This window comes from Lactuca virosa, chromosome 5, assembly GCF_052849685.1.
Source record: "Lactuca virosa cultivar CGN04683 chromosome 5, Lactuca_virosa_CGN04683_v6, whole genome shotgun sequence".
In the NCBI taxonomy this organism is placed as follows: Eukaryota; Viridiplantae; Streptophyta; class Magnoliopsida; order Asterales; family Asteraceae; genus Lactuca; species Lactuca virosa.
Window position 1 is genome coordinate 400,933,295 of NC_136430.1, and position 72,089 is coordinate 401,005,383.

The 72,089-nt window shown below is 33.7% G+C and overlaps 4 protein-coding genes across 4 annotated transcripts in view; 2 read left to right on the plus strand and 2 right to left on the minus strand.

Moving 5' to 3' along the window:
* LOC145111086 (scarecrow-like protein 9) overlaps nt 1-70 on the minus strand; it is a 2,728-nt gene extending 2,658 nt beyond the window's left edge. The window contains exon 1 of the mRNA XM_079047385.1: nt 1-70. This exon is cut by the window's left edge and continues 2,658 nt beyond it. The gene's annotated coding sequence lies outside the window, so the exon portion shown is untranslated.
* A 4,169-nt stretch (nt 71-4,239) lies between these two features.
* Nucleotides 4,240-9,330, minus strand: LOC145111088 (transcription factor LHW-like). Its single transcript, XM_079047388.1, has 11 exons — nt 9,165-9,330; nt 8,228-8,795; nt 7,165-7,359; nt 6,959-7,025; nt 6,838-6,879; nt 6,698-6,757; nt 5,775-6,593; nt 5,605-5,706; nt 5,359-5,508; nt 5,119-5,244; nt 4,240-4,588 (listed from the first exon to the last, which is right to left on the minus strand). Exons 2-11 carry the CDS (start codon nt 8,323-8,325, stop codon nt 4,496-4,498), a joined length of 1,752 nt encoding a protein of 583 aa, XP_078903514.1. The 5' UTR covers nt 8,326-8,795; nt 9,165-9,330; the 3' UTR covers nt 4,240-4,495.
* A 27,825-nt stretch (nt 9,331-37,155) lies between these two features.
* LOC145111098 (NADPH-dependent aldo-keto reductase, chloroplastic-like) lies at nt 37,156-39,496 on the plus strand. Its single transcript, XM_079047396.1, has 7 exons — nt 37,156-37,421; nt 37,984-38,034; nt 38,135-38,211; nt 38,327-38,414; nt 38,500-38,775; nt 38,895-39,146; nt 39,258-39,496. The coding sequence occupies exons 1-7, from the start codon at nt 37,302-37,304 to the stop codon at nt 39,342-39,344; spliced, it is 951 nt and encodes a 316-aa protein (XP_078903522.1). The 5' UTR covers nt 37,156-37,301; the 3' UTR covers nt 39,345-39,496.
* Nucleotides 39,497-42,348: 2,852 nt separating this feature from the next.
* LOC145113879 (uncharacterized) lies at nt 42,349-44,875 on the plus strand. Its single transcript, XM_079049924.1, has 4 exons — nt 42,349-42,412; nt 42,519-43,236; nt 43,345-43,736; nt 43,926-44,875. The coding sequence occupies exons 1-4, from the start codon at nt 42,349-42,351 to the stop codon at nt 44,873-44,875; spliced, it is 2,124 nt and encodes a 707-aa protein (XP_078906050.1).
* The last annotated feature ends 27,214 nt before the right edge of the window (nt 44,876-72,089 follow it).

Genomic DNA, 72,089 nt, shown 5'->3' on the forward strand with positions numbered 1-72,089 from the left:
TTTGAACATTGACCACCAACATTCATATATGAAGCTGCTCAATCGTCCCTAATGACGTCACAGAATGAGGTCAACTATCGGAGCCAACGTTGAACCATGTAATGTAACAAAAAAATATATAGTATTATTGAAGATATCATATGTGTTCAAAAGAAATTGAGGGTTGGGATTTGGGAAATGGAAAATTGAATAATAAGGGGAAAAAATGAAAATGGGCAAAGGGATAATTACAAATTTTAAAATATTAAATATGTATCATATGGACGATTAAAAACAAAAAACGTCAACAATTGTGCTATAGATTTTTTATTTTTTGGCTGTTGATAATCGTTGAGACACATGTCGATATACTAGACAAAACACATGAAGGGGTGTTTGACTTATCTTTTGAGAGACCAAAAGTCATTTTAAGAAAAGATAAAAGTCATTTTAAAAAAAGATAAAAGGTAAAAGATGTTTGGTAAATTTTAAAAACTACTTTTGAATTTTGGATATAAGAAAAACTGACTTTTTGGAAAAGTCAAAAAAACCGACTTTTTACAACTTTTTCAAAAAAGACTTTTGGTCTCTCAAAAGATAAGTCAAACACCCCCAAATATATTGACCGGAGTTTATTAGATTTTAGAGAGGAAATATATTCTATTGCATTGATATTGATCGTGGGAATTAAGTTCTAAGGAAAAAATAATACTAAAATCGCATTAGTATCTTTACAAAGATGAGCCTCTCCCCACAACCGCGAAATAAATGCTAGTAGCTAGAGGATGAAAATGTTAACTTGCGAATAAACATAAACTAAGAAATCTTGTACAATTAAGAAACCTTCAAACTTAACCAAGTGCATATAGTATTTTTCTATTTTCAATTTTAGGCAAGATTATTGAATTTTCTTCAGAAAAGTAACCAAAATCAGAAAAGACTTTATTTTTGCTATATAATATTTTTCTTAAACTGGTGTTTTTTTTTTTTTTCTTATTTTTAAACCGTATTTGTTTTAAAAAATCTCTATCAGCTTAAGACTTTATTTTTGCTATATAATATTTTTTTAGCATTTTATATATATATATATATATATATATATATATATATATATATATATATATATATATATATATAAAGGCTTTTTATTTTTAAAACAAGACTATGAATTCTAAAGAGATGTTTTCTGGCCACTTCTTGTTGTGCCACGCAAACAAATGCAACATTTGTTATTTCGCAGTTGTTTGTTTTTTTTTTTAACTTTTGACTTAAAATTGTTGTGTGTGTGTTGTGCGACGCAACACTGGACCCTTCTCTTCAAACATTTTCTTACATTTATTTAAGTTATATTATTCAACATAGATTTGTTTTATTTTTTTCAACATGTTTATTATTTTAATAATATTATGAAATATATTATAAACAATTTAAGTATATTTTACATAATTTCAAACCGTTTGCTAATTTCATATGAATATTTTTTGTGTTACATTGTCTTTAACCAAATATTAACAAATTATAAAGTTAGTCACTAAAGTTACCAAATCTGTTGAAGCAAACCGAAGAAATAACCAAATCTGTTAAAGTTACCCACCTTCATTTTCCTCATCGATCTTCAACAGTACCGGATCCAAGATGAAAGTTAACGGGGGCCATTATATTTTAAAAAAACATATAAAGGTTTCAAACTCTAAAAAAAATGGGAATTTGTAGGTTTCTATAGCAAAAAAAAAATGTTAAAGTGATGATTTTTCTTCAAAAAATTGGTGCCAAAGGGAGGAGGGGGGTTGTCAAAAATGAATTTTTAAAGGTAATTGTAGCAATATAATGATGGGATCCACTTTCTAGTGAGATGCGTAGACCCCACTCCTAACATGCTGTCTCCGCCACTTCTTCAAACCATCGAACTTATACTTACAATAAAAAAAAAACCTACACACAGTAGTTGAAACCCAAAGAAATTATTACCCAAATCTCCCTAACTTTATAAAGTGTTTGATTGTATGCAATCTCTCATGCGGAGCACATATGACATCCTCATCTACACTTGTCTCCAACACTACATAGATATCAGAGTCTTATGTACACTTGAGTAAAGAATAATCAAAGCTTATTTTATACAGATATTTCAAGCCTCCGGGTTATACATATGTTTAATTCTTAACAGATAGATGAAGAATTATGGAATTTATTATTTCGGTAAGATAAAGGGTGGGTGGTTAGAAGCTAAGATAAGAGTGTTTCAATTATTATAAATATATATTGTTATTAATGTGGTTGTATTATCTTATAAAATTAATCCCAATATATTGTAACATGGGTACGAATGTAGTCAGAGAGATGTGCACTAAGTGCACGGTGGACAATTGTGTCACTTGTTTTTTAATTCTTATCGGATAGTGATTGGGGTTGTTATGTGTCTCACCATGTTGGTTGGCCAGATATTACAATACCATGTTGGATGTTGATTGTATGAGGTTACTTATTTCACTGATAATATTATTATTATTATTATTATTATTATTATTATTATTATTATATATTCTTTAATTTTTTTATTGTTGAACAGGTCAACATAGTTGGGTACTAGGCTAGTTATGTCTAGACAACATGACTTTAAAAATATATGACAATTTTGTTTCAGAAGGCAGTTCTGTGTGGCTTGAATGTGAAGGGAAATTTCAGAAATTTAAAGATGAAGTCGCTAAAATTCTAAATGGCATTAACTACTGGACATTTAGTGTGACAATTTGTTGTTATAAAATTTGTTTTGATTGAGGGGTGCAACAACAAGCACTATTAGGAGATTGTGGTGTATTTGTTTGTTTTTAGAACAATTGGTGTATAATAGCCGTCATGACTTTTCGATTTATGATGAATTATATTTATTAGGGGTCTTTTGCAAATCCGTTTTATTACAATAATTTGTTATTTCAAGCATTTATATGTGTAACACATAAGTGTAATATATAGTTTAATATTTGTGTTGAGTACTTAGGTTGGTGGGTGTGGTTCGGTAGAAAGCTCGACAAAGCTGACGTGGCTTCGGCGAACACAGCACCGTGACCGTGGCAAAGATAGCAGTCAGAGTCAGTACGCTTTCTATTCTCTTTCGAAGTGGCAAACGCAATTCTGCACTATAACTCCCTCATCGGCATAGATTTGAATTGAAAGTTTCAATATTGGTCCCTGAGAATTCTCTTTTGCTACACCTTATACCCCAAACTTAAAATAAAAAATATTATGTATGCCCTTCAACTTTATAAAAAATGATATTTAGATTTATTCCCTTTCATTTAATGTTTAATACTCTTTATTAATTTAAATAAATCCCTTCTATTTAAATTAATTATTATTATATCCCAAAAGTATAAGTTAATTATTATAATACTATTTAGTTATAAAATAATTTGTTTAAATTAATTATTCTTAATAAATTTAATTTACAAAAAAAAAAGTAAAAAAAATGGCAAGTATGACAACCCACGTCTTCTAAATGGCAAGTGTGGCAAGCAGTGTGACAAATATGATGTGACGCTGATATTGAAAGTAAAAAGTGTGACATCATACCCACCGGCCTTAGTATGTGTATTATATATTTGCCTTGATTACCTAGTATATTTTTATGAAACAAAAAACTGAAAACATTCATACGACCGTTTTTTATTTTCATAACTTAAACCAAATTTATATAAAATAATAGAATAACATTGCAAGCCTATAACCAAAACCAAAATATACAAACTAAACATTCACTGATTACAAACTTAATTTCCAGACCATTTCACAAATGACGTCGTCATTTTATAGATGATGTCAATTCATCTACAAAATGGTTAAATGATACAAATCATCGATTTCACAAAAGACGTCATTATTTCCAACTTGATGCCTATTTTGAAGATTTGACAAAATTATTGAAAATTGTTTTAATAGGATTAGACATATTTGTCTTTCTCTATAAGTTAATCGGTTGTTTCTAAAATGTTAATTATTTATTAAAAAAATCCGCAAAATTACACAAAGAGAATGTGTTTGTCAACCCTATGTCCCTATCTACAAAAAGTTGCCCATTTTGATTCTTCTATTTTGACACCTTCACTAATCAGTAATATCACCAATTGAAAGAGATGAGAATTGAACTAAACATTACATGTTTCTTGATATCTGTAAAACTGTTAGCTAATGATTGTAAAATAGTGCCCGTGCTAAGATTTGTATCCAAGACCTTTCTTATGAGTGTATCATATTCAAACAACAAAAAAAAAACATTCAAGCATTATTTATTACAATTAATTATCTAATATCATATAATCATTTTCTACATAACATCACTCCCCATGATGTGAACCTCTCTACCTTCACAAGAACTAACGTTACAGGTTGTCAGAAGGCTCAGTCATGTGCATCTCTACGATGCCACTAGGTTTTATACTAGAAATCAAATCAACAGTCAAGTACCTGTTTATAATTACCAATACAAAACACAAAATCATAATTGGGAATGCGGATGACATCAAATTTTGCTAGATATCGGACTATGTTGTTGCTGTTGCAGAAGCTTCATCAATGGCCAAAAAATATCCAATCTGTGAAATCCCCTTGGAGCCTGCATATATATAAAATTATATATCACCTTCCAAAATCAAATCATAATCTATCGTATACTGGACAGGACAAACCAAGTTGTACTGTGTTTGGATTGCATTGGACTGGGACCGACAGTCTGACGCGGATGTCAATGAGACAAAAATTGCAATTTTTTGTCCCACTCGAAAAGGTGGGATAGGGACTCGCTCTCGATCTCTCGTATGTGCAAAAGACGTAAATGCCCTCCTCGTCCTCATTTTCAGAAATAGTCCTAGAAAGTAGTATTGTCCTCACACACACAGGACTGGATAAGCTTCCTAGGGCTATTATCAACTAGGAGGATGAAGAGGGCATTCACGTTTTTTGTACATCCCACCTTTTCGAGTGGGACAAAAAATTGCAATTTTTGTCTGATTAACATCCGTGTCAGACTGTCCGTCTCAGTCCAATGCATACCAAACACAGTACAACTTGTCATGTCATGTCATATCAAGTCCGGTTTAATTTAAATGGAAAGTCATAATTTTAAAATTAAAAGAAAGGTCATGCCTCAACAATGTAGCGGGCCCACGTGTTGTCCGAACGCCTCTGAGTCCCGCCGTTTAAAATTGTGAGGTCCAGGCCATGTATCACCTCAGCAATCTCAAGGAATCGACTACTCTCATCACATATCATCTGTTATAAAAAAATATTTGTAAATTTGTGAATTTATGTCAAAAATATTTTCAACTATTTTGTGTGCCAAAAGTATATGTAAATTTGTATCTTAAGAAGTGCAAATATATGAACCTCTATAATCATGTGACCAGGGTATTGAAGATCTTCAACAATTATTGGGCATACTTTCAGATCACCTCCCAATTCAAATGCCCAACTTGCCCCATTTTTACCACCTTTTTCTTCAGATGTTATATCATTTGTCTGAATGCTTCCCTCACCCTGAAGATCATCCACTCATTAGATTGTGTGCATTAAATATTTTATTATGCAACAAGATATGAATACAAAAATATATATAAATATTAATAGACTTACCTCTGGTTGAACACACTGCCTCAACTTGCTAGCACGATCACCAACACTTTTTAAAAAGAGCATGTGTTTTACTGTTCTATCCAACAGACCATCAATGCTACACTGAAATTTAAATGAAATTAGGATATGACACAGAAGGGCAATTTAGTAATTTAAAGAAGAAGAAGAACCTTTGCTCCATCTGGAACAAGTTCCCGCAAGTCCTTGAGCCGATCCTGAATCAATTGTCTGTCTCGAGGTCTAGCTTTCTGTTTAGAACCCGGTTTCCCCCTTTTTTTATTGGCAATTGACGGTTTTGCCCCTTTACTCTTTTGCTCTTCTTCCTCTTTCACTACATCACCTACACCCTCATATGAAATAGCAGAAGGTGAACAACTATCATTATGACTTGTCACCCTGCTCAAAACCCCGGGGACTAAATGGTCATTAATAAATACTGAACTCTCTCCCTCAAATCCACCATTTTCGTTTTCATTTATATTTTTTCTTTTTGTCAAAGAAGTAAATTGGCCAAATGAATTACTAAGTGAACTTTCACCACTCGTTTGGATACAAGGATTCATATTTCCCAAAAGACTTTCCACATTCTCATTGTAAAAAACCATTCCATTGGTTTTACTTTTACTTTTACTTTCACTTTTACTATCATCACCAATGGAAAGATTCTGGAAAGAATCATCCGTGGGCCCCATGAAAGCGGGCCCGAGAGCTTTATGCAGCTCACATTCTTTAGGGAAGCTTAAGAACGGGCCCACATCACTGATTATAGGTCCATTGTGGTTTGACCAGTTGACTTCGTCAGAACTCTTGTTGTTGTTCTCCATGAATGATGGGAACTCATTGAAGCTTTGCATCATGAATGATGATGATGATTGAGATGGAAATGGAAATTGTTGGTTTGTTGAAAAGGTATCAGAATAACTCATGAAATCTTGATGTGTGAAAAATTCGTTTTTGATATAGTTGGACATTTGTGCATCCTCAGGAAGCTGGAAGATTCATTGTAGATTAGATCAATAGATGAAAGTGTATATATAATAAGGTGCCAGCTGGCAGAAATTAACATGACATGAAGGAATGAATGAATACATACGTGTTGTAATGACCCGAGTTGTAGAACTCCATGTGGAGTAACAGGCAAAAGTAAAATAGTCTGCAGGGTAGAAATCAAGAAATTATCAGTAAAAAAAAAAGTAAAGAATTGAAAGCACAAAAATAGTCAATAATGAATACCTTGACACCTGCAGCAAACTGAAATAACCATTCATCTGGATGCTGCCAATGGAAGGGTAAAATGGTAAATTTAGTACTAAATTTACTTTTGGTAATTCATGACTTGGAGTTTGAAACTCACCTCAGGAACTGGAGTGTTTGCATAAATCCAGTGAGAGTTCCCTGTATATGCTACATCACCAACAACCCTACAAGTGGTTCACATTAACTTTCATCACTTAAAATGTTTTTGACATTTTTTAAGAAATTTATGTAAGTGCATACAAAAGGCCAAAAGGGTTATTCTTTAAACAATACATACAGAAAATGGGACAAAAGAAGACTTACCCTTCACCTAATGCATACTGAAAGGTTGACATGTAAGCAACTGCTGTTTCAACTGCATCTCCACCTGAAGATCCATTATATGTGTTATGTGAAGATGTTTCTTCTATGTTTCTGAACATTGTCTCAGCAAATAAGTCTTCCATGGAATCTTGAACTTTCATTGTGTCAAAATATCCATCTTCCCACATCAAAAGTCTAAAAAATGTAGACAAACATTGTATTATATTGATGAAAAAATAGTGTATACATTCACATGATCAAAACAACATAATGGTAGAATATGGGGATATTGTGAATTTGTGATTTAAATCGCCCATCAACACTTTCTTTGACTTTTCCTTTTTGAATTTTAGAAATAGTTGATGTGTTAAAAATGATTACAAAGATTAATATTAAAAGAATGATCCATTTTTTTATATGAATCAATTTAGGAGGCTGTTAACCTTGACTATGACAGGGGCCAAGATGTGTGATAAAAATAAGATATTTTTTTCTACGTGTCTGTACGAGTGTATGGACCAGTAAATCCAAAAAAGATGGTGGAATTTTGTTGTTATCAAAGAAACAAGTGGGTTGTCTCTTCTTTTGGGGGGTATTGTTGACCACAATACCCTTTCTAAATTAGCAAGTGATAGAAAGCTTTAACAAGTCATACGTGATATAGATGGAAGGATTTGGTTGGAAAGCAAAGCAATGAGTACAAAAGAAATCTCTAGAGACCAAAAGTGCAGCTTATCAACTACTATAGGGACCACTTTTGATTCACTCAATAATATCAATATATAATCACATCTCCACCCCTACCCCATAACACAAGAAAAGATTTTAATTTTTTTAAAAGTCAATGAGATTTGGCTTCTGGGGTAGGCGTATGGATTATTCATTATTTTGTTATAAACTTATAATAATATATACTCTACTTCTAACTTGTAATTGAACAAGGAACCATTTCAAAGTTCAAACATATAAAATGAAAGAAGAGAGGTTCATAAATCAAGATAGAATATAGATACAGCTAAGAACTTTCTGATTCATATATGGAAAGAGGAAAAGAAGGACATACATTTGGCTTTGTTGCTGAAGCCTCCAAAATACAGCATAATTCCAGCAAGAATTGTTGCAAAGACTCTGTAGGAACCTCCTTAAAGGTGTAGTCCCCATATCTTATTTCTTCAATATATATTATAAACTCACCCAATACAGCAAAGATTAACTTGGATCAAAATAATCTAAAAGAACAATTACAGCTAACTACCCCGATATGAACCTCTCCCTGCTTGTTTAATCCGCAAACCAGACCGTTTTTTTATTGGAGGCCCTGAGGAAACCATTAAGACACAGCGCATATCTGATAAAAGACCTTTCAGTTTTGCTCTCTTTCTTAAGAATCTAATTCAGAGATTGTCACCAAGAACCGATATCAGATTTTCTGTCACAAGATGAGATGATGTTGAAGAAATAAGCAGTCAATTTGATTTGAAGCTCAGTTGACAATGTTCGTTTGGATTTACAGAAAACAACAATCTAAAGAGGACAATGTCCTTTTCAATCGATTTCTCTAAAGAGTATATACCCCAGAAAAGAGCCCACTTCAAGGTCGAACTTTATGATATTAAAATGAACAGGCAAACCTGCAGCCACAAGATTATGAATCAGATTAAGTAGTGAAGTAAGATGCTGCAATCTGAAAGATCCTAATGATAAAAATAAATAAATCACGGTAGAAAATCTCAAAATAGCGATTCGAAGTGATATACACATCAATGAACATAGAAGTTTCATTTTAAGTTTTCGTCGAGCTGTTCTTTGCGCTTTTTATACAAACTAGATGAAACAATTGAACTAATATAATGAAGAACATAACGAATTAACCCTAAATTATTGCGAGCATGAACGAGTATCAGCATTTATTTAGTCTCTCTGGTGCGCCTGATAACTCCTAGCAAACCATACAGCTCAAAAGAAAAAAAAAAATGTGAAGAAGATGACAAAGAACGTACCAGCGGATTTAAGAGGAATCAACTGTAGATTCAAAGAGAGAGATGATTATAAAGCTCGAATTCGTTTGCCTCCATATCTCTGGTAGTATTCAAACACAACATGAACACAATGCAAGCGATATCGAGAGAGAGAAAAAAGAGAGCACGATGAAAGAGAAAGATGAACAGGGTTTAGGTGAGGAAAGTGTTATATATGACGTGGGGCGGCTTCCATCTTTAAGACTGATGAGTGCTTGTCGGATCTGCAATTTTGTCAAACAAATGAGCTTGTCTTTTTCTTTGGTCTTTTTTTTTTTTTTAGTTTGTCAAAGTTAAATTATTTAATTTTTATTATGCACATTACACATTATGTTAATTATAATTTTTAAAACAGATTCATCAAATAAAATATGATGATTTGGTATTATTTTATGGGTAATTCACTAAAATATCATGTATTTAGAAGGTACTCCCTCCGTCCCAAAATTATAGTCTATCTTTCCTTTTTGGTTTGTTCCAAAATAATAGTCAACTTCTAAAAATAAATAAAATTTTTACCAAAATACCCCCTCATTATTACTTAATCAACTAAACATTTAATGGAACATTAAATGCAAAGTAAGGACAAAACTGTCATTTTATTATATAAAGTTAGTGATAATTAATGTTTCTTTAATTTGTGTGTTTTTTGTCTGTGGACAATAATTTTGGGACGGATGGAGTATTATCTTACCATGCAACCAAATTTTTTTAGACTTCAAATATTGAATCCGAAAATCTATGGAATACTAACATGATTCCTCACAAAAGCTCAACCAATTTTCCTTATATTCTCTTCTTTTCTCTCAATGCCTCAAGGACATCATAACAAAGAACAAATGACTTAATGAGTTATTCTTTTGAAATGATCACACTGGAATTAAGAGATTTTTCCTACCATTTTGTAGTTCATGTCTTTTATTTAAGAATCACTAAGTAATTTCATTTAGATAGATCCCGCAAACTATAATTAGTTAAACTTAACTCTTTTATAAGAATTGGTAATCAAAACAACCCACAAAATTCTTGCGTTCGTAACAATTACGATTTGAGTATTAAATTAGCAATGTAGTTTGACTTTTCCAATATCCCTTACTATGGAAAGTTTCTATCTTGTATCAACATCTTCGTTAATTCTATTACACCCGGTTTAACAATTAATTCTAAAAGTGACAGTTTTCACACTTTGGGGCCAAAACCGTCTAACCCAAATCACAAGTATTACAAAAATTAAAGATGAGATATATAGGCACATGACTAGTCTTTTGAAAGGATTTCTTTTGTTGATTATGGAGTCTAATATGTGATTTGATCTCATTGGCACTATTGAGACTTAACAATGAGGAAAGTGGGTGAGGTTAAAGGGGTGCCACCCTTGCGAAGACCTAAGAATAAAATTTTGAAGATGTCTGCACAGTGGCAAATCTAGAATAAAAAACCATGTGGTTTCTTATGTAATTATAATGAAAAAATATGAGTAAAAGATACTAGTGCGGGTCGAATCGTATGCCCAAAAACATTTAAACATAATTTCAGTAGTTATAATAAAGCTCTTACAAATGGACCTGGTCAAGGTGCATAGGCTAGAGGAGACGTCGCAGTGTCGCACGCGGATCAAGCCTTCATCGTTAGTCGTTTTTGTTTCCTATTTCTGTTTTTTTATATATAAAAAATGGATTTGGGTATTGCATTTTAAATGGACTAAAGCATTGAGCTATTTCAAGTAGATTGAAAAAAAAATATATAGGCTCATACATTTTGATATATATATATATATATATATATATATATATATATATATATATATATATATATATGTATGTATATATATATATATATATGTATAAGGTCATAAGGTAGGTCCTAGTAAATTTATAAGGTAGTTCCCTAATTTTTTTATGTATTACTTACACTATTATTAAAAAAAAAAAAATAGGTAGGTCCTAGGATGTAATGTCCGCAGATTCGAGCTAGACAATTGTAACACTCGTCTTTCAGGTACCTTTCAATTTATGGCTTAAGTTAAATATTTTTGCAAATCTAGTCCTTACGCATGGCGTAACTCATTAATAAGGGACGTGTGTTTCTTCGAGTACGTCGGGCGTACATATGGATACGCAGGGCGTACTCTTGCTGGTGACAAACCCTATTTAAACACCTTATGTCCCCTTGTGGCCTCTTCATGCTCAACCTCCTTTCACCCCCAAAGCTGTTATTCGAAACCCTAGCCCCCATTAGTGAACGTTTGTGACCTTTGATTGGTTTTGTGGGGTTTTGGTACTCTTAAAAGAAGAAGAAGTCAACCATTGAAGCTTGGAGAAGCTCAAGCTTCTAGATCCAGAACTTTCATCATCGTTGCAAGCTTCTAAAGGTATAAAGCTTGTACCTTTATGTTTCATTTTCTAGATCTAGAATTAGTCCATGTTATGTTATGCTTTTAGTCCCAAGATTTGGACTTTTGAGGTATGGGTTACTCTAGATGTCATGAGTGTCATTTCTGGTCATTTTTTAGTTGATTAAGTCTTAAAAATGGGAGCTTGGACACTCCTATTTATCCATGCATGAGATTTTGGACATTGGAGTGTACTTTGGACTTAGGGTTTGGATTTGTGCCTTACTAAGCCATGCAAATGCATTAAGTTGGTGACTTTATCAGTTAAGGTGTTCCTTAGGTTAAGATCTTTGAGTTGGATGAAAGGTCTTTAAGAAATAAGAGCTTAATGGCATGAATTAGACATCTGATGAGTACGCTGGGCGTACCTTCCTGGTACGTACATCGTAACGGGTTTAGCCCATGTCCCCATTCGGTGAAGGTTCAGTAAGTTTGGTGTACGCACGGTGTACTCACCTGAAACCCTTTTGGGCCATTTTTGGCCCTTGGGTCAGTTTGGTTCTTGGGCCTAGAGTAGGAAGGGTAAAATGGTCTTTTACCTTTTGTAAAAAGGTTTACGATTTGGGCTTTTATTTGTGGGTTATTACCCTAAATAGTGATTAGGGTTGGTTTGAATATGTTCAGTATGAGGAGCCATTGTAGCACACCCCCGTGGCTCAGCACATCCCTGTCTATCCTCATCGAGCCTTCGACTCCAGGGGGGGGGGGGGGGGGTTAGTATATCCCACATCGGTGTGACACGGTCTTATAAGTAACTATATATGTTGGAGTCTCTTCTCTCCGCAACGGATCTTTTTAGAGAGATAATATTGGGCTCCACATATATTAACATATAAGAACATAGTAAATGTTCCAGAAATGGGTTGGATTCTATATACTCGAAAATCAATCAGCTGATTCTCTATATCTCATCAAGAATGCAACACGACAAGGTATTTTCTGTGTTTCGAATTTGAAAGTGGTCTGACTTCTAAATTGTATTTTCTTGGATTATCCCAAATCAGATTTCGTGATACCCCAGGAAAATTGATTGCAATCATGATCCTAGGAATTATCCAAATACATATTGATATTCTCAAACTTCAAAATCTAGTAGTAATTCATTAATTGTAAAAAAAGATATGAGTATTTTGTTTTCTCTTCTGTTGAAATTTTCAAATCACTATTTCCTGGTTTGATGGAGTTGCAATATTCGCACCCAAAAATCAAATTCAAACTGAAATCTACTCATCCTTTTTCAAAACATGGAGCCGACTTGGTGTGATTACGCCAACAAGAAAGTGATTCAAAAGATATGTCTTTACATATCTATTTACATATCTATTAAAAAACTGATTAAATTGTGTTCTGTAAAAACATAGCACTTATTATATTTTGTATCCTAATGAATCCAAAACTGAAGTTCTAGTTTCTATCACTCAAATAGAATTATAGTCGAAAAAAGCTTATCAAAAAGATGTAGTAGTTAGGGGTGGTTGCTTGTTTACTGCAACATAAACCGACCAATCCATATTTAAATCCAACTCAATAATGTCGATTTTTAATTAATATTGACTTTCATTTATTGAATAAAAAACTTTGACGCATTATTAGTAAAATTAGATGACGACAAGTTGTCTTTATAGAAAAAAATTTTAAAAGAAACATTGATGTGTACATATGTTTATATCTATGTATGTATATGTGTGATATAGGATGTAGTTGGCATCTCACCTACAAATCAACCAACATATTCTTCTTGTTTGTATGTTGTATTTATTTATATTAAAACTCTTTTCTGTAATAAAATTGGCCAAAAGAAGAAGCAGTTGCTACGTTTCAATGGTGCAAATAACAAATTAATGATTATGCGAAAATGGCAACCTATGTGAAAATGAAGTTATATAAAAAGATTAGTAGGTACATCATATCATGGTTCATGCACAAGAGCATACACAAGAAGGGGTAGGTGGATACTTCCCAATTGAAATATTTGGATATAATGATAGGTTGTTATTTGCACTTAATTTGGGTATTGAGTAAGACATGTTAATTGCTTTAAGTTTGTCTATTCTTAAAATTTTCATGGATTCACTTGTGTGATCATATGAAGATAGGTACGACAACTAGTAATGAAAAACATAACAAACTGGAGATCATATGAACATAACAAACTTGAGCAAGTACAATAAATAGATGAATGAAACCACACTCTAATCCGTATTGGAATCTTAGGAAATCTTAACATGACAATCCATATTTGGACTCGAGGTTGTCAATATAAGAGTTTGAACTTAAGAGTATTTCTAATAGAAATTTTGAGATGTTCTTTATTAATAAGTAACCCATAAAAAACTTTTTTTCATCATTAGAAAGGATAGTTTTTAACTTTTTATTATTCAACTATCAACTATATTTATCATACTAAATGTTTTTTATTTTTATTTTTGCGTGTTGTATAATCGACCCCTATTATTCAATAATTATTCATTTTACTTTTATAAATATATTTCACCGTCAAAGTTTTATTATTTATTAACTAATTAATTTTTCATTTTAGCCAATATTAAATATTAAATCCATAACTGTCGTATGTTATTTTTATAACCATTTAGGTAAAAAGCTTATCATTTTTATGGAATCTAGATTTAATACTACTTATTTTATTTTTTTGTATTATAATATATTGATTTTATTTAATGCTATTATTAAGTACTTTTTGATAAATACTACTTATGCTTAAGTAACAACACATTATAATTAGATGATGATACTTTATTAAACATTTCATAAAGATGAGGGTAGTAAGAAATTAAAAAAAAAAAAAAAAAAAAACTATAATTGTGGTGAATGATGAAAGATGATTTAAGTTATGGTTAGTTAAAAACTTATAAGAACAATAACGATTTAAATTAGGGTTAGTTAAAAACTTATTTGGTTTAGTTACACTTAATTAAAATCGTTAAAAAACCAATTAAATCGAATCAAATAAACCAAAAACCGATTAAATCGAAAATAAAAAGTAATTTTCATTTTTCTAAAAATAATCTTAATACAAATATGAAAAAAAATTATAGGGTTTTTGATTTTTTAAGATGGATTAATTTTGGAAAATAATAATAAGACATTTTATCACAATTCCTTATTATAACGGTATAATTTTAATATAATTATAATCATGGTTGTTTTGGGTATGTGCGGCCGTAATTGGCCCGTGTCGTGTAGGGAGTCCGGAATTTTTACGTTTATTAATATTAGCGACGGATTGTGGCAGATTAGGACAAACTAGCGACACAAGTTAGTGACAGATCAGTGACAATTTTTGTTTTACTTAGTTTATGACAATTATCTGACTTATCAATGATTTTTGTTTATATAAAAAAATATTTAGGAGTCAACTTTTATTTTTGTACATAATATTAAAAATCAACACGGCCTTGTTTATACTAACAACTAGCTTGCATTCAGTTTCATCATTATTATAACAACTAATGTCGTAAAGCATGCTACGATGAGGAATTTTGATAATATTCATTATTACTATCAAAATATATCAAAAGTATGTTTGATATTATGTGTAGAGTATAGAGTATAGTACTATAATCTTTATTTTGATAAAATAATTACTACTTTTCGCGATTAATCATATATTATTTTAGATATGTAAGGAATATCTTTTAATTACTTTAGGAAAAAGTAAAGAAAAAGTATAATGAAAGGTCAACTCTGTATGCAGGATTAATTATATCACATCATTTCTATTGCAGCCTTGCAACTTGAATGTATCAATCACTATAGGAAGGGGTGGTCAGGAAGCTCTCTGCAGTTTGCACCATGTTGTTTTCCGAAAGCTTCTTTCAATCATATTTTTTTTAATAGAAAATTATAGGAATGGTCCTTGTATTTGTTAAAGAATTACAGTTTTTTGCCTAGTTCTTTTTGTTATAATTTCGTCCCTAAGGTAGTAAGGTAGTAAGATTTGCAGTTGTTTTGATTTTGATAACTCTTTTAAACGAATTTACCATGACTCACAAAACTCCATTGTTCATCGTCTTTTAGTAAACTATAGAAATTGTCTTTTTGTGGTTAGGTTAAATTTGCAGTTTTAATCTAATTTTCGAAAATATGATAAGCCATATCTTTTTCAATTCGTTTCCAAATCTTGCGGTTTCTGTCCCTCATTCATGTAAAATGAGTATATTACAATTTTTTTTTATTTTCTAAAAATATCTCTATTATATACACAAATAAATTTTTTTATTAAATAATATTGGACCTATCTCCATCCTATTCTATCCAACGCCAATCCACCCCCACACCTTCTTCACCTTAATCCTAATGTCGTAGTTTATAGCCAACTCCATATTGGTTTGTCGGTCTTCATTATTTGGGAAGGAGCTCAACAGATTTCAGTCCCATGAAACCCTAGAATTATTGACAACAGGGGCGAAGCCAATTTTTTTTAGGGTGTTCCTCTTAAATTATCAAAGGTTTGCAAGGAGTTAATTAACATATCAGTTTCACATTTTTGTTCTGGGGTTGCTCCATCTTTCGCAATAATCTCAGGTACATCTAAACAGAAAAACAAAAAGAAAATATGGGGTTCTATTTGGTGTGTTCATATGCTAGTTTGAGAGAATGGAAAGAAAGATGAATATGTATATTCAATAACTGAATAACCTGTTGCTTTGCTTGCTTGATTGCCAACTTCGGTTAAGATTTAAGAGAATTAGAAATTTGGAAGATGATTTTCAATGCGCACGCTTTGTCATCTGATTTCCCGCTGATTTGAACAAAGCAGATTTGGGGTTCAGACTAATTCAATCGAAGAGGGTGGGCCTGGGCAGCTAGGCTAGGTTTTTAAAAAAAAAATTAATAATGTGAGGGTGGTCTTGGGCTCACTCTGGCCTTAAGGTGGCTCCGCCACTGATTGACAACATAAAAGCCTATAAGACGACTTGTAAGGGTGAAGTTTGATTCAGATTTTTCCAACGAGAATTCCATGAGGAGGATTTAAGAATTACCTCTCATATTTTAGCAATGTTGCAGAAGTTGCTAGGCGTTTCCAAGTCGGTCGACTAGTGAGTATTCCGTCTAGGCAGGGAGTACTCGGGTTGAGTAAATTATAAAGAAATAAACTTTAGAATATATATATATATATATATATATATATATATATATATATATAAATGTCATAAGTTTATTACAATTTATAACAAAATAGATGAATATCAATAACTATTATAGTTTTTTATTAAAAAATATCAAAATTCCCAAGTTTGACCGATTTGATGAGTTATTCCGGGTTGGCCGATTACGATTGATTTTCTCCTAGTTGGACCCGAGTTTGACCGATTCCGAGTTTTTTGCCCGATTTTTAGAAAATCATCTCGACACTTACCTATTCCGAGTACTAGTACGAGTAAGCCGAATTTTACAACACTGTATTTTAGTTATGACGAGTCTGGTTCGTAGGAAAATCAAGTTGTATTAGAATTAGAATAGCATAATCCAAATGAAGAGCTTTCATGGATTGATGGTGGAGTAAGTTTACATAAATTGATACATTGTGCCGAGTGTTGACATTGATGAGTATTCCATTTTTGGACACTTTAAAATGTATTTTCAAACCTTTTAAAAGCTTTGAAAAATGGTGGATTAAGGTTCCATAATTCCCAAAACCGTCATAACATGCATAGATTCTTAAAGTATAAGATTTGGGAATTAGATATTTGTTGGGGTCTAGGGTTGGAAGATGAAGTAGTAAAGAAAAGATATGAAATAAGGGGCAATCTTTGGGCTGGGATGAAATGGATCATTTTCAAATTTTATATTATTAAGAATAATAAACGAATATAATAAAAAAGAAATAGTATATAGAAAATACAAGATAGTCATTTTACAATCAACTTTTTGAAAGTTGGACTGACATTGTGAACTTGACCAAAAAACAAGGACCATTACTGCAATCTACTCTTGGTTTTTGAAGCAAATAACTTCCGTTTTCTTTCTTTTCAGATCAATCAATTAGACTAACTTAATTCCAAAACCAATCGATTGACCCTCATCTCCTTCGTTGGATTCCTTGATTTCCTGAACATAAACGAGTCGAATTCACCTGAATTTCTTCTTCTAAAGTAAGCTTAAAATGAACTAGACACATATATGTATTAGTATATGTGTTTAGTTCACGAACCAGAATAGAGAATCTGTATTTGTTTCCTCAAAACCCATGAGGTTTCCCATCCGATTCCTATATCTGGCCTGGTCTTTCATTTTTCGAAATCAAACCTAAAACCCGATTAATCGTCTTGGACCCCTGGTCTTCATTTTTCAACTCCTTCGAACTCCTATTCATCAAAACCCATGTTCTTCATTTTGTTTTCGTTAGGTTGGGAGGCTCCTGTATGGAATTCCACAATTCATTCATTATTTTTAGTTACTTTGAAGCAATGATTATATAATAATTTTTTACTACTATTGATTTTTTTAAATGATTATTTATTTACATTTAATTTAGGGAAATTGAGTAATCTAACAATTATAAACGACATCTTTTAACAAAAATAACCAAAGTTTTTTTTTTTTTTTTTTTTTTTTCTTCTAAAGTAACCATATTTTCCGAAACACATGGTTCCGGAGAGGTCTCTGGTATTCCGGACCATGGATCTTGAACACTTTTTTTTAAGGGTTAGATTACTCAATTTTCCTTCATATAATGTATATTCATTTCGGACAAACCTCCTGATTAAAAACTTTTTTTTTAATTGTTATTTGTGTAAATGTGTTTTTTTTTTTTTGTAGAAGTTTTGTTTGTATATTAAATAAAATGCAATTGATAATATTACAATCAACAAAAACCAAATAAATTTATAAACTAAAGGGATTTGTTTGAAGTAATATTACAATATTCAAATCATCTTATTCCTTGTACTTCAAAATATTTCCGCCAGTCGTTTACGATATGACATAGCCCATGTACCCAGTGACGAGTCTAGAACATAAATCCACATGGTTCACTATTTAAATGAAATTGATAGAAATTAACAAAAAATCAAAAAAAATTACTAGTTGTGGGTCTGGATCGGGTCGATTCGTATAAACAAATTTTTTAAGTTTTTACAATTGTACCCGATAAGGAGGCTGAGGAGGAAATAGGGGGTGTGGGTAGGGAGTGGGCGACTACCGGAGCCGGTAGCGGAAGGGTGGCCGCGGTGGCAAGTGGCAATCAGCGCACCTGATCGACTGATCGTCAATTGTGATGTGGCGCACTATCTACGACTATGAAGCGGGAACTGAGGCTTGGAGAAGGAAACAACGTTGGGACTGACTACTCATTAATGGTTATTGTTTATTTTTTCATTTTTTTAAATCTAACTTGTAGTGGACTATTTATATTGGATTATACCTTAAAAAATCTTGGCTATTAAAAGGTAGAATATGAGTTGCATTTGTTTTTTCTTGCTAAAGATATTAGGGTAGTTCACCATAATTATATAAGGTATGTCACAAATTTAATAATATATAACTAGTTATACATAAGAAAAAAATAGGTGGGTCCAGTGACCCATATATATATATATATATATATATATATATATATATATATATATATAGAGAGAGAGAGAGAGAGAGAGTTAGGTTCAAATGTTTCTAGCAACTATTGTGTGCATGAATGCACCAATAGGAATTTAGGAAATAATAAAATAAATAAATAAATAAGGGTGATTTAGTAATTTGATATATAAATTCCATAAATATTCCCTATAATCATGCTAGTCAAATTGACTTTTAACCTAATTTATCCCCCTTTTTATTTACACAGTCGTTCTTATTCCCTCACTTCATTCGTGTGTGTATGTGTGTGGTCGAACACGTTCATCATCATCGACAAAACGCATGCTGCCGCTTCTTCCTCCTGTCTCTCCACCGTCGGCTCCGTAATCAATCGATGTCGCTGTACACTACGGAGTCTTCCCCATCGCCCATTGACGACATGCTCTCCCCATTCCTTGAAATGTTTGCAACACAACTTCATTACTCGCAACCTGTATCTAAGCGTGGACTGCTTGTTTTTTGGAGCCAAAACTTATCATCTCAAAGTAATCGATATTCTGGTGAGTCACCTTAAAATCCGATTCATGTGTCTTTTATCTTTCATTCAATAATACTCAAAATTCAAAATTACACAGATATATAGGTTATTATATCCTGCTATACATTAATTTAGGCATCGAAGCTTTCCAAAATCATTATTGATTTGGAATTTTCGTTTACAAACAATAACATTCTGTCATGGCCTCCATGTGTTCGATAAAATGCCTCAATGAAAAAATAGTTAATAATCTTTAATGTTTTTACTTTGCTTTGTTCCTTATTCTTTTCAGAACTATATAACTTAATTTAGATTGGGTTGGATGCCCTTTTCATAACAATAGGTTGATGCTAGTTCCTTATTCTGTCAGAATTTGCAGTTAAATACATTGAGCATATCGAGAAGAAACACAGGGAACCCAAAGAAGCAAAACAAGTTTTCAAATTGGTATGTGATGAATCGGCAATTTAAAGACCCCTGGTAAACCTCATGATCCTCAATATTATGCAAGACCAGTTCATGAAGCAGCACGTCAAGATGCTTATGAGGTTGTTGATGATATTTTATTGAAAACCTATCAGGTTCGCCTTCTTTGTTTTTATTTGGTATTGAAAAACTTAAACTTTGATGTTCTCTAAAGAATTTATGTTTTTTTATTTTGTTTCCGATTACAATAAGCCTTTCAATGGATTTTGGCTTGTTTGATGATAATGCCTAACAAGTGTTTGTTGAAATGCCTAACAAGGTATGCATTCTGTCAGAATTACTTTGGTTCAATTTGTGATTTTGAATTCCAATTTCTATTGTCCCTCGTTATTGTATATTTGGAATCTAAAAAACTCAGTTTTATTCCTCATGAAATCTTTGGTTACCCTTTGTGTTTTTTTTATCTCATTTAAGGTTACTTGATCATCATTAAAAAGCTCATAATAGCCATGAATGCAACTTTTGAGATGGAATATTTGCATTCCAAAAAAATTGTTCATTTTGATCTAAAATGTGACAATTTGTTGGTTTATATGTGTTATCCACAACCACTTGCTTGTACATTGATATCCACGGTAATCTCAAAATACATCTTTGTGTTAACATGATCTTTTCCTGCATTTATATTTTCAAATGTTTTGTTTGTTGGGTATATTCTTGATAATACAAATTCTTTAAGAATATTCAAAACCATTCTGCAAGAATAGTTTATTCTGTAAAAATATTATTGTTGTATTCTGATAGAATTGTAGTTAATTATTTGTATGTTTAATGTGCAGTTGTTACAAGTGTATCACTACACATTACTTGGCAATGAATTTCTGGTAGAAATAGCTTGAAGAATGGCTTGAAGACCTGATGGGAAAGGCTTGAAGAATGAATTAAAGAATGATCACACTCATTGTTTAAGAATGTTGTTATTTTTTAAGAATTATACTTGTTATTCTTTCAGAATGTTTGTTATTATTCAATGAATCACAATCATACAATGTAATTATTTGGTATATTATTAGTTCAAGAATTGATTTTGTGTAGTCTTTCAGAATGTATTTACTAGTTTATGGTTGACATTCTATCATTCTGACAGAATAAAATCGAAAAATATATTTACTAGTTTATGGTTAAAATTCTATCATTCTGATAGAATAAAATCGGATTTTTAATTTTAAATTAATTTAAAATATTCAGATTTTTAAAAATAAAGGAATTAATTATCCCTAAAAATCTGAAAATTTCCTTTTTTAATATAGGTTAATTGACTAAAATGCCCTTATGCTAAAATTTGTGTGATTATATGGTACATGTTATCCTATTCTACTATCATAGACCCTCAGATCAATGACCTTTGATTATATTCCATCTAATGGTCCAGATCTGTGCATTCTGACACACAATAGTTACCAGAAACAAAATAACCTAACCCTATATATATATATATATATATATATATATATATTCTCCATTGCATGTACCGCTTGGATCGTCTATAAAATAGGACTTCCTGGTGATCAACGCTTCTAGGAACCATCATAAAAACACCTCACAATCCCATCTACTGTCAATCTATTGTTGTACTTGTGGTGCCTTTTCGAGGGTCATGTTGAAACTCTCAAGTGAGATTGAATCACGTGGTTCGATACCTAGCAGTTGATACCCACTAACAGTCTGTGGATGCGGGCTCGCATATCGATAAACCAATCATGGGTTTTTGAAAAGTAGTCTCTCTTCCAATGACTATCGTATATTGTCATTTGGAAAGTCTTCAAATTCAAAGCACCCGAAAACCAGTGAGAAATTGGTATATTGATTAGGATGTAAAGCTACAAAAAGGTTAGAAATAATCAAATAATTAAACATCAAATAACATTTTATTATATACATACTTAGCTAATGTAATCGAAACATAATTATATCATATCACAGTCTGTCCAAGCTGAGTAAACAGATCTGTCAGGCATGTCGCTCCAGTCAAATGCATCAGTGTTGAAAGATGTCGGTACAACCGTCCACCGAGCGTCATCCTGTCTACACTCCACCAACAGTGAGATCCACAACATGATGTGCTGCCAATTAAAAATATTTGTAGTTAAGTAAGTGTTGTTAGTAGAAGCGTAGTACGTAAATGAGCAGGCTAATAATGTAACTTACATCACATTTCAACCACCCTACGTGACTATCTGCATATAAGCGCATCCAAAATTTAATCGTCGGAATACCAGTCACAAAACGGTGAGTGAATAACACAAAACCATCCCATTGTTTATAAAGAGTGTATGGCAGGTTCTAAGAGTTTGTCCAATGATGTTGGATGTTGTCGTACAACATATTTCCTTTTTATTTGTATCCATGGGGTCTTATACCATATGGACATTACTTTTTGGCGCATTGAATGCCGAAGTGATGGCGGGGCGTTTTGTATTGATCCCGCGTAATCTCTTTTACATTCGACGAATGAATAAATGGAGACGGTTGCTCAAGGTCGTCATGAAACGGGTTTTCGGGTGTGCCTGACCTGTAATCGTGGTCCCATAAGTCATTATCATTGTACTCTGCGGTACAAAAATCGTCTCCGGGAGTCTTATTGATAAGTTTTAGAACCATGACTAAAGTAGCGTCATGCTGTGCTAAACACTGATCATGTGACCTCAACTGCTCGCGACATTCATTGAGCTCATTTTTCAATTGACGAACCTCTTTTTGCAAGTCACTAATAATTCGGTCCTTGTCAGTTGATGGGTCAGCTGCCGGCGGTGGTGGTGGTGGCAGGTGAGATGAATCATCTATCTGTGCCTTCTTTTGTCGAGGCTCATAGGTATGGGAGTTTTTTGGTGATGATGTTAGGGAAGGTGCCCTGTGAACTTCAGTGTCGGGAAAATCAGGGCCATCAATCCACGCCAAGCTAACTATCCACCATTCAACACGCATCTCATCTTCTGTCGGCTCCAACTTATGTACGAGTCTATTATCCTGCTAACAAAATTATAAAATTATAAATAAAACATAAATTATAAAACAAATAAATATTTAAATAATAAAGTAATCATACGTCTTCGATTTGTAAAAACTGGTTGCATTCAGGTTTTCTTAAAGCCCTCAGATGACCGATTCGGTAAAAAAAAACAAATCACCACACTAATTTAACCAGTTCATCATCTTTGAGTTCCATCAGCCGGAGTAAAATTATCTCTAATTCCGAATTCCAACAACTTTTCTAGAAACAGAAGATGATCGAAGCAACAAAAAACATTATTATTTGCTTTTACCGAGTGAGATGAAGGTTTCCCAATGTCATAAGTTCCCTAAAATTTACCCAGATTGGTTACAAATTTCAAACCACTTACACTAGTCAAAGTAATTAACAGTCAGTCCCAATGTCATAAGTTCAAGTCCAAGTCCAAGGGAATCTTTTGGCAGCCAAGCATTTTTCCTAAACATATTATTCAATTAAACTATAAACACAAATATATACAAACTATCTAATTATATTTTCCTACAAATAAAGCTCATGACTTTCTTTGAAATCCGTGTAACGGGCTTCCAACCAACACATCCAGATCAAATGACCTTAGTGTGCTAGATTTAAAGAGATCCCTCGGGTTTACTTGCCCGAACCTCAAAGGCCACAACTTAGCTTTATTTGTTATTATTAAGTTCATGACTTTCTATGGAACCTGTGTAGCGAACTTTCAACCCAATCAGTCCCAAACAATTTAGCTTTAGGCGATTAGGTATAGAACACCCCTCAGAGTTTACTTGTTCGAATCCCAAAGGTCACAGATTAACTTAATAATATATTTTTTTTATTTTTTTATTTTTTTATTTTTTATTATTTTTTTTAACAAATAAATACAAAACAAAACAAAGATAACATATAACACTCTTATAAATTTATTTGCTAGGCCTATTTCTTTATATTTTCATCCTTGACTTTTCTATTGTGGGACATCTCACGATCTATTACCGTGAGGGCTTCTAGACATTTTTCGGGGGACTGAAGTTAACATGCAAAGACTCGTAGGTATAGTTGGAAATATGTCCCCAAGCAGGGTATATAAAAGGGAATGAGTAGAAAAGACTTTTAGAGCGCTGGAAGGCTCGGGCCATTGAGATTTTATATTCTTTTTATGAATTTTTGAATTTGGCATTTTGAGTTCAATTGAGCATTTACTACTCATAAGACCAGTCATACGTCCCAAAGAATTGGCTCATACCTGCTGTTATGCTCAAATGTTGAAAATCTTCTCACTTTCTGTTTTGCACAAGTAGCTTCGGGAGGCGTGTTCGTGTGTGATTAGCTTGCTTTTAGATTTTCAATAAAAAGAGCAAGTCTAATCTCAAGGCAAACGACTTACTTACCAGCTCAACTGTTTTGAGAAAATTTGGTTGCTTGGGATTGGATCAAATTTAAAAAAAAGAAACAAATGAATGCAATGCAAAAATTTAGATGCAAAATGCAAAGAATAATAAAAATTAGAAAGAAAATCTTTTTGGCTTTTGAAAAATTTTCTATGCAGAAAAATGAAAATTAATGCAATATGTACAAAATTACATGCAACCTATATGCAACGAGATTTATGCATGGATGGATGCCCCTCCCCAAGCTTAAAATATAACATCGTCCTCGATGCTTGGAGAGAGGCATAGCCATCTAATTGTCGGGGGTTGGTGGAGGATGGTAGTCGGGTTGGGAATGGGTCCACAATAGTCACAAATGCATAATTTTTAAGTAAAATATAAACGACTAAAGATATGGAAAGAATTTACCAAATCGTTCTTGGAGCCTTGCAATTATGGTGAGAACCTCCTCTTCATCCTCCCCAAGCTATCCGTGAAATATTTTTGGAGCCCGAGATTCATTTTGTAAGTATAGAAAAACAAGTTTAAAACCATTTGGGATCTAAAAAAATTTGAAATTTACCAAAGACTAAAAAGTTTTAAAAGTATGTGGGGCTCTCCATTACATCAACCTTCTCGCCACTTCCTTCAATGGAACATTTATCTTGTACTTGACTTTCTTTTTGTGTGGGAACCATGCTGGACTTAGACCCTTAATGACAACAATCGTCCAACCGACCCATTTCTTGTACTTGTCCAGTAAGGTGATCAAACTTTCCTTATTTGATAGGGTGGTCAAGTTGATGACCGGTTGGGTGTCTTCCTTCTCGGCATACATATCCTTTGAAGGGTTTGGCAGATTTTTCATTTCCGGCTCTTGTGGTTGCTCTACCAGTGAAAGGAGTTTATCATTGGTAGTGGGTGGCTCAGCCTCTTTTTTGTCAACCTCCAACACCTCCTCTATAGCTTCCTTGACATCCTTCTCCACTTCTACTTCTTCCTCTTCTTCCTCGTCTTCAAATTGCAATCTTGGATCATCAAAAAATTTCCTATCGTTCAAGGTAATGGTAGAAACGATATGCCTTGGGTCCTCTTCAGTTTGCAATGGTAATTTGCCTTGAGCTTCCATTATACTCACAGATTGAGTAAGTTGTGCAATTTGTTGCTCTAAGCTTTTGAGGCTAGCTTTGGTTGTTTCCTGGAAGATTTGTGTAGTAGTGGCAATGCTTTTGACAATGTCTTCCAAGGACATGCTCGAATTTTCAGTTTGTTGGGGAGGTGGAGGATATAGTTGTTGGAACTGTGGAGTTGGTTGGTGTTGGTCATTTCCCCAAGCTTGGTATGGGTTTTGGCATTGGTTGTTGCCCCAAGCTTGGTTGTTTTCCCACCATTGATCATGTTGAGTTTGATCATAACTCCATTGGTTTGGCCAGTAGTAGCTTCCCTTTTCCTGCACTTCCTCCCATTTCCGTTGTGAATATGGACATATTTTGGTATGATATCCATTTTGAGAGCAAAAAACATAAGGAATAGGTGTGGGCTGCACAGTTTGGTCATTTCCAATCATCATAACTATCTGGGCTAGCTCAGAAAGTTGGTCTTTAACGAAAGGAGTGCTCATTTCCGAGCCACACTTTTTGTTTTTTTTTTTTGTGTTTTTTATAGAGATGTACCTACTAACAAAAATCTTGACATAGACAATTAGTAACACCGTGTCCCCGGCAACGGCGCCAATTTGTTAGGTGTGTCAAACCCAACAAATATAAGGGTACAATATACTCCAAAAGAACACCATTGTATTGTACTAAAAGGTAGTACAAGGCAAGTGGGGTCGATCCACAGAGACACAAAATAATTAGTCTATACCTCTTTTGCACAAGGTATTGTAGTCACAAAAGATTAAGGGGGGTGATCTTGAATGCAATGATTCAAATAAAGAACTAAATTAATAAGTAAGCAAATGATTAAGTGAAATAACTTCAAGATTTGTAAGTACTCCAACTCTATGCAAGACTAATTGACATTATGATTCAAGTATGAAATGACATTTGTTTAACTTTATCTAAGATGGTATTTAGAAATGCTAATAAGCTCTAGCAATTCTCATTCACCATGTTATTTAATCAAAATAAGCTCTCTGATTAATTCTAATCTAACCAATCTAATCTAAACAAGCTCTTACAATTAGGGGGAAAGATTGCATTATACTTTGTGTGAATTTTACCAACAACATTCAATACTCCTCACATGCTCGGGAGTGTTAGACTGTGTGAATTTGATTTACACTAGAATCATTTCAAATAGAATGATTTAATGCTTGTTACTTGTTCTATCGGGAGTGTTAGAATGTGTGAATTTGATTTACACTAGAATCATTACAAATAGAATATAAGTAACATGAGTGATTTAACCCTAACCCAATTGGCCAAAAAGAACTAGAATTGAAATCAAACTTTCAATTAAAACAAAATCAAATTCACTAGATAACATTAGAAACAAACATCAAATCACATGATTGAAGTCATAAACACAATAATCAATGCATGAAGTTGGAGAAACTAGGGTTCTAGCCACTCATGACTAGAACAAGATCACAAATCTAGAAATTAAGAGTTAAATCTTACAAATTGAAATCAAAATGAAATCCAAGTGTTTTCAAGCAACAATTGTCTTCTTCAAGCTCCCAAAATTGCCTCCTAGAACTCCCAAAATACGACCCCCCCTTAAAATATTAGTTCCCCCTTTAAGAATGATGAAAAACTTCTTTAAAACCCGCATTTACGTTTACACGGCCCGCATAAATTAACATTGTCGTTTACGCGCCCGCGTAAACGCAAAAATACACTGCACAGAAATCTACGTTTACACGGGCGTGTAAACGCAAGGCTTCCATTTACACGGCCGTGTAAATCTCTGTAAATCCAAAATCTTCATTTCTTTGATATTTTGCTCCTCGGTGCTTCGCAAGTCCCGAAATTTTGTCCGCAACTCTTATTTACCTCCTCCAACAATATCCTACCTCCAAAAGTCCCTGAAATATCACAAAAATGTGTGAATGAAATTGCCTCATGAAAAATCCCGAAAAACATGCAAAATGCATGAGTTTAAACCTAAATGCAATGCACTTTTATGGAGTAAAACTACAAAATGGATGCATGAAATGCATCTAACAACGACATAGTAACATTTAGGGATGTGCTTCAGGCCGGAACCGACCCGAACCCGAATAAACCGAATTGGATGAAAAGTGGGAACCGAAACCTGGACCGATTATACTAATACGGGGCCGGTTCGATTCGGGTTTTAACCCGAAAGGACCGAAATAACCCAAATAAACATTTACATTATGCTTTTGAACCGAATAACCCAAATAAATCGAAATGACCCGAATAACCCAAATAAACCGAAATGACCCGAATAACCCAAATAACCCAAATAAACCAAAATTGCCTGAATAATCCAAAAGCAGTACAACGTGTTATGTTATGTCTTGTCCTGTCTTGTATTGCATAACAAATGGGGTCTCATGAACTTGCGTTGTTATTTTTGCAGGCTAGGCTTCTGAGAGGTACTTCTTTTGTGGATGAGACTCATGGTCACTACAAGACACTCGAGGAACTATGGGATGGTGAAATATGAATGGTAGTTAGTAAAATTAAGCAAAAACAAGAAGGGCAGTTATATCATTTTATATTATTCCAATTCTATTTCATGTCAACCAAAAAAAATAAACAAAATATGGAATTAGATTTAAAATCCATTTTTTGCCAACTAAACAGAATATGAAATTGGATTATAATTAGTAATTACTATAGATTCCATTTTTTTGATAAATTCAAATTCTTTCAGAAATATTTTGCGACCGAAAGGTCACCTAAGTGTTCATTGTACACCTATAAGTATTTAATAAAATCCCACGAAATTAGGAGATAAATAATTATTTTTTTTAAATATATGTTAATAGACTAAAATTCCCCTTGTAAGGGTTTTATTTTAAAAAAACCGATTATTTCATTATCATATATTTACGAAAATACTATAGAATCTAAAACCATAGATTGTTTTAATTGGACGCTTCCCATTTGATAAAAAGTCACACTATATTTAGAGTTCACATTTAATCATATATATATATATATATATATATATATATATATATATATATATATATATCATACATACTTATAAGGTATCATTTTTTCTTGAATTTCATGCATTTGAAACCCCCCTTTTTAACTTCCTCAAACCACATTCATTTAAAACCCCATTTTTTAACTAATGCAACTCAAAAGTTTTATTAATTATGATTTAACACTTAAAAGTTTTATAACTTATATTATGTTTAATTAGCATTTAGTGAAAAGTTTACTATAAAAAGACCAATCTTTTGGAAAAACATGCATACAAATCATATACAAATTTCAAAAAGAAAACAAACTTAAATGTTTTTATGTTGGGTTGAGGTCTTATAACCACTTTTGGAGATATACTATTATATTAGAGCTTTTAATTTGTAAGTTTGTTATACTAATTCGTTTTTATATTTGCTTCGTTTTTGGATTATTGTAATACAGTCGTTGTATATTGTGGTTTAATCGTTAATATATTGATCATATGTTATATAGGGTGATGTCGAAAATATTTTAAATATGTTTTTTTTTGTTTTGTAATTGTACCGTTTCAAAAAGATAATTAATTAAAACACATACATATGTTATACTTTCCATTTCTCTCTCTCCCTCTCTCTCTCTCTCTCTATATATATATATATATATATATATATATATATATATATATATATATATATATTATAATAGAGGTCAAAACACTTCAACCAAAATTCATTTAAAATCTAATATTTCAAATGTTTTTTTAATAATGATTGTAAAAATTTCAACATGTGTTACTTAATTGATTGATTAATAAAAATATTAATGTTTTGAAACTCATAACTCTTAAACTTATATTATTTAATTTGTTAGTTAAGTAAAATATTTTTCCTACATAAAGATAACATTTTTATGTTTGGTTACTCATATTTGTTTATGTAATTAGAAAACAAGGTGTACATGGAATGACTACTTCAATTTCACATAGGAATCGATACCACTAGAGATGTATGTTGTCTTTAACTGGTGGTAGGAGATCCACATACCCTTTTTTAATTATTTATATTAATGCTTAGTAATATCTATTTTATATTCCTATTCACCTTAATTTTTTAGGTACAAATTAAGGAAGAGGATTCTCGGCGCACCAACATAAAGTCAAACGTACGCCTTGCAAAATATATAATTAAAATTAAATATTATATTTACTAATCGACTTATTTTAAAACTTTTGATGACATTTATGTATAATGATATATTTTGTATGACTTCATTCTTAATTTCAATGTTTAATATTTGAAAGTTCATATATGAAACCTTGGATGTTTTGGTGTAATATAAATAGTGTAATACAAAGTTTATTAGTCCAATATTGTTTATCAATAGCTCATTCAAAACAACTTATTTCTTATTTTATCCAAAAAATATTATCGGACATAAGAAAAGTAAATTATATTAATATTATACAAAAACGTATAATATATATTAGATATTATAAAATTAAAAGTAAGTTTATAAGGTATGAACTATATTTGATAGTATCAAAATATAAGTTGATGAATTTTATGTTATTTGATAATTCGGTTAATGCCCAAAACATGACTAAAAACATAAATTTCAACATATTTCTATTTTTTCCCATAATTATTTTAACCACTTAAATGCATTCTTGCGCAACGCGCGAGGTTACGTCTAATATATATATATATATATATATATATATATATATATATATATATAGAGAGAGAGAGAGAGAGAGAGCTAGGTTTAAATGTGGATTGTCATCTATTGTGCGGACATGTGGACAATGCTATATTCCTTAATAAAGACATAGAATAATTAACCATATGAATAATATGCCATTATGTAACATCTCGGCATTGAGGTACCTTAAAATTCAACCCTAAGGATGTTGAGTATTTCAATTTAGCCCTTGTGTATGGAAAAAGATTGCAAAATTGGCTCATAGTGGCAATTTCGTAAATTGGGACAACTACCATTACGTTGGGCGTAATGGCTTAGTACGCTGGGCGTAATGCCCATTTAGTGGAACGATGTCGTTTTAGGCGTATGTTGGGTGTACCATGCATACGTCGGGCGTAGGTCGTCTGGACTCAAACCCTAATCCAAGGGTTTTGGACCCTATATAATCAACATTAAGTCCCATACCCTCACCCTATTCCCAGCCTCTATCACTTAGAACGTTTCTTGTAAAACCCTAGCCTCTTTTTTTGTGCTTTTGAGTCATAAGTGGATTTTTGTGTGTTCCAAAGGAAGAAGAAGGTGGTGGTGAAGCTTGGAGGCTAAGAACAAGCTTGGATCTAGAAGTCTTACATCATTATCCATCTCTAAAGGGTAAAAAGTCTCCTCCTTGATGGATTAATTGATAGATCTAGATTATATGTTGATATTGTGAGCTTTTGTCCCAAGATTACGACTTTCTTGTGCATTGCATGCTAGAGAACATTTGGGCTGTCCTTTTGGACGTTTTTCCAGGTCTAGAGCCATAAAAATATGATCTTGGTCCCTTAGTTGTCCCCATGCATGTTATTAAGAGCTTTAGTGATTAAGAGAAGTTGGTGTTTTGTTGTTGGGCTTATTGTAGCCATTCATGGCCATAAATTTTGCAACTTTATGGCTTTTAACATTCCATTATTATTGGATCTGAAGTTTGGACATGAGATCTTAAACCATTAAGACATTGGTTTGGAAGTTGGTAATCATTGAGCGAACACCAGACATTTACATGGGAACGCCCAACGTTCGGACGCCAGGCGTCAGAGGGTGGAATGCCAGGCGTTCTCAGCAGAAGCCCAATGGATCGATTTTGGGACTTGGGCCATTAGGGGTTTTGGGCTTATTTTAGTTGGGCTTGTATATAAAGGGCAAAATGGTCTTTTGCCCTCATCATGATGAGAAATGGACTAGACCATGGGTTTGGGTTAAACCCTAACTATTGATTGGGTTTTTTTTCTGGTTTTGGTTTAGTGTGAGGAGCAGTGTTCGCCGCGGATCGAGTGTTGTTTCAGTTATCATCAGTAGAGGTGAGTTTTCCTCACTGTACTTACGGGTCGAAGGCACCAAGGCTGGCCCATTGGATTGATATCCTTCTATACATTGATATGCTGAGTATGGAATAGATCTGTATGATTATATGCTAGTTGCCAATATGCTTAGTCTGGTAGATCTATAGGACTACCTGTGATTTCGGTCTGTATAAGTAACCGTCTGTTGAATATATTTGTTATCTGTTATATGTCGACATATTATGTTGGGTTGAGGTTGTACTGCTTTGTGCTGTAACCAACAAACCCTGGAGCATTCCAGATATGAGCTGAGGGTCGGGTAGGGCATGCCAGACTCATACTGAGGGCTCAAGAGCATTCTAGATACGAGCTGAGGCCCAGTTGGTATGCCGGACTCGTATTGAGGGCTTGAGGGTATTCCAGTCCAATGACGGAGTGGACCCGTTGTATATTGGTATTCCAGTCCGATGACTGATTGGGCCAGAGAGCAAGCCAAACATAAGTTGTGGGACCTGAGGGCAAGCCAGACTTATGTTGTGGGCTCATGATCAAGCCAGATATGAGCTGTGGGCCCGGTTGGCAAGCCAGACTCACACTGTGGGTTCATGGGTAATCTAGTCTTTTAGCTATGGACCCAGTACATGATGTTGTATATGTTATCTGTTTGTGTGTTGGTACTTTGGGAGAGCTCACTAAGCTTTTGCTTACAGTTTTTAGTTATTATTTCAAGTACTTCCGATGATCGCGGGAAGACGAAGGCGTAACCGTACACATCCTCTGTTTTTTATCTATGGGATACTCTGATATGAAACAATACTTTGAAAACAATGATTTTGTAAACATTCTATGATTTGGGGTTGTTTCAAAAAGTTTAAATTTCTTGTATTTTTTATGGATGTTACACATTAATTTCATTCAATTCATTTTATTTAAAAGAAAATAAAAATATTTTATATGTTTAAAAGGTTTGTGTTTCAGAAATAATAATATATCATATTTTTTATATAAGTTATTATTTCTGAAACACAAACATAAACTTTTTAACATATAAAATATAAAAACATTTGTATAAGTTATTATACAGATATATTTATTTTTATAAAAAATATATGATACATTATTATTTCTGAAACACAAACCTTTTAAACATAGAAAAAAAAATTATTTTCCTTTAATGAAAAAAAAAATAGATGGAATGAATGTTATATTATTCATATGGTTAATTCTTTTAGCATATGTAGCAGTGTGGTTAATTATTAGCTAACATATGTTTTTTAATTTTGCTTTGAAAAATTTATGTCTTTATTAAGAAATATATTCAAAATTCGATAAAACTTAATAACTTTTTAAAATTAAATATCAAAAATTTATATTGAATCATTATAAAATTTACCCTACTTATATTATGAAACAAATCCGAAACATATTTTTACATTTAACTCAAAACCGCATATTTATATTTATAAAATAAAATAACAACATACTATTATTTTTATAATAACATATTTTTTTTACTATAGCACATTATTTTTTTCATAAAAATAAATATATTTGTATAAGAAAAATAACGATAAATCTTGAAAATTAGATCACATAAGAATTAAAAAGAAATAAAATGATGTTTTTATACTTTAATGTTTTTAGCTAAAAAATAGAAAACAAAAATATTTAATCATGCATTGTAGAGCTTAGGTTATTCTATTAAAAGTAATTATTGTGTTATTGTATGCATAAATGTGAGCCAATCAATTTTACTTATTTTAAGTAAGTGATTATTACATATTATTGAATTAAATATAAATCAAAAATACCATCTATTCTAACTAGAAGGGTATTTTAGTCAATTAATATAAATTTAATAACGGAAATTTGCATATTTTAAGGAAAATTGCATATTTTAAGGGAAAATAGATTCTATTAATTTTAAAAATCTGATTGTATGGATGATAATTCTCGTAATTCGTAACATTGTGACGGAATATGTTTATCAATATATTGAAAAATAACAAATATGATTGAACCATACAAGAATACACATTCTGACATAATATATATTTTTATTTAATGAACTTCTTAAAGAATAACAAAATTTTGGATACAAGTTAAAAAAAATTTCATTACATTTTTAGAAAAGAAAAAAATTTATATACTATTCTATGAGAATGTTACATTTATTAATAACAAAGAAATACAATATATAAATCATTCTACCAGATTATACTATTACATATATTTTTTTTCATTATTTTGTACATTATTCTGCTGGAATAAACCATTCTTTTTGGAAGATTGGTGGTCATTGTTCATCTTCATCCCATACAATGTTCATCTTCAAGATTTTATTCTGACAGAATCGGAATTCAAGATTCCATTCCAGTAGAATGTTGTAAGTTTCATATGTATCCTGTTTTGCTTTGATATCTCTCGTTCGTTCCCAGCCAGGAAAACAAGAACATTTTTGTTCTTGATTTCATGTGTACCTGCAAATAAGAAATACAACCACTCATTGATATTGCTTAATCTTCTTTCCATGGCAATTTCAAGCAATAATCCTAGGGTTAAATGATCGACCTAACAGTATATCCCCACTATAAAATTTAAAAATATATATTATTTGAATAAAATAATAATAAAGAATGGATTAGATTTATTTATATTAATGAAGGAAAACACCAAACCTGCTAATTGGATGAGATCTGAGTATGAAATTGGTCCACCTTTAGAGTAAGAATCGATCTCTTTTTTTGCTTCTTCCACCATTGATAAAGCAGCAGAAAGTCCTTTGTTTTCTGGTCTCTCAATCTCAGAGCTTCACACACACACACACACACACACAAAAGAGTATAAATTCAGAGGACTTTCTGCTAATGTTAATAGGGGTGAAATCAGCTCTGGATTTGCCTGAAATTCAAACAACAATTCAGATTTCTCCAAAAGGGCAATGTGCTTCATTCTTTTTTACTAATTTACCCAATGTGCTTACTTATCTTTATCTAAATATCCTACAACAGAAATATATACTTCATGGTTTACCTTAATGGCTTTATAGAGGGTCAACTTTATACTTGCTGCCAAATGGACAAGTTTTGTTCCATTTCTGTTAATTCCAAACCTGCTAATTCCACCCCTGTCGCTTCTTGTTTCGGTGACCAAGCCTCAACTCAAACACCTGCAGATTCCCTTTCATTTCCAGTAAAAAACAAGCTATTTTGTTCCATTTCTGTTGAAATCAAAGCCAATGATCTAAAATAGAAAGAAGATAGAGACAAGGAATTACCGGAGCAAATAACCCCTATTGTTGCCTTTGTCTTTCATTCCTGATCAACCAAAGAAGTCGACCCAAATCAGAGATGAAGGTCTGCCGGGGATCGGCTGCCCTTTTTTCTCGCCGACCGAGCAAATAACCCCTAAGGTCGACGACAGCTCTCGTTGCCTCTTCCCTGTTCTTCGGACCATTCGAACAACGGAGGTGCTCACCTCCTTACGACTTCAGCCACCGAGAATCGACAGCAGCTTGCTGCTTCGTTCTTCTTCATCCTTCGGTCTAGCCAAACCCCCTAGGTCCTCACGTTTTCCTTTCCTTCGTTCTCGTCGACCCGGAGAATCCTCCCTCTTCACAAATCGAAAGACGAAGCGCACCTGCAAAAGGGGGGAAGATTGATCAGATCAGTAGGCCCTTTATAAAAGGGGGGAATTAGGTTAAATTCAACGTAACTAGCAAAATTATAGGGAGTATTTGTGGAAGTTATTTCTCAAATTACCTAGTTACCCTTATTGATTTATTTAATTATTGTTTTTTCTATTATCTTTTGATTGGTCCACAATCATGCATACAATAATACAATACTTAGTTAAAACACTTGAACCTATCTCTGCATTGTAGTTTGAATATTTTAGATAAAGTTCAAACAAAAAAAATTTATAAATGAAATTTGTAAGGGTTTTTTTTTTAATATAAATATTACATTTTTTAAGTTTAAGTTTTTGACTTTTTATTTAATTTATGATAATTAATACAAGAGTTAATAAACTTCTTTAAATTTTAACAAATGTTTCTTTGACGAAGTTTCACGAATTGTCTTTAGACAAAGTTTCACAAAATGATACTGTCTTTATCCAAAACTATTTCAACTTAACGGATCCATCTAACATACATCCATTAGATGGACCATTGGACATTGGTGTGCAAGGTTTGCTCTAAAGGACAATTCGTCCAAAAAAAGATTTCATAGGTACTATTTTAGAGAAAAAATGAAAACCATAAGGACCATTTGTGAAATTTTGTCTTTTACATAGATCAATGACATATTATCAACTTTTTGAAAGTTGGACTGAAATTGTGAATTTGACCAAAACACAAGGACCATTACTGCAATCTACTCTTGGTTTTTGAATCAAATAAATTCAATTTTCTTTCCTTTCAGATCAATCAATTAAACTGATTTAATACCAAAACCAATCGACCCTAAACATAAATACATAACAAGTCGAATTCACCTGAATTTCTTCTTCTAAAGTAGGCTTAAAATGAGCTAGAACCAAAAGAGATGATCTATATGTATTAGTATATGTGTTTACTTCACGAACCAGAAGAGAGAATCCGTATTTGTTTCCTCAAGATCCATGAGGTTTCCCCATCCAATTCCTATATCTGGCCTTTAAGATTGATAAAGTTGAATAAAACAAAATTGACATGTGAAACAGAACATCGACATTTGCAGGTTTCCATGTCTGAAAACAATTTGTTTTTTAGGTTTTATCTTGATTTTTTTTTTCAGGGACGAGGTTTATGTAATGGAGAAGAAGGCCTTCAATATGTCGACCGCAATTCTCTACAATGAGTTGCAAATTGGGCTTGGGCAATGTTTTAAAACCCGGGTTTTTAGTTGACCCGGTGTGATGACCGGTTCACGGGTCAATCGGGTCAACCCGGTTTATGGTCTTTTTCTATTTTTATATATTTTTACTTTCCGACATAATGCATAAACATATAAAACCAATAATTTGATGTCCACAAAGTTTAAACATTGAAAAACATTGAAGAAATCGCAAACGGCTCGTTGTTTTGGCGTTCGCTACTTGTATTCAACTATCCAAGCCCTATTAAAACAGGTCAATCCGGTTTTAACCGGTTCGACATAAGCGGTCGAGCCGCGGTTTAGGGGAAACCCGGCCGGTTCGATCCGATCCGTATTTTTACAAAAAACCGTTCTCAATTGACCCGCCTTCTATCCCGGGTCACGGTCTAACCGGTTGAACCCGCCGGGTCGACCCGGGTTTTAAAACATTGGGCTTGGGTTTATGGGTTATAATCTCAAAGAGTTAGAATTTTTGGTGTTTTCATTTTAGCGTCAAATTGTCCCCTTTCTTTCCCTTGGATAACTTTTGCCAGTTGTCTGCTGGCTTCTTTATTTTCATAAAAACATGTTGTTCGTTTTAGGAAAAAAAAAACATTTAAAACTTGAATTCTTTAAAAAATGGGACCAAAATGATGGAAATATTGGAGCTTTAAAAAACGGCAGCCGGCCATGAATATCGAAGCATTGGCCAAGTCTCCGCTTCAGACACATAAAAGAGCCTAAAATTAAGAGTGCTGGCCGTTACAAAAAAAACTGCTTCTCTATTAATCTATAGTTTTCTCTTCTTCCTCACTCCAAAATACAACCCTATTCTCAACATTTGTTCAATCGCAAGAAAATGTCGAATGCCATTCAATTCTTTGAACTGTTTAACAAAACCAAGATTCCTTCTGTAGGTCTCGGCACATGGCAATCGGAGCCTGGTGTTGTTGGTGATGCTGTTACTGCTGCTATTAAGGTTACCCTCCCTCCCTCCCTCATAGCCGTTCTTACTCTCTGTCGATTCGTATCATGTAATGAAAAAATCACTTTCAGTAATGATCGTATATTCTATTTCGTATCATGTGTTTGTCGCCCCTTTACGTCATTACAACAAATACATTTAGCACAATTTAATAAAGTTAACCAGGGTCAGTAAGGGTTTCGACTTCGGATATTCAAATTCAAATTTAGCTATCTACAAATTAGCAATCGATACCTAAAATTGGCGACATGATGCACACATTTCCGTGTTTTATGAAGTCATTTCTTATGAGAGGATTTGTAATTCTCTTACAAGTTACAACCAATTGTTAAACTTAATCATGACATGTAAGAATTTTATGCTTTGTTTAGTTTCTATTAACAATTTAGGATCCCCCAATACCATTTCTTCTTCAAGTCATCTAATATGTACTAATATGATATATTAAACTAATATTACTACATTGAACTCTAACCTGTACTGCATTGTACCATTAAAGTCCTGAAGAATCAACCTTTTTTGTCTTAACTTTTAGTTATGTTTCATATGCATGTAGATGGGGTATCGTCACATTGATTGTGCTCAAATTTATCGCAATGAAAGGGAGGTATGCAATTACTAACTTTTGCTCATTGGATTTTCTTTCTCTCTGTTTGCTAATTCTGCAAATTGTTAATAGTATGGATTGTTAAATTTATTTCTTTCAGATTGGTATAGTTTTGAAAAAGCTCTTTCAAGATGATGTGGTGAAACGAGAAGATTTATGGATCACCTCTAAGCTCTGGTTTGTCACATTCCATGGAATCTAGATTCTTCTCATATCATAACATGTTTCCACACACACACACACACACACACATCCTTCCAAGTTTCAGTTAACAATCTATAATGATTTGCAGGTGTTCTGATCATGCACCAGAAGATGTACCAGTTGCATTAGACAGAACACTGAATGATTTACAACTTGACTATATCGACTTATACCTTGTATGTATGCATTACATAAAAAATTTGTATATCTTTTTGTATATATGATTGATTCGACCAATGAATTTTTTTATTTATTTTGAAGATACATTGGCCTGTTAGGATGAAGAAGGGATCTGTTGGGTTTAATCCTGAGAATCTTGCTCCAGTAGATATTCCAAACACATGGAAAGCAATGGAGAAACTTTATGACTCTGGGAAGGCAAAAGCCATTGGTGTAAGCAATTTTTCCACCAAGAAATTGGGTGATTTGTTGGATGTTGCACGTGTTCCACCTGCTGTCAACCAAGTGGAATGTCATCCTTCATGGAAGCAAACAAAACTAAGAGACTTTTGCAAATCCAAAGGCGTTCACTTATCTGTGAGTTAACACTTAACACATACTATAATAAACAAAAACATTGATTTTCAAAAAATAACCAAAAAAAGAAAAAAAAATTAATAATTGACATACGATATGATTTTGTATACTTTTTGCAGGGATATTCGCCACTTGGTTCTCCGGGGACCTCGTTCATTAAAAGTGATGTACTCAAACAACCGATTCTTATTTCAATAGCAGAAAAATTACACAAGACACCTGCTCAGGTTGCTCTACGGTGGGGTCTACAGATGGGTCATAGCATACTTCCCAAAAGTACAAGTGAATCCCGGATCAAAGAAAATTTTGACATTTTTGACTGGTCAATTCCTGATGATTTGTTCACTAAGATCTCTTCTGATATCGAGCAGGTATGGATGCGTGTCAAAGGCGGTACAACCTGTTATGTCTTGTCTTGTTCTGTCCAGTCCTGTCCTGTCCTGCAAATGGGGTCTCATGAACTTGCTTTGTTGTTTTTGCAGGCTAGGCTTCTGAGAGGTACTTCTTTTGTGGATGAGACTCATGGTCACTACAAGACAGTCGAGGAACTATGGGATGGTGAAATATGAATGGTGCCTGGTGTAGGATTTTGCTTTCCATGCTATTCTACTTTACTCTTTACCTTTAAAGATTTTCCTTAACCTTTCTTAATGTAACGCTTGAAATCGTAAACATTACTGCTGCTGTGCATTGTGGGATGAAAGTTATGTTTGATTGTTAATTTTCTTCCATCTATATATTCCTATTCTGGTGGTGATTGTTAGTGTATCCCACATCGTGTGTGACACGCTCGCTTATGTCTTTATATGTGTTGGAGTTTTTTCTCTCTCTCTCTCTCTCTCTCTCTCTCTCTCTCTCTCTCTCCTAAAAGATTCTTTTGAAAAGACAATACTTACAATGATATTGCAAGAAATAGATTTGCTTTTTCACCTTTTTTTTTCTTTCTAATGTATTCTTACTCATTCTTATTCTCAACAATTTTATGAAAATTAACATTTTACCCATCACCATCACCACCACTACCACCAACGCCATCAACCACCGCCATCACTCATCACTTTCGCAACCACCATCACTGCAACCACAACCCACCACCACCATTTATTAATTTTATAATTTATATAATATATCTTTACATATCTACTCTAATAAATGAATGTTTTTTGCCATATGTCACACTCTTATTCAATTTGCTAAATGTCATTTTGTGGTTATTTTGAATTAATTTTTTTTCACATGTCATTTTATGAGTTTTTCTATTATATTAAATTCCATATAATATTTTAATGTAATAATTGCAATAAATGTGGTAATAAATGGATATCAATTTCATTAATAAAGTTATATTTTAATTTCAAAATTCTCAAATTAAAGTTCATTAGTTTCTTTTGTTTATTTGTTTAAATTTAAAAGATAAAAAAATTTCAATAATAATAATTCATTATTTTTCTTATTTTCTTATAAATTCAAAGTTCTCAAATATTTTGACTTTTATATTTAACCTTTTTTTTTAAATTAACCCATCTACCACATGGGTCTCACAACTAGTAAATTATAAAACAAAGTACAAATAAGCAAAAACAAGAAGGGCAGTTATATCATTTTATACTATTCCAATTCTATTTCATGTCAACCAAACAAAATATGGATTTAGATTTAAAATCCATTTTTTGCCAACTAAACAAAATATGAAATTGGATTATAATTAGTAATTACTAATAGATTCCAATTTTTTGATAAATTCAAATTCTTTCAGAAATATTCTGCGACTGAAACGCCACCTAAGTGTTCATCGTACACCTATAAGTATTTAATAAAATCCCACCAAATTAGGAGATAAATAATGATTTTTTTAAATATATGTTAATACACTAAAATTCCCCCTGTAAGGGTTTAATTTTAAAAACTGATTAATTCATTATCATATATTTACGATAATACTATAGAATCTAAAACCATAGATTGTTTTAATTGGACACTTCACATTTGATATAAATTCACACTATATTTAGAGTTCACTTTTAATCATATATATATATATATATATATATATATATATATATATATATATATATATATATATATACCTTCTTCATGGGGACACGATCATAGCCACTCATCTTGAAGATCAAAAAAATAAAAATAAAATTATAAAATGCAAAATAATAGGAAAAATCCAAAAACTCTTTTTTTTTAAATATTATTTTCGTTATCTAATTTATCCAAAAAAAAGTTAAAAAAATAAAAATAAAATAAAAAAAATCACTGTTTTTTTTGAAATATGAGCGAAATATTCTAATAGAATATTACACTGTAAATAATCAAATCGAATTTCTAGAATGTTAGAATATACTAACATTATATTAGAAATTTTTGAATATTTATAGTTTAAATCTAACATTCTAAAAATTCGATTTGAATATTTACAGTATAATATTCTATTAGAATATTTCATATATTTTTTTTTGGAAAAAACGGTAATTTTTTTTATTTTTTTTTGGATAAAAAATGACGAAAATAATATTTTAATTTTTTTTCGCAAATTTTCATATATTTATTGCATTTTAAAAGTATGTTTTTTTTATTTAAAAAATGAATGGCTAGGATTGCATCCCCATGTCTCACAAAATATGATGGTCTCATATAAAACTAACCCTATATATATATATATATATATATATATATGGAAGAGTTGTGTAGAAAATGCATGAACCTTAGAAACCCTAAAATCAATAGGAATTAGAGCTGACAATAGGTCAACATGGGTTGGGTTTGGGTTCAACCCATTTATTAGCTGGGTTAAAGTTTTTAACCCAACCCAACATGTCTATTTAAATGAGTTGATATTTTCAAGCCCATAAAACCTTTTAGATAAATGAGTTGTCATCAGGTTGACATGTTTATGTAGTTACCAACCCAACCTACTACATAAATTTGTTAAGCATGGGTTAACCCATCTAAAAAAAATTAACCAAAGATTACACCACTTAAGATAGTTCTAAACGTAAAAAAATTACAAAGTATGACAAAAGCACTATCTGAATTCACAAATACATAGAAGCTGTTTAAATAACATTAAAAATATTTAATTTCGAAGTGATTTTGGAGAGTGGTTAGTATTACCAGTGTTAAGAAAAAGGATAGGAATTAGGATTGCATTTTTTTTAAAACATAAATAATAATATACAACATTATAATTTATAAATTAATACTTTGATTAATACATGATAATATTCAAATAATTATTAAATTAAACATATATATTAAAGTTAACTGGGTTGAAAATTGTTACACAACCCAACCTATTTAATTAAATGGGTTAACCAGGTTAACCCAATATCGGATATTTCCTATATCGGACAACGTGTGATATTGCCTTCTTCTTTTACTGGGGGTGCACGCTACATGATGCAGAACTATTTAGATGCCATGTCACTTTGTAAGTGGTTTGGATACCCTAATTATTTCATAACTGTAACATGAAATCCAAAGTGGCCCGAAATTCAAAGGTTTAGTGCTGACACAATCCTCAAACCCGAAGATAGACCCAATATCATATCTAGGTTGTTTAAAATGAAGCTATATTCGTTGATTAAAGACTTAAAGAAAAATTCGTTATTGGGTTTGGTCCAAGTAGGTAATTTATATTAATAGTTCATTTTTAAAGTGTTTTCATATATTTTGTTAATATGTTTTTTTATTTCAATATCTTATAATACATCTCTATGTAAATAAATTTTTAGTTGTTTATACGGTGGAGTTTCAAAAGTGCGGCCTACCTCATTCCCATATATGTCTATTCATGCACTCTGATTACAAGCTCCCAACCGTTGAACATATTGATCAGGTTATTTCTGCTGAAATTCCAAACAAAGACGACGATCCAGAATTGTATGCACTTGTCAGCGAGTTCATGATGCATGGTCCTTGTGGTAGTGATAATCCTAAATGCCCATGCATGATTGATAGCAAGTGTTCAAAAAACTTCCCGAAGACATTCAGAGAGCATACTTCGGTTGATGAAAATGGTTATCCAATATATAGGAGACATAATGATGGATCTTTTGTTGAAAAGTCTGGTGTTAAGTTAGACATTAGAAGTGTGGTTCCATATCACAAACTTCTTTTGAAAAGATACCAAGCTCACATTAATGTTGAGTGGTGCAATCAGGGTGATTCCATCAGATATTTGTTTAAATATATTAACAAGGGTTCTGATAGGGCTACTGTTGAGGTTGTACAATGCAACAACGCAGATGATAATGATGATGCAGTTGATGAAATAAAAACTACTATGATTGTAGATATTTTTCTGCATGTGAAGCTTTGTGGCGTATATTCGAATTTGATGTTCATTTCAGGACTCCTTCTGTTGTCAGGCTTCCTTTTCATATTCATGGATAAAAAAATGTTGTATACGATGTTGACGATGATATTGAAGATGTCCTCAATAAACAGTCTGTTTCTTCTTCGATGTTCTTAGCTTATATGGAGTGTAATGAACATAATAAGGAAGCACGGAAACTTTCTTATGTTGAATTTCCTACCAAATTTGTTTGGAAATTGAAGGATTGTCGCTGGAAGCCAAGAAAAAAAAGGATTTTTTATCAGTCGAATTCACACTGTCTCTCCTAATCTTGGAGAAGCATATTTTTTGAGAATCCTTTTAAATAAAGTTAAAGGCCCGAAATGTTTTTTAGATATCCGCACGGTTAATGGACACGTGTGTTCTACTTTTAGAGATGCATGTTATGCTCTTGGAATTTTGGAAGATGATAGGGAATATATTGATACAATTGAGGAAGCAAGTCATTCAGGTTCTGGATATTATTTGCGTTATCTATTTTCAACTATGCTGAAGTCTAATAGTTTGTCTAGACCGTGCTTTGTCTGGGAAAAAACTTGGCAATACTTATCAGACGGAATTCTTTACAATCAACAACTAAGATTAAAGACACCAGGTAACATGTTAATTTTCATTATTTAAATTAAGGTTTTACTTAATAATTCTTACATAATATATTATATTTATTCAATAAAAATTATTAGATATTTTTATATATTTAACAAAATCTTATTAACCTTATTATTACCGGTAAGTTTTAATTTTATATAGTTATATATAAAAATTAAATTGCAAATTTCTACAGGTTTATCGCTTTCTGAGGATCAAGTTAAGAACTTGACACTTTATGAGATTGAAATCTTTTTACTCCAGAACAATTCAAGCCTCAAAGATTTTGATGGAATGCCTTACCCTGATCATGAGTCCGTATCTTTTTCAAATAATCGATTGATTACTGAGGAGCTAGATTTTGAAAGGATGAATCTATTGCAAGAGTTTTATCAGCTACTTGGTTCATTAACAATTGAACAAAGAGATGTTTTCGACGATATTATCAAAAATGTTAAACAAAAGAAAGGAGGCGTCTTTTTTGTTTACGGTTACGGAGGCACATGGAAAACATTTCTCTGGAAAACATTATCTGCCGCTTTAAGATTAGAGGGTGAAATCGTGTTAAATGTTTCTTCAAGTGGTATTGCTTCCTTATTACTGACAGGAGGTAGGACAGCACACTCTCGGTTTATAATCCCTTTAAATCTTATCGAGTATTCGTTTTGTTCTATAACGCCCGAAAGTGATGTTGCCGAATTGTTAAAAAAAACATCATTGATTATATGGGACGAGGCACTCATGATTCACAAGCATGCCTTTGAAGCTTTGGATAGATCTTTGAAGGATATATTGGGTTGTCATCTTCGTAGCAACTCAAAATTGCCATTTGGAGGAAAAACAATTGTTTTTGGAGGTGATTTCAGACAAATTCTACATGTTGTTCCTAACGGAAGTAGACAAGACATCGTCAATGCTTCAATAAGTTCCTCCTATATTTGGTCAAATTGCAAGGTCTTACGAATAACAAAAAACATGAGTCTAAGTCTTCAAACATCTAATATTGAAGAAACAACCACATTTGCAAAATGGCTTTTGGATATAGGAGAAGGAAAGGTTGGTGGTTTAAACGATGGCGAAGCAATTATTGATATACCATATTATATTCTCATTAATGATTCATCGGATCCTATTGTAACACCGTAAATTTTCAAATAAAATTTTAATTTAAAAATCGCATAATTCTCATAACACATTTCACGAAAATCTCATTTATTCAATTTACAAATCACAACTCCATAATTGTTTGATTCAAATCCAGGATCCTCAAAACATAACTCTTTCACTGGTGTGTACAATCAAGCCGGTGCCTTCCCTCGATCCTAAGAAATCTGAAACACATGACACATAACACGGTAAACACGAAGCTTAGTGAGTTCCCCAAAATACCACACACACAACTCATTAGCCACTCGAGGCTATATAACTGTAAGACCCTCCGGTCAATGTGTCTCAGTGGGACCCTCTAGTCCCACGGTTCATTGGACCCTCTGGTCCGGTCTGTAAAGCTCCGCATAGCATAAATCACAAAGACATAATGCACATCATAAAACATAAGGCAGGATAACATAATACTCAATGTAAGCACATAAGACCCTCAGGTCACACATAAGTACCACTCTAGGTAAAGTATAGTGAGAAGACTCACCTTGCAAGCATCAAGCAATCATCCTCGAACTCGAATCTCGAACTAGCCACTGCCTAACACATAGGGTAAATATCTCTAATTAATACTCGATTCTCGATTCTCAATAACCAAATGTTATTATTCTCTCTCTAACTCTTGAATTGGGTAAAAGACCATTTTACCCCTCCATGGTCTCCATTACTCATGTTGACCAAACCCTAAAGTCAATAGAAGTCAAACTCAAGTCAACAGTCCATGTTTGACCCGACTCGCCGAGTGCACCCATGTGACTCGTCGAGTCTACTCGTTCCTCAGAAGTCTCGTGAAGGTCCAGCTCAGCTCGTCGAGTTGATCCCCAACTCGCCGAGTTATCGCATGATCAATTCAACGGGACAAACCCTCACCGACTCGTCGAGTCGTCTCATTGACTCGGCGAGTTCATTCAAACCCAATCCTCACTCAGACGATTCTAAGCAGATCTACAACCCCACACTCCATATCTATCCTCCTAAGGCTCGAATAGCACGTAAAGCTGCAAGCTTTACGTTCATGCATGACATATAAAGCTCATAATGCCAAAACATGCTCCAACAAGGGCTAGATGCACAAAAGCTTGCTTCCAACTCAAAAAAGCTCGGGTCTTTGGACTCACAAGGCCACTCATAGTCCAGATCTGAGGTTCCAACCTCAAACCATATAAAAATCACTCCATGACACAAGATAACTGGAAGAAAGCCCTAAAAGTTCTCTAAAACAATATCTCATAAGGAAATGATCAAGCTAGCATCTTTTTACCTCCAACTGAAGCAAAACTCTGAAGAATCTATAGATCCAAAAGCCTTCTCTTGATCCAAGCCAAGATGCTCTCCAAATCCCCTCTCAAAGTTGCACAAGAACACCCAAATTAGTCACTTTCTCTCTCACAATGGATGGAACTGATCTAGGGTTTCCCACAGGGCTCTCTGGAGATAAGGGAGGCGGAAATAAGGGCTTAAGGCCCAATAGGGCACAAACCCGGAAAATTAGGGTTTCTCTGCCCAACACCTACTCGGCGAGTTGGCTCTCTGACTCGCCGAGTCCATTCATTAAAGCCACGCGGACAACTCGACTCTACTCGACGAGTTGGACTCACAACTCGCCGAGTCACTCCTAATTCTTCAAACAATTTAAACATACAATGACGTACCTGAAAGTCCGGATGTTACAATTCTCCCCCACTTGAATTAGATTTCGCCCTCGAAATCGCTTCTCAACGCCACATAGATTGAACCCAACAACCCGAGAAGTACCACCGAAGGATCTCATACCACACAAATAACTTCCTCCATAGACACCTGAGACTAAACAAGAACTCCCAAACCCGGAAGATGACATACCCTTCTGCCGCTACGATTCCCCTTTTTGACTCACCAGAATCTGAAAACTCTAGTGGCCTGCCTCACTGCCCGGCCGGCCTCTCAAGCTATCATCATGTTATTCGCTCCTCGAATAACGGACCCTGAAAACTCATTGCCCCTCTGATTCTCTCATAGCGACTGATAGAAACAAGTTAAAGCCGAAAATTTGCCACAGATCACTCCTACCAGACATACTAAGCGCTCCAATCATACTCCAAGGACCGAAATGGTCACATTACCACAGAGACCCATCCACTGAACTGCAATCGAAATCCCATCTGAACAAAGAACTCTTAACACCCTGCCATCAAACACACGAAAATGATCATGCTTGCTCAGAAGCATCCTCTAACATCTAACAATCATAAGCCTCGGCTCCCTCTCAGATATCTCTTTCAACCCTGAGCACCAGGTCAACTCTCGTCCCCATAGTTGAACCTCCAAAGGTTACTCACTGCATACCCCAAAACATCTCACTGACTTCCTTCTCACAACAACTATCTCGGCTCATTATGACACACAAGTCACGAGGTTCGCTTAACCCCAAGCGAATACTACAATCCCAACTGAAATCGTCTCACCCTCGACCTCTATCGCCTTCTACTCATTAGTTCCATGCATCTCGCAGTCCTTCCCATACAAATAGACTGACCCACTCAGGTCTAAGACATCAGATGAAACACAATACCCCTCAAAATGGAACCCATCTCTGAATCCGGAATCTCTTTCGCCTACTCAATTCACCACCAAAGCTAAAATTAAACTTGAGAGTCTGGTCCGACACAAAATTGGAACCACTTGTCCCAATGAAGCACTCAACTCATGACCCATGACCCGCAACCCACGCGTACATCACTTCCCCAATTTCTTTTCGATTGCGATAACCGCAACTTAACTCATAATGTAACGATTCCCGACAATATGGTGTTGGATTAATGTATAAGTCCATAACTATAATTGGTAAGACTTGACCCGACCCGACATGGTCCATTTGGGTTGCATGGCATCATGCATTTGGATAGACTATAATGAGAGAAATAACACTTAAGGTTGGTTAATATATTATAAGTTCTAATATATTAATAAGGTTATTTAATTAGTAGTGATCAAGAATTAATTTGGAATTAATTAAGTGATCAAAAGGAGACTAATTAAATATATGGGTTGATTGTGTAAATCATTCATTCTTATATATGTGGGCTTGTGATCCAAGATTCCTTATGTTGGACTAAGTCCATGGGGTGACCCATGGATACTCCATGGAGGTTAAAATCCATGGAGCATAAGGAATGGGTAAAGTTATGAGTTACATGGTGTAACCCTAATAGCCACCATATAAAAGAATCCCATGGCTCAAGAAATCGTGCACTAATGTGTGAGTGTGAGGGCTAGACGATTTCAAGGAGTGTTCAAGTTTCTCTCAAGTTATTCCAAGTGTATTTGGTGTTGTGTGAACCATTTGAGGCGTCACACTTGGGGCACTAGGCACTCAAGCTTCATGAAGACATTCTACATCAAAGAGGTATGTATTCTATCTTGTTATATTTATTATTTTGTATGCTAGATTAGGATAATACCTTGGATGTTCATAATTGTGTGTATAATAGAGAAAACATAGATCCAAGGTATTTAGGGTTGCATGTACACTTAGGAGTGTTAGAATGCTCATAACCCAACAGTGGTATCAGAGCCAGGTTTGTTTTCTTGTTATACTTGCAAAAGTAGCTAAAAAATCGAGTTGGATGCATATATTCGATTGTTTTGGCTGGAATTGGACTAGGAACATTACCCTAAGATGTTTTTGGACTTATAAACTTGTTTTTGATGTGGTAATGTTCATGCTAATCCAATTTCTAAGATAATTGTCATAATTTCAAGATTTGTATTAGTTTGTATGTTCATGCTAATTTCTTGAAGATTGATGATTTGAATTATCTTGTTCTTATGAGGTTCTTAGATTAATAGAAAAGTTGTGTGGAATAGTTGTTTTCAATCCATTTTAATCTAAGAGTTGATTCCAAAGTGTGTTTTTGTAACTTGTCCTCAAGTTATATGAAAAGTCACATTTAAGAATCATAAAACTCATAAAAGTTGGCAAAGGTTACAAAATGAAGAGTCTAGTTCTAACTAAATGGTTTTATGACTCCATAACTTGTCCTCAAGTTATGGAGGTTCAAGAGTCTCTTCATTAAATTAAAAAAAAAAGTGTAACCTTAATTAGTTCCATAAGTTACAATAAAAAAAAGTTATTTTTTTTATTAATTAGTTTAAAGTCTTCCATAACTTGTCCTCAAGTTATGGAACTTGAAGAGTTTTCTTTTTTTTTTTTTATTTTTTTTTATTTTTATAATTAAAACTACTTTAAACTCATAAGTTATGGAATTAATTAGTTTTGAATAGTTTCAAAACTTGCCCTCAAGTTTTGGAATTTGAAAAGTTTTCACTTATGAATAATTTAATTCCAAGTTAGCCCTTAGAATTTTAAAAGTTAAAATTCAACCCTTATACTTTATAATATTATAAGTTAATAATATTTATATATATGTATAAGAGTAAAGTCAGTCTTACCGTTAGTAGGCCTCATTCACGAAGCCGGTCTATAAGGGGGGTATAAGGTTACTGCCTATAAAATGGCAGTTTAATGGGTGTCCACTCTCACCCACCGCTTCCTTGACTGGTGGAGGGTCGTTAGCCGAACGGGTAGGACAAGGACTATAATTCTCCTTTCATTAAAAGTATTAATGATAAATACTAAGTAACTAAACTCTTATTAATACCCAATCTTAGTTACTTAGGAAAATGTGAATTTGGTGCTAACCCATGAAATTACACTTTGCACTTTGCTTAAGTCGTTAGTGGAGCGTGTGTGGTTAACCGGCACACTAACCTGGACTTAACAAGGTAGGCAAAGGGTAACTTAATATTTATAATAGTATCGGTGGAGCGTGTGTGGTTAACCGGCACACTGATTAAGGGGTAAATATTAAGGGTACCAAGTATATTTGCATGGTTATTCACACCTTGTTTTGTGATCCTCGGCATCTCAGTCACAAAACCTGAAGGGCACACTCGAGATTGAAACATGCCTTTGAACAGTTCAATGAATCTCAAAGATCTAGGACTTTCAAATCCAATTAAAACCTAATAAATTATTTCGTTTTTCATGGTGGAAATTGGTGAATCGTCATTCACCTACCTTCAAATATTTTATAGCTTGGATTACGGCATCCCTCTTCTAAGTTATAAAATAGTTTGTTGGGTCCTAGCCTTAATATTTCATATCGGGTGTCATATTAAGGACTTTAAATCAACTATCTTGAATATCTCCGAAAAAGATGTCTGGTCTAGACATTTATGATCTTCCCAAATCTCTTGAAACAAGCTTTCCTAAATGAAGATGATGTCCCATGGATATCATACTTCTTTCACCTCCTCCAATTATTCTCCCTAACCCACAAGTTCCTAAAAAGTTTAAGGTCACTCAAGCCCTATTGGCAAGGCAAGGTCTAGGTGTGATCACATCTTGGAGATGTAGTCACATATTGACAAGCCGGGAGAGTTGGGTGTCAAAGTCTTGAGAAAGTTGGTGGCTCAACTACTTTCTAAGTCACATAGTGAGTTCTTTTGGGAATCCTACGAAACAGACTAAGACAAGACCCTTAATGATCTTATCTATTTGCTAAGATCAACTTCCTAAAACGATATGGACATTAACAATGATGACATTGGATATCCAGTAAAGCTCTCTCTTCCCAATGGAAAGGGATCGGCCATAGTCAACTCGGTTGACCCAAGAGAGAGGCGAAGTCTGAGATAGTCCCATTATCAAGGGTCCATAGGTAACTATTGCCAAAGGAAGGGGCATTGGTTACGAAGCTGCCAAATTTACCTAAGGATGTTAAAGTCAATAAGTTTGGCTCTACTTCAGGTAAAGTCCATTGTCTAACTCTATTAAGTACATGCTGATTCTGATCGCGAAGATGGATTTCAATCGCATGGTTCGGTGATCAGAATTTTGGGCTATTACTTAAGAGTTATGATATTTATATTGCTTAGGAATAGATAACAACAAGGTTTTCATATGGATTGTAAGGATAAGTTTTTCCGCAAAGTTTTAAAATAAAAGAAAAAGGTTTTGATTTTATTTATTTTAAGTATCCTTACAATGGCATTTGTGAAAAGTTGTTGCTTATAAGATTCCATTGATAGTAATATTGGAAAAATGGATTTGATTCTTTCGGTTGTGGTAGTGTCTAATATTACTAAATAAGGAAAGATTCTCATCGCCCAAGGTTCAATTGGACCGAAACTTGGAATCATGCAAGTTGTATAGTATGATGAATGAGAACTTTCAGCTTGGAAAATTAAGGCTAATTCCTTATGTGAATAAGGAAAGGACTAAGGGATCGAGTACACATTCTTGTGCACTGGTCAAGTCCATCAGAAAAGATCAAGAAGACTATTCGTCATGATTTACTTAAGTTCAGTAAATATGGTTATACTTATAAGTTTAAGTATAAGTCTGTAGCATTGGAGAAGTTTCAATGTGAGCCAGAACGAATAAGAAGAATCAAAGTATGGCAGAAAGATAAAAGTTTCTCAAATCTGAAAAGATGGGAGAGTACTTTAGTATCATGTTTATGATCATCTTAATGATTAAGATACCATATCACAATTGGTCCTCTAAAGTCATCTTAGTGCATTCTTATGACTAAGAAGAGGAGTCATGAATTGTTGAAATGGTTAAATAAAAAAGATGAGTCATACTTCGTTCCAAAACAATTCTTAGAGTCATACTCCAAGATTGTAACTTGAGTGACATATCTTAAAGAGGGTTTGTTAACGCTAGTCAAATGTAAGAGTAAAAGGTTATCTACTCTTGTACATTTGAAATTGGTAAGTTGTGATGTTTTGGATAAAACAGAGACCAACTTAGGCCAATTGTGTAAAGTGTTAGTCTTGATAAAGAATCCGCACTATCTCTTGAATATTTGACAAGGGAGTCTTATATGTCAAGAGGACAGTGGGAGTCTTAAAGCTCTTGAAAGTTTCAAGACTTAATCAAGAATAAAACCTAAAGTCCTTCACTAGCACACGACTTGAGGTTTATAACCTATCGTGTTGAAATTTTTGTGCCTATTCAAGTTGGCTTTTCATAGGAGTTCTGAGAGTTCTCAATTGGTTGCACAACTACTTGGAAGCAATGGCAGGCACCTGAGCTGCCAAATGGCAAGAATTTAAGATTGCACAAGTTTAGTCAATATGAGTTTGGATTTGTCACTAACCTTGTCTTGTGATTATGGTTTTGACAAATTCACATGGATAAGAACACATACACTATTAAATCTAAGTGTCATAAGGTTTCTCTCCGATTCATGAAAATGATGGTGAGGAAACACTTTCACTAAGTAGATTTTAGCTAGATAGCAATTGTGATATTTGCATTCTCAAAGTCGTTAGTGGAGCGTGTGTGGTTTACCGGCACACTAACATGGACTTGTGAGAAGTGGCAAAGGTCTAAACAATTGATACTATGATTACGGCATCCTTTTTCATAGTTCTAAAATTGTTTAGACACACATGTGAGCTATCTAAGAGAGGTGTATGATTTTGATAAAGTTTTATCAAAACAATCTAGTATCAGAAATCTGAACTTTGGTAAGAAAGTCAGCTGATTTCTGAGTACATGTCAAAGCTAGTGGGAGCATAAGTGTTATGCTAATAATCATCATGTTAGTGGGAGCATGATAATTATGACGAAGGTTGCAAGTTAGCAATGTTAATTATAGAAAACAAAAGTTTCAATTCGTGAGGTTGCAGGGGTTGAAAAAGTTGTTTTGCTATAATTAAGGGAGAGGAAATTATACTTCATTTCAATTCTAAAAGCTTAGATTGAGATTTTAATCGTATTTAATCAAGGATATATATATGAATTTCATGTTGGAATGGCTCAACATAAGGAAATTCTATATATGGGTCCATTATTTGCGTTCTAAAATTCGATTATGATTACGGCATCCCTTTTCATAATCTGAATTTTGAGAACTTGGCAAATTGAAATGGAAATATTATAGCAAAAGACTGGTTTAGTCTTTATGTGAGACATCATGAATCGTGTCCCATATGCTTCGGATATAGGATCGATTACATGTGCTATATTCATCCTTTCTAAAATTTTCCAAATGCCTGGGGCATTATGAAGGGAAAAGGTCTAGAATTGGATATGACTAAAATGATTAAGCAATTGTCAAGGACAATCTAAGGTTTACCAAAGATTGGTTGCTCAAGGACAGTTGGAAGTATAATGTTAATTCTGGAAGGACCATATTGACATAATCTGTAAGGAGGCAACTCTTGTTCAGAAGTGATAGTCAAAATGGAATATGGAAATGTTTCAAAGTTAGAAATTATTCAATCTGTGTAAGATTAGGAAACTTAATGAAAGAAGGATGTTTCCAAGGAGCTGATCTCCTTTGGAATGCTCTGTAATGATTGTTGTCAAGTCTTTCTGACTTCGTGCATAATCATTAAGAGGATCAATGCATATAAGTTTAGAATCTAACAGATTTCAGTAAATGGCATGAATTTGGAATTCTTGCATTTGCAGTAAGGATTTAGGACTGTGAAAAGAGGATCATTGGAGTGATGTTCAATTGATCTATTTTACAAAGTAAAGATCATAGACAAACATAGTATGCATACTTGGTGTATGGCATGACTAGTGTTTAGAAAACATAGTGTACATGCTTGGAGCATGGGACAACTATTGTTTTAAATTCAAGTATAAAGTTGATAAAACCGAAACAATGAATAATGAGTAATCAGTATGGTGATAAATAAAAGTGTTTATTTATATTCATAGGGTTTGATACCATATTTGATTCATTTATTCTTGTGTTTCACTTTGCATGTTTTGACTTCCAGAATAACTAAGTCGCTCTTTCTAAATGATTAAGTTATTCAAACCATCCACAGTCGGTCATATGTTGGAAGTAGATATGAATCAAGACTGTCATGGGTTGGTTTGTAGAGGTCCAAGTTGGTGGACAAAGTGGTGCTACAACACTCATGAGTGCTCATAAGTTCTGAGTATTGGATTCAACCCGCGCTCATTTGAATCACTTCATGGATTTTATCACGAGTGATCATGAGACGATAATATCTTATATTCTTCAAACCTAGAGATATGAGTTGTTACTATGAGTTGGTTATACATTGATTGCACGAAAACGCATTGGTAACTCGATGTTATAAAACGTGCCTTTGTGTATGATTCAACAAGTAGTAGAACAAGCCATATGAGTCGAAGTTTATCCATTCCTTTTACCTTCGGGATAAAAACGATATTTGTGGGCCCCTCGATGATTTAAAGATGATACATGTGAGTGCTTGGCCAAGCCAGGACTGATTTGATTTGTTCAATCAGTCAGTCATCATGAATCGGAAATCGGGAAACAACAAATGGACAGAGAGAATGATTGATAATCCATGTCTCAGTCCATATGATATCTAGAATGGAGGAATATATGATCCCTTATCTAATGGACAAGTCATTGACAAAGGTCAGAGTTCGACAGAAGCTTTTGAGAGCTACGATTGCTGATCGGTTCCTGAAGTCATACGCAATAATAGTTTTAGACTTATCCAAGTGGGAGACTGTTGGATTAATGTATAAGTCCATAACTATAATTGGTAAGACTTGACCCGACCCGACATGGTCCATTTGGGTTGCATGGCATCATGCATTTGGATAGACTATAATGAGAGAAATAACACTTAAGGTTGGTTAATATATTATAAGTTGTAATATATTAATAAGGTTATTTAATTAGTAGTGATCAAGAATTAATTTGGAATTAATTAAGTGATCAAAAGGAGACTAATTAAATATATGGGTTGATTGTGTAAATCATTCATTCTTATATATGTGGGCTTGTGATCCAAGATTCCTTATGTTGGACTAAGTCCATGGGGTGACCCATGGATACTCCATGGAGGTTAAAATCCATGGAGCATAAGGAATGGGTAAAGTTATGAGTTACATGGTGTAACCCTAATAGCCACCATATAAAAGAATCCCATGGCTCAAGAAATCGTGCACTAATGTGTGAGTGTGAGGGCTAGACGATTTCAAGGAGTGTTCAAGTTTCTCTCAAGTTATTCCAAGTGTATTTGGTGTTGTGTGAACCATTTGAGGCGTCACACTTGGGGCACTAGGCACTCAAGCTTCATGAAGACATTCTACATCAAAGAGGTATGTATTCTATCTTGTTATATTTATTATTTTGTATGCTAGATTAGGATAATACCTTGGATGTTCATAATTGTATGTATAATAGAGAAAACATAGATCCAAGGTATTTAGGGTTGCATGTACACTTAGGAGTGTTAGAATGCTCATAACCCAACAGTGGTATCAGAGCCAGGTTTGTTTTCTTGTTATACTTGCAAAAGTAGCTAAAAAATCGAGTTGGATGCATATATTCAATTGTTTTGGCTGGAATTGGACTAGGAACATTACCCTAAGATGTTTTTGGACTTATAAACTTGTTTTTGATGTGGTAATGTTCATGCTAATCCAATTTCTAAGATAATTGTCATAATTTCAAGATTTGTATTAGTTTGTATGTTCATGCTAATTTCTTGAAGATTGATGATTTGAATTATCTTGTTCTTATGAGGTTCTTAGATTAATAGAAAAGTTGTGTGGAATAGTTGTTTTCAATCCATTTTAATCTAAGAGTTGATTCCAAAGTGTGTTTTTGTAACTTGTCCTCAAGTTATATGAAAAGTCACATTTAAGAATCATAAAACTCATAAAAGTTGGCAAAGGTTACAAAATGAAGAGTCTAGTTCTAACTAAATGGTTTTATGACTCCATAACTTGTCCTCAAGTTATGGAGGTTCAAGAGTCTCTTCATTAAATTAAAAAAAAAAGTGTAACCTTAATTAGTTCCATAAGTTACAATAAAAAAAAGTTATTTTTTTTATTAATTAGTTTAAAGTCTTCCATAACTTGTCCTCAAGTTATGGAACTTGAAGAGTTTTCTTTTTTTTATTTTATTTTATTTTATTTTTTTATAATTAAAACTACTTTAAACTCATAAGTTATGGAATTAATTAGTTTTGAATAGTTTCAAAACTTGCCCTCAAGTTTTGGAATTTGAAAAGTTTTCACTTATGAATAATTTAATTCCAAGTTAGCCCTTAGAATTTTAAAAGTTAAAATTCAACCCTTATACTTTATAATATTATAAGTTAATAATATTTATATATATGTATAAGAGTAAAGTCAGTCTTACCGTTAGTAGGCCTCATTCACGAAGCCGGTCTATAAGGGGGGTATAAGGTTACTGCCTATAAAATGGCAGTTTAATGGGTGTCCACTCTCACCCACCGCTTCCTTGACTGGTGGAGGGTCGTTAGCCGAACGGGTAGGACAAGGACTATAATTCTCCTTTCATTAAAAGTATTAATGATAAATACTAAGTAACTAAACTCTTATTAATACCCAATCTTAGTTACTTAGGAAAATGTGAATTTGGTGCTAACCCATGAAATTACACTTTGCACTTTGCTTAAGTCGTTAGTGGAGCGTGTGTGGTTAACCGGCACACTAACCTGGACTTAACAAGGTAGACAAAGGGTAACTTAATATTTATAATAGTATCGGTGGAGCGTGTATGGTTAACCGGCACACTGATTAAGGGGTAAATATTAAGGGTACCAAGTATATTTGCATGGTTATTCACACCTTGTTTTGTGATCCTCGGCATCCCAGTCACAAAACCTGAAGGGCACACTCGAGATTGAAACATGCCTTTGAACAGTTCAATGAATCTCAAAGATCTAGGACTTTCAAATCCAATTAAAACCTAATAAATTATTTCGTTTTTCATGGTGGAAATTGGTGAATCGTCATTCACCTACCTTCAACTATTTTATAGCTTGGATTACGGCATCCCTCTTCTAAGTTATAAAATAGTTTGTTGGGTCCTAGCCTTAATATTTCATATCGGGTGTCATATTAAGGACTTTAAATCAACTATCTTGAATATCTCCGAAAAAGATGTCTGGTCTAGACATTTATGATCTTCCCAAATCTCTTGAAACAAGCTTTCCTAAATGAAGATGATGTCCCATGGATATCATACTTCTTTCACCTCCTCCAATTATTCTCCCTAACCCACAAGTTCCTAAAAAGTTTAAGGTCACTCAAGCCCTATTGGCAAGGCAAGGTCTAGGTGTGATCACATCTTGGAGATGTAGTCACATATTGACAAGCCGGGAGAGTTGGGTGTCAAAGTCTTGAGAAAGTTGGTGGCTCAACTACTTTCTAAGTCACATAGTGAGTTCTTTTGGGAATCCTACGAAACAGACTAAGACAAGACCCTTAATGATCTTATCTATTTGCTAAGATCAACTTCCTAAAACGATATGGACATTAACAATGATGACATTGGATATCCAGTAAAGCTCTCTCTTCCCAATGGAAAGGGATCGGCCATAGTCAACTCGGTTGACCCAAGAGAGAGGCGAAGTCTGAGATAGTCCCATTATCAAGGGTCCATAGGTAACTATTGCCAAAGGAAGGGGCATTGGTTACGAAGCTGCCAAATTTACCTAAGGATGTTAAAGTCAATAAGTTTGGCTCTACTTCAGGTAAAGTCCATTGTCTAACTCTATTAAGTACATGCTGATTCTGATCGCGAAGATGGATTTCAATCGCATGGTTCGGTGATCAGAATTTTGGGCTATTACTTAAGAGTTATGATATTTATATTGCTTAGGAATAGATAACAACAAGGTTTTCATATGGATTGTAAGGATAAGTTTTTCCGCAAAGTTTTAAAATAAAAGAAAAAGGTTTTGATTTTATTTATTTTAAGTATCCTTACAATGGCATTTGTGAAAAGTTGTTGCTTATAAGATTCCATTGATAGTAATATTGGAAAAATGGATTTGATTCTTTCGGTTGTGGTAGTGTCTAATATTACTAAATAAGGAAAGATTCTCATCGCCCAAGGTTCAATTGGACCGAAACTTGGAATCATGCAAGTTGTATAGTATGATGAATGAGAACTTTCAGCTTGGAAAATTAAGGCTAATTCCTTATGTGAATAAGGAAAGGACTAAGGGATCGAGTACACATTCTTGTGCACTGGTCAAGTCCATCAGAAAAGATCAAGAAGACTATTCGTCATGATTTACTTAAGTTCAGTAAATATGGTTATACTTATAAGTTTAAGTATAAGTCTGTAGCATTGGAGAAGTTTCAATGTGAGCCAGAACGAATAAGAAGAATCAAAGTATGGCAGAAAGATAAAAGTTTCTCAAATCTGAAAAGATGGGAGAGTACTTTAGTATCATGTTTATGATCATCTTAATAATTAAGATACCATATCACAATTGGTCCTCTAAAGTCATCTTAGTGCATTCTTATGACTAAGAAGAGGAGTCATGAATTGTTGAAATGGTTAAATAAAAAAGATGAGTCATACTTCGTTCCAAAACAATTCTTAGAGTCATACTCCAAGATTGTAACTTGAGTGACATATCTTAAAGAGGGTTTGTTAACGCTAGTCAAATGTAAGAGTAAAAGGTTATCTACTCTTGTACATTTGAAATTGGTAAGTTGTGATGTTTTGGATAAAACAGAGACCAACTTAGGCCAATTGTGTAAAGTGTTAGTCTTGATAAAGAATCCGCACTATCTCTTGAATATTTGACAAGGGAGTCTTATATGTCAAGAGGACAGTGGGAGTCTTAAAGCTCTTGAAAGTTTCAAGACTTAATCAAGAATAAAACCTAAAGTCCTTCACTAGCACACGACTTGAGGTTTATAACCTATCGTGTTGAAATTTTTGTGCCTATTCAAGTTGGCTTTTCATAGGAGTTCTGAGAGTTCTCAATTGGTTGCACAACTACTTGGAAGCAATGGCAGGCACCTGAGCTGCCAAATGGCAAGAATTTAAGATTGCACAAGTTTAGTCAATATGAGTTTGGATTTGTCACTAACCTTGTCTTGTGATTATGGTTTTGACAAATTCACATGGATAAGAACACATACACTATTAAATCTAAGTGTCATAAGGTTTCTCTCCGATTCATGAAAATGATGGTGAGGAAACACTTTCACTAAGTAGATTTTAGCTAGATAGCAATTGTGATATTTGCATTCTCAAAGTCGTTAGTGGAGCGTGTGTGGTTTACCGGCACACTAACATGGACTTGTGAGAAGTGGCAAAGGTCTAAACAATTGATACTATGATTACGGCATCCTTTTTCATAGTTCTAAAATTGTTTAGACACACATGTGAGCTATCTAAGAGAGGTGTATGATTTTGATAAAGTTTTATCAAAACAATCTAGTATCAGAAATCTGAACTTTGGTAAGAAAGTCAGCTGATTTCTGAGTACATGTCAAAGCTAGTGGGAGCATAAGTGTTATGCTAATAATCATCATGTTAGTGGGAGCATGATAATTATGACGAAGGTTGCAAGTTAGCAATGTTAATTATAGAAAACAAAAGTTTCAATTCGTGAGGTTGCAGGGGTTGAAAAAGTTGTTTTGCTATAATTAAGGGAGAGGAAATTATACTTCATTTCAATTCTAAAAGCTTAGATTGAGATTTTAATCGTATTTAATCAAGGATATATATATGAATTTCATGTTGGAATGGCTCAACATAAGGAAATTCTATATATGGGTCCATTATTTGCGTTCTAAAATTCGATTATGATTACGGCATCCCTTTTCATAATCTGAATTTTGAGAACTTGGCAAATTGAAATGGAAATATTATAGCAAAAGACTGGTTTAGTCTTTATGTGAGACATCATGAATCGTGTCCCATATGCTTCGGATATAGGATCGATTACATGTGCTATATTCATCCTTTCTAAAATTTTCCAAATGCCTGGGGCATTATGAAGGGAAAAGGTCTAGAATTGGATATGACTAAAATGATTAAGCAATTGTCAAGGACAATCTAAGGTTTACCAAAGATTGGTTGCTCAAGGACAGTTGGAAGTATAATGTTAATTCTGGAAGGACCATATTGACATAATCTGTAAGGAGGCAACTCTTGTTCAGAAGTGATAGTCAAAATGGAATATGGAAATGTTTCAAAGTTAGAAATTATTCAATCTGTGTAAGATTAGGAAACTTAATGAAAGAAGGATGTTTCCAAGGAGCTGATCTCCTTTGGAATGCTCTGTAATGATTGTTGTCAAGTCTTTCTGACTTCGTGCATAATCATTAAGAGGATCAATGCATATAAGTTTAGAATCTAACAGATTTCAGTAAATGGCATGAATTTGGAATTCTTGCATTTGCAGTAAGGATTTAGGACTGTGAAAAGAGGATCATTGGAGTGATGTTCAATTGATCTATTTTACAAAGTAAAGATCATAGACAAACATAGTATGCATACTTGGTGTATGGCATGACTAGTGTTTAGAAAACATAGTGTACATGCTTGGAGCATGGGACAACTATTGTTTTAAATTCAAGTATAAAGTTGATAAAACCGAAACAATGAATAATGAGTAAATAGTATGGTGATAAATAAAAGTGTTTATTTATATTCATAGGGTTTGATACCATATTTGATTCATTTATTCTTGTGTTTCACTTTGCATGTTTTGACTTCCAGAATAACTAAGTCGCTCTTTCTAAATGATTAAGTTATTCAAACCATCCACAGTCGGTCATATGTTGGAAGTAGATATGAATCAAGACTGTCATGGGTTGGTTTGTAGAGGTCCAAGTTGGTGGACAAAGTGGTGCTACAACACTCATGAGTGCTCATAAGTTCTGAGTATTGGATTCAACCCGCGCTCATTTGAATCACTTCATGGATTTTATCACGAGTGATCATGAGACGATAATATCTTATATTCTTCAAACCTAGAGATATGAGTTGTTACTATGAGTTGGTTATACATTGATTGCACGAAAACGCATTGGTAACTCGATGTTATAAAACGTGCCTTTGTGTATGATTCAACAAGTAGTAGAACAAGCCATATGAGTCGAAGTTTATCCATTCCTTTTACCTTCGGGATAAAAACGATATTTGTGGGCCCCTCGATGATTTAAAGATGATACATGTGAGTGCTTGGCCAAGCCAGGACTGATTTGATTTGTTCAATCAGTCAGTCATCATGAATCGGAAATCGGGAAACAACAAATGGACAGAGAGAATGATTGATAATCCATGTCTCAGTCCATATGATATTTAGAATGGAGGAATATATGATCCCTTATCTAATGGACAAGTCATTGACAAAGGTCAGAGTTCATCGACAAGGTCAGAGTTCGACATAAGCTTTTGAGAGCTACGATTGCTGATCGGTTCCTGAAGTCATACGCAATAATAGTTTTAGACTTATCCAAGTGGGAGACTGTTGGATTAATGTATAAGTCCATAACTATAATTGGTAAGACTTGACCCGACCCGGCATGGTCCATTTGGGTTGCATGGCATCATGCATTTGGATAGACTATAATGAGAGAAATAACACTTAAGGTTGGTTAATATATTATAAGTTGTAATATATTAATAAGGTTATTTAATTAGTAGTGATCAAGAATTAATTTGGAATTAATTAAGTGATCAAAAGGAGACTAATTAAATATATGGGTTGATTGTGTAAATCATTCATTCTTATATATGTGGGCTTGTGATCCAAGATTCCTTATGTTGGACTAAGTCCATGGGGTGACCCATGGATACTCCATGGAGGTTAAAATCCATGGAGCATAAGGAATGGGTAAAGTTATGAGTTACATGGTGTAACCCTAATAGCCACCATATAAAAGAATCCCATGGCTCAAGAAATCGTGCACTAATGTGTGAGTGTGAGGGCTAGACGATTTCAAGGAGTGTTCAAGTTTCTCTCAAGTTATTCCAAGTGTATTTGGTGTTGTGTGAACCATTTGAGGCGTCACACTTGGGGCACTAGGCACTCAAGCTTCATGAAGACATTCTACATCAAAGAGGTATGTATTCTATCTTGTTATATTTATTATTTTGTATGCTAGATTAGGATAATACCTTGGATGTTCATAATTGTATGTATAATAGAGAAAACATAGATCCAAGGTATTTAGGGTTGCATGTACACTTTTATAAAGTATAAGGGTTGAATTTTAACTTTTAAAATTCTAAGGGCTTAACTTGGAATTAAAGTATTCATGAGAGAAACTTTACAAATTCCAAAACATGAGGGCAAGTTTTGAAAATATTCAAGACCATTTAATTCCATAACTTATGTGTTTAAAGTGGTTTTAATTAAAACTCTTCAAGTTCCATAACTTGAGGACAAGTTATGGAAGACTTTAAACTATTAAAGAATGTAACTCTTCTTCTTTTGTAACTTATGGAACTAATTAAGGTTACACATTTTTATTATTTAATGAAGTGACTCTTGAACCTCCATAACTTGAGGACAAGTTATGGAGTCATAAAACCATTTAATGAGGACAAGACTCTTCATTTTGTAACCATTACCAACTTTTATGAGTTTTAAGAAACTTTAATGTGACTTTTCATGTAACTTGAGGACAAGTTACACAAACACATTTTAGAATCCACTCTTAGATTAAAATGGATCAAATACACATAATCAATCAACCTTTTCTATTAATCTAAGCAACCATATGAACAAGATAATTGGAATCAAACTTTTTCATGTAATTAGCATAACACTTAAACTAATACAAAACATGAATCTATTGACAATTATCTTTGAAATTGGATTAGCATGAACATTACCACATCAAAAACAAGTTTATAAGTTCAAAAACAACTTATGGTAATGTTCCTAGTCCATTTCTAGCCAAAAAAACTCGAAGATATGCTGTCAGGGGGTCCAACTCGTCGAGTGCATGAACCAACTCGATGAGTTGGATCGTTTTGAACACTTTTAAGGCATGGACTCGTCGAGTCCCTTTATGGACTCGATGAGTCTTCTGTTCAGACAGCAAAAAACTTCGATTTTTAAGCAGATTTTGCAAGTATAACAAGAAAACAAGCCTAGGCTCTGATACCACTGTTGGGTTTTGAGCATTCTAACACTCCTAAGTGTACATGCAACCCTAAATACCTTGGATCTATGTTTTCTCTATTATACATGCAAATATGAACTTTCCAAGGAATTCATCCTAACTAGCATAATAACATTGATTCATATGAATATATCAAGTTAGAATTACATACCTCTTTGATGTAGAATGACTTCATGAAGCTTGAGTGCCTAGTGCCCCAAGTGTGACACCTCAAATGGTTCACACAACACCAAATACACTTGGAATAACTTGAGAGAATTGGAACACTTCATCAAATCGGCTAGCCCTTATTCTCATTCTCTTGTGGCCGATTTTGTCATCAATAAGATGCTTATATAGTTAGTGACAATTAGGGTAAACCCTAATTGTCATGGCTTTCCATTTCCTTGGATCCATGGGTTCAAATATACCATGGAGCATCCATGGAGCATCTGATGGGTTTTAGCCCAACTTGACAATCCATGGAGCATTAGCCTACTATACAAGTATGGGTGATTTACACAATCAACCCATATATTTAATTAGTCTTCTTTTGATCACTTAATTAATTCTAGATTAATTCTTGATCAATACTAATTAAATAATCTTATTAATATATTATAACTTATAATATATTAACAAACCTTAAGTGTTATTTCTCTCATTATAGTCTATCCAAATGCATGATGCCATGCAACCCAAATGGACCATGCCGGGTCGGGTCAAGACTTACCAATTATAGTTATGGACTTAGACATTAATCCAACAGTTAGAACCTCTGGAATTCTCCCTGTTTCGAGTACGGGTCCTCTGCTTTCAGTATTACGGGCCCATATTACCTTCCACATCTACCCATACTTTCCATACGATTCGTTCCAGATTCCCTAAGTGGCTACTCAACCTTTTTGATCACCAACCCTGATAAATATGGTCGCTCCCCAGCGGATACCCTCCTCTAACAGCGAACTCATCTGACTAAGGTCACTTCCTAGGCTCTCCCTACGTCCTCACACTTCTCTGCCATCAGCTGTTGAAGAACTCCTTATGATGCCAGCCATCTACCTCCTGAATATCGTCATATTCACTTAGTAGCTGACTCCCATCATCTAGAGTTCCACAAAACACGAAGCAAGCAACATTCGGGCATCGACTAATCTCCTCCAGCACGTAAACCACTCCAGCTTACAACTCTATTCACTCTACTCATAATCAACAGGTTTCACCGAACTCAAGCAACTCTACCCTATGCGGGTATCTAACTACTCTCTCAGTAGGCTCCTCCAATGCTCATCTAAGCATCACTCCTAGATTACTCCTCTACTCAAAGCTCTATCTCTGAAATATTCCTGCTGGATACTCTTACTCCGCACATACTCAAAACACATCACAGATAGCAAAATTCCTAGGCTAAGGCATCACAAATCAGGCAACTCTAGCCCTAAAATATGACATAACTAGCCTATCTCCTAGCATGCATCACTAATATCCCAATAATAACTCATAACACATATAAGTAAGGGTACTTTGGGAAATCACTGTTCGGGCTCTGACTGATTGTACACACTGCTCCTTCTCGTTTTCTCTTGGAAACTCTTACTCGTTATAGAAAAATCTTTTCTTTTTGAAAACATTTCTCAAATCCTCAGTTTGAGTCCAGACTTACCCGTAGGTGCATCCGAATCCCTCAAACCAAGGCTCTGATACCAACTTGTAACACCGTAAATTTTCAAATAAATTTTTCATTTAAAAATCGCATAATTCTCATAACACATTTCACGAAAATCTCATTTATTCAATTTACAAATCACAATTCCATAATTGTTTGATTCAAATCCAGGATCCTCAAAACATAACTCTTTCACTTGTGTGTACAATCAAGCCGGTGCCTTCCCTCGATCCTGAGAAACCTGAAACACATGACACATAACACGGTAAGCATGAAGCTTAGTGAGTTCCCCAAAATACCACACACACAACTCATTAGCCACTCGAGGCTATATAACTGTAAGACCCTCCGGTCAATGTGTCTCAGTGGGACCCTCCAGTCCCACGGTTCGTTGGACCCTCTGGTCCGGTCTGTAAAGCTCCGCATAGCATAAATCACAAAGACATAATGCACAACATAAAACATAAGGCAGGATAACATAATACTCAATGTAAGCACATAAGACCCTCAGGTCACACATAAGTACCACTTTAGGTAAAGTATAGTGAGAAGACTCACCTTGCAAGCAGCAAGCAATCATCCTCGAACTCGAATCTCGAACTAGCCACTACCTAACACATAGGGTAAATATCTCTAATTAATACTCGATTCTCGATTCTCAATAACCAAATGTTATTATTCTCTCTCTAACTCTTGAATTGGGTAAAAGACCATTTTACCCCTCCATGGTCTCCATTACTCATGTTGACCAAACCCTAAAGTCAACAGAAGTCAAACTCAAGTCAACAGTCCATGTTTGACCCGACTCGCCGAGTGCACCCATGTGACTCGTCGAGTCTACTCGTTCCTCAGAAGTCTCGTGAAGGTCCAGCTTCGCTCGTCGAGTTGATCGCCAACTCGCCGAGTTATCGCATGATCTATTCAATGGGACAAACCCTCACCGACTCGTCGAGTCGTCTCATTGACTCGGCGAGTTCATTCAAACCCAATCCTCACTCAGACGATTCTAAGCAGATCTACAACCCCACACCCCAGATCTATCCTCCTAAGGCTCGAATAGCACGTAAAGCGGCAAGCTTTACGTTCATGCATGGCATATAAGGCTCATAATGCCAAAACATGCTCCAACAAGGGCTAGATGCACAAGAGCTTGCTTCCAACTCAAAAAAGCTCGGGTCTTTGGACTCACAAGGCCACTCATAGTCCAGATCTGAGGTTCCAACCTCAAACCATACACAAATCACTCCATGACACAAGATAACTGGAAGAAAGCCCTAAAAGTTCCCTAAAACAAGATCTCATAAGGAAATGATCAAGCTAGCATCTTTTTACCTCCAACTGAAGCAAAACTCTGAAGAATCTCTGGATCCAAAAGCCTTCTCTTGATCCAAGCCAAGATGCTCTCCAAATCCCCTCTCAAAGTTGCACAAGAACACCCAAATTAGCCACTTTCTCTCTCACAATAGATGGAACTGATCTAGGGTTTCCCACAGGGCTCTCTAGAGATAAGGGAGGCAGAAATAAGGGCTTAAGGCCCTTTAAATAGGCCACAAACCCGGAAAATTAGGGTTTCTTTGCCAAACACCTACTCGGCGAGTTGGCTCTTTGACTCGCCGAGTCCATTCATTAAAGCCACGCAGACAACTCGACTTTACTCGACGAGTTGGACTCACAACTCGCCGAGTCACTCCTAATTCTTCAAACAATTTAAACATACAATGACGTACCTGAAAGTCCGGATGTTACACCTATTGGTTCATTAATTGCATTTGTCTATCCTTCTATTATTGAAAATGCTAATAATCCGATGTTTTTTTTTTAAGAAAGAGCAATACTTGCACCGAAAAATGAAGTCGTTCAAGAAACAAACAGTCGTTCGTTATCATTATTTCTTGGAGATGAAAAAGAATACTTAAGTTCAGACTGTCTTTGTCATTCGGAGTTTGTACACGATGACTTTGACAAATCTTTATACTCTCATGATGTTCTAAACGGCCTTAGACCTTCAGGTCTACCAATTCATAAATTGGTATTAAAAGTCGGTGTTCCGGTTATGTTATTGAGGAATATTGATCAGAGATACGGTTTGTGTAATGAAACAAAGCTGCGAGTTATATCAGTGGGTAAGCGTGTTATAGAAGCAGAGATAATTTCTGGAAGTAATATCGGAAAACATACGTTTATTACAAGAATGTCACTGACCCCGTCGGATAAAAGGATTCCTTTCACCTTTCAGAGAAGACAGTTTCCACTTGCCGTGTGCTTTGCGATGACAATAAACAAAATTCAAGGACAGTCGCTATCAAAGGTTGGTTTTTTTTTTAGACAACCAGTGTTTACTCATGGACAGTTGTATGTTGCATTGTCTAGAGTTAAAAGTAGAGACATATTGAAAATATTAATTTTAGACAATGAAGGTAACCTTACCAATAAGACATCTAATGTTGTATTCAAATAAGTATTTGGAAATCTATGATTTTTAACAATTATTTAGAATATTTCATTAATGATGTATTTTTTTGTTTTTTTGTTTTTGTTTTTGTTTTGTTTTTGTTTTGTTTTTTTTTTTGCAATTTGGGTTCAATTACATACTTACGCAATAAAGTCTTTACTTATATGTATTGTATTACTTTAATAATTGGTTGGTGTTCAAAATTTTATATTAATTATTTTTTTAACAAACCCGTGGAATACACAAGTCTTACACCTAATATATATATATATATATATATATATATATATATATATATATATATATATATATATATATATATATATATATATATATATATGACAAAACTGCAAATTTAGTCCCTGTGGTATTCAAAAAACTTTGGATGGGGTCCAAAAACTTCCCCACTTGCATGGATGGTCCAAAATCAAAACATTTCCGTGATTTTGGTCCAAAAAAATTTGAAAAGACGATTATGCCCTTTTATTTTCTTTTTTGTATTTTTTATAATTATTCTAATACTATTCTAATTAAAAAATAAAGAAAAAAGAAAAAAATTATCCCCCACCCCACCCACCATCCCCCCTTCTTCTTCTTCTTCTTCTTCTTCTTCTTCTTCTCTCTCTCTCTCTCTCTCTCTCTCTCTCTCTCTCTCTCTCTCTCCACAAAACACATCTTCATCATTCTGATTTTCAGAAAAATGGAATATCACCACTACCATCCGATGAATGTTTGAACCAGATTCATACACTCTCTCACTTTCTCTCTCTTTTCTTTTTCTCTATCTTCCTTATTCATACACATATAGACAAGGCTGAACAAGATGAATATTTGGGAACTAGATGAAGATGAAGAAATCAGGGGAAATATGAAGATGAAGATCTTATGTTCATCTCATAGCTAATATACAAATGCCAGAATTCAGGGGAAAGAAATCAATTTTTTCCTTCAAACACGAACAGACACATACACTCTAGAAATCGATATTTTGCCTTTAGATCTCGTTTCGTCTTCAGATCTCGGTTGTGGAGACGGATTTTGATTAGGGTTAGAGATAGATCTGACGACATCATCGTTTGAAACCTAGCGTTCGTCGGAATGGCTGCGGCGGTTGATTGCTAGTGTTTCCAGCGATTGATTCCTAATCCAGATCTTGAACGAAAACCTTTATCGACAACTTGAAGCATAAACGAAAACAAGAAGGGCAGCGACATCAGGTTTCGACTGAAGATCTGGAGATCCTTTTGGTGAAGACGAACAACCTTTCATCCCTTTCTCCCTCTGTTAAAATCGAAGACCTAACTTTACACCTCTTCAATATATGCTTAAATCGAGAAGTTTATTCAAAATATTGATTATCTTCATAAATCAACAGCCCTTTCATTCATCCATTCATAAAAGATCTGGAGAGAGAGAGAGAGAGAGAGAGAGAGTATCGTTAGGGGTGGGGGTGGGCCCAATTCTTTCATTTTTAATTTTTGATTAATAAATTATTAAAGAAAATATAAAAAAAAAATACAAAAAGAGAATGAAAAGGGCATAATCGTCTTTTCAAGATTTTTTGGACCAAAATCAAGGAAATGTTTTGATTTTGGACCTTCCATGCAAGTGGGAAAGTTTTTGGACCTCATCCAAAGTTTTTTGAATACCATAGGGACTAAATTTGCAGTTTTGTCTCTCTCTCTCTCTCTCTCTCTCTCTCTCTATATATATATATATATATATATATATATATATATATATATATATATATATACACACATATATGGGAGAGTTAATTAGTAGAAAATGCATGAATCCTAGAAACCCTAAAAAATCAATAGGAAATAGAACTGACAATAGGTCGACTTGGGTTGGGTTCGGGTTGAATCCATTTATTAGTTGGGTTGAAGTTTTTAACCCAACCTGTAACGACCTACAAATCATTTTGTTACTGACGTTAGTTTCCGTTACCCGGATATATAGTTTCTTAAGGTGATTTCGAATCTAATTTATAAAATAAAATAAAAGTGAGATTATTATGTCATAATATTTTGGAAAAATATGTAGTTGAAATGTTTACAAAATTGTGTGAGGGGTTAAATTGTTAATCTTGAAAGTATTAGAAATGTGGTGCTTTGAGTTTTGAGATTAAAGTGTCATTATGGCAAGTTTTGAGGGACCAAACTAGAAATATGGTTAATTACCCATGCGTTTAATACATTGATGAATTCCATCGAACCCTCCTTGTAGCCGGCAGTTACGTCCGATCTTTTTTTTACCACAATTAAAATTGCTAAAGGCTTTTGGCTTGGAGGCTGTTAACTGTTAAGGTGACGAGAGGGTGTTGGGGGAGATTGAGAGAATAACAGCGAAGGAGAGGGGAGGTGCTGCATTTTCCCGGGCATGTCTAAAACTTCGACGAGATTGAGGTTCGATAGAAAGCTACAACGACGAGGGGTGGGGTTGATCCCAATATTTCATGGTTGTTTCTGCTATTTCCGTCATGCTACCTCAGAAAAAAAGAGAGGAAGTGGGACTCGGGATGGGTTTCTTTTGTTGCCTATATGGCTCGTTGAGTAAACAAGATGGAGATGTGATGATTCTGTTGCATGAAATGGGGAAGGAGGTGAAGATAATCGCTACTAATTTCATGTCAGATTCGCACTAAGACTATTTCATTAACCGTTGAGTATTGTCTTGGTTGTGATGTTAAGCAAATGATGTGTTGTCTCGATTAATTAACTCAATGAGTCAAAATTTATATATGTGAAAAGGCTAAAAGTCCATGTTGGAGATAGGACAATTTCGATGTGTGAAACTGAGGAGTCCCATGTGATGTGTCCTGCTATCCTAATTAAGATGTACATTCTCAAATATTTAGTTCATTATTTATTCAATTATATTAAAGGTGAGTTGATGCAAAAACGTATGTGAAGCAATAGGTTTTATCTACGCATAAGTAACATTACATGTATTATTAATTGAATGAATAGATATAGAATTATCTGTTTATGGGTTAATTTGCAAGCGAGAATAACCAATATTAGTAAATATTAAATGAGTCAAATTAATCTTGTATTCGTTATTTTGTTAAGAGATGGGTTAATTAGTTAATTTGGATTTGACGATTAAAATGGGAGTTAATCAGGCAACATATGACCACGACGATTAAGTGAAGATAATGAAACATATTTAGGGTTTATATGGTCATAATAAATTCCAATATCGAAACATGATTTATTAATTGTATGATAAACAATTAAATAATACACGAAGTAAAATAATATTATACCGCCTATTTATCTTTCATATACTTGGTCTTATAGGAAGATTGATACCCGGTGAGTATGTCATGGATCAGACAAATCTAGACGTATCATTGTTTGAGGAGTTATTGTTGTTTCAAGGGCTAGGGATCTTGCATTGCGTTGTGCAAACCTACGCGACTTGACGGTGAGTCAATCTTTGTGGCTATTTAAAGTACTTGTTAGGGATTCCACATCTTAGAGGGGTTGGAATGAACCTAGGTTGTTTAGGTTGCATATACCCCAATTGTGAATGATATGTTGATGTGAATCATGTTTCATTCATGTTATTATTTTTGTTTGCTATTTTGATGTGAGGGGTGTGATAGGTCCATGATAGAAAGAGGGATTTGTGATGGTTGTGTGTGGTATGTACATATTATATTTTTCTTGAAATACTTGTCTATGTTGGTTAGGATAATGCATGCTAGTGATATAATATGCCTTAACGATGAAGTGATGATATTGTTGGATTAGGTGTCTAAGTCCATAACAATAATTGTTATGTACTTGATTTGATATGTAGCATGATCCTTTTGGGTTGCCTTCACTCATGCAACTTGACAGGATGACTGGTGGAGAGAGAGTAGAATTTATTATGTGAAATAATAAATTGGTACTCAAAATGGTTTTATTAATATATTATAAGATTAATATATTATTTGGAAATCATATTATTAATTAGTGATTAGTCAGAAATTAATTTGATATTAATTTTGGGATTAAAGGAACTGATTAATAATGGAAGGAGCTGTTTTGCAAATTACTGATAGTTGCAGAACTGGGCTATTGGACTCCTTAATTAGGAGTGGACGAAATCCTATAGGAAGGTCCTATAGATTTCGTCCAAGGCCTCATAAGGAGGAGTCCATGGGATATTTAAGCCTTAAGCAGGAATTAGGGTTCCCTCTAGAAACCCTAGCAACCCACAACTATATAAAGAACCCCATGTCATGGGATTTTCGGCCTATGCATAAGAATCCATAACCCTAGCCGAAAATCCTTGTCTCTCCAACTCATCCTTTGCATTGGGTGTTTGTGACTCCATTAGAGGTGCAACACTGGGGCACTAAGCTTTCAAGAGTCAAGGACTTCAAGGATTGTCTTGTTATTACAATATAACAAGTGAGGTAATCTTCTAATCCTATTTCATATGTGAATTTCGAAATTGTATGCTAGTATATAAGATTATTGCTTTGGTATTCAATTTGTATGTTCAATAGAGAAAAACTTAGATCCAAAGCAATTAGGGTTGCATGGTCACATAGAATGTAGATATGCTCAAAACCATCAGTGGTATCAGAGCCTATGATGTTTTTCAATTAAATTGATGCAATAGTGAATTGTCCAAAAAACAAGGAAATCAAAATTTGCTGTCTGGAGCACAAACTCGACGAGTTCATGATGAACTCGACGAGTTACATGAACTCGACGAGTTGACTCGTCTGACCCCTAAAATTTCGATTTTCAGATTCCGTTTTGAATAGGATAATTACCATAATTCGTTTTTTGATGCCTAAAATCGATTTTTATGAATGGTAACTTGATATCCTTTTCAAAATTAAAGGATTTGGTTAAATTTGGATAATATAAGATTATTTTGATTCAAAGATTTAACCTAGTATTATGAAAAGTTTTAAAAATATACCCTCTTGGTTTTATAGTTTAAATTTGAAATTAAAAGTTTTTATTTTTGGAAATTTAAATGGTTAAACCCTAGTATTTTAAATAGTTTGAAAATACACCCTCATGGATTTTATTACTAAGATTAATTAAGTGTTTAATTAAAAGAGAGAATTAATAAATCCATAAAATGGTTTAAATTTAATTAAATTAAAAGTCTAATTTATTAAAGGATTAAACCACTGAGTATTTTA

Excerpts from the sequence above, each read along its gene's own strand:
- LOC145111088 (XM_079047388.1), bottom strand. The coding sequence starts at position 8,325 with ATGGGGACTACACCTTTAAGGAGGTTCCTACAGAGTCTTTGCAACAAT. Across the intron at positions 5,707-5,774 it reads TTGTTCCAGATGGAGCAAAG|TGTAGCATTGATGGTCTGTT; the intron begins GTTCTTCTTCTT and ends TTTAAATTTCAG. Across the intron at positions 5,509-5,604 it reads GGCAGTGTGTTCAACCAGAG|GGTGAGGGAAGCATTCAGAC; the intron begins GTAAGTCTATTA and ends GATGATCTTCAG.
- LOC145111098 (XM_079047396.1), top strand. The coding sequence starts at position 37,302 with ATGTCGAATGCCATTCAATTCTTTGAACTGTTTAACAAAACCAAGATT. Across the intron at positions 38,035-38,134 it reads TTTATCGCAATGAAAGGGAG|ATTGGTATAGTTTTGAAAAA; the intron begins GTATGCAATTAC and ends TATTTCTTTCAG. Across the intron at positions 38,776-38,894 it reads CCAAAGGCGTTCACTTATCT|GGATATTCGCCACTTGGTTC; the intron begins GTGAGTTAACAC and ends TACTTTTTGCAG.
- LOC145113879 (XM_079049924.1), top strand. The coding sequence starts at position 42,349 with ATGAAGCTATATTCGTTGATTAAAGACTTAAAGAAAAATTCGTTATTG. Across the intron at positions 42,413-42,518 it reads ATTGGGTTTGGTCCAAGTAG|TTGTTTATACGGTGGAGTTT; the intron begins GTAATTTATATT and ends ATAAATTTTTAG. Across the intron at positions 43,237-43,344 it reads ATGTCCTCAATAAACAGTCT|GATTGTCGCTGGAAGCCAAG; the intron begins GTTTCTTCTTCG and ends TGGAAATTGAAG.